Genomic DNA, 72,089 nt, shown 5'->3' on the forward strand with positions numbered 1-72,089 from the left:
GGCTGGAGATAAGCTGGATACCATACATATGGCTCCGTCTATGGTGGTCAAGTCCGATGAGGAAAATTGTATCAAAGAATGCCAAAAAGTATGTATTCCATTTAGTATAAGTTCAAGTATATCATCTCACACAATCAGATATAATTTATCTAATGAAGATAACAAATATTCGGAAGGCTACAACGCTACACAGGTAATGAAGGAATACACGTTTTCGGCAAAATATGTAGAGTTAAAAAAACCTGTCCTTTGTCACTGTAAACGGGGGGGGGGGGGGTGTTATAAAACTTTGGGGGCAATATCTACATAATCATTGTGCCAGTTTAATAAATGACCCCATGGTGTTTTCATTGCTTTCGTGCCCCTGCAATACAAACAACCTACAACAGTTGTTGTCACAGAAGGGGACCCCAGCTCCAAAGTTACCAAACAAGAACGACACTAATAAAGACAATTGCTACCATCACATCAGTAGTTGATAAATCTTTATTGTCTGAATAAATCCTGCTGTGAGCTCCCTTCTTCTGTCATTCTGATTAATTTAAGCGTCTCTTTCTTCTTTCTGTCAACAACTGAAAGAAGAACAGACGTTGCATTTATCAAATGATAATCAGTAAAATTAGTAAACAAGAAATAAGCAATACGCATATTCTATACAATTTTTTTTAAAAAGAGGCTTTTACCGTTTTGTTTGTGGAAAGTTTGAAAAACTCAAATTACGCATCCCTAATTGTTAAAATGAGTACACGAGAAGTACACGAAAAGTGCGAGTATTGCCAGAAATCGACTGAATTGTCATTACTTTATACACACACTCTAAGTCTAAATAGATTTTACTTCATATGTACACTTAAGGTTAATCGATCCTCGTGTGATGTCATAGGTTTTTGCAATCTGATTAAAATCAGATCCTAGAATACGCTCATAATCGCTACAATAGTGTAGCGATCTAAGTGAGCGGATCTCAGGATCTGGTTTTAATCAGATTGTAGGTTTTTGCAAAAATCTTTCTTTGTGCATGATTAGAAATATATCTTTCAAAGGAATTTTATTCACTGCATAAAATAAAAAAAACCTGGTAAACTATTGATTTTGAAAAAGTTTATTTTTTCCATAGATAATCAATTCTTTGTAATTTAAAAAATGTTGTCAAGGGCAATAACTCCTATGCTGGTATTTCTTCTACTGTATGTCTATTATTCATGATTTCCCAAATATCCATAATTAATTTATACATATTTATGAATTAACTTTTTTTCTTTAATTGTTGACATTTAAAATGTGTCATTTCAACAAGTTTTTATCTATTTTAATTATTCTGTTTAACGAAAATGTGTGATTTTCTGATGTTAACATATACTTTCGTTTTTTATGTCTGACATCTTTAAAAATGTGGCAACATACACATTTTCTTTGGTTATTGATTAAATCTAACTATATTGAATGGAAATTAATACAGATTTTTACACTTTTAACCATTAATATTGATAAGTCACATGAGGATCAACCTACCTTAAATACGGTTTTACTGACTTAAAGAGGAGATCATTAACTATGAAAGCGACTGGGCTTTTTTTCTTTCTTTTCTTTTTTGAAAAAGTAAAATAAAAATCTAACTCGTCATTACGAGTTAGTATCTCATTATAACGATTTAATTATCTCGTAATCAACAATGCTTCTCTAATTTATTTTTCTGATCATTAAGGACTGCATCTTTTGTATAATTCCATGTTCAAACTGAAACAAGTTCTCGTTAAATATTTTATTTCTGTGTAGGTTTCATCTCTATAGAATATATATTCATTAAAATTGAATTCATTTAATTTGCCATTACCTCTAACTTCTTATACATGTAAATTAATCAATGATTGTGTTTCCTTATTTTTAGGGTTGTATCGTTTCAAGGGAGGATTTGATGAGGATCAAAAGACACTAATAAACTGCCACAGAAAACTTGCTGTGTTGAAAACACTCCATATCAGTAAATACACGTGCATAATGGCAATGTGTAACACAATTTTAATCTAACTAAATTACACTGATGAAAATAAAGCATAACTGTTTTACAGCAATAGATTGACTAGTTATGTTTTATAGTAACGGTTAGCCCACTAATAATGCGCCACTACTTAGCCAAGTCACAGAATGTATTTGGTGTGTTGATGTTTCTAGAGTCTTCGAAAGTTTACGTTCTCAAAATCCGTCAGTTGTAATGATGTTCCAAACAACAATTTTGTAGGTATATGTTGGTAAACATTTCTCAAGTACCAAGAGATTTAGTGCCGAGCGAAGCGAGGGACCAAATCGAGTGGCGAGAGAAAAGTTTAACAACATACTTAGTACATGTTTCACACGAGAAATGAAAACTCTTTGTGGTCTCTGTTTCATTTATCATAACCCTTCCGTATTTTTCATCCTAACTCGTTATAACGAGATAATTAACTCGTTATAACGAGATATTAACGTTATTACGAGATACTAACTCGTTATAACGAGTTAATTTTTTTTTTTTACTTTTTCAAATATGAGACTATCCGGCTTTCGTAATTATGAAATAATCATATGCAATTCAAATAATTTCTAATCAGCTTGTCGAAATTTTGGAAAGTACAGGCCCTCCATAAATACTAATTCGTTAAAACGAGATGCTTAACTCGTTATAACGAGATACTAACTCGTTATAACGAGATAATTAACTCGTTATTACGAGATACTTAACTCGTTATAACGAGATACTTAACTCGTTATAACGAGATACTTAACTCGTTATAACGAGATATTAACTCGTTATAACGAGATATTAACTCGTTATAACGAGATACTTAACTCGTTATAACGAGTTAGTATCTCGTAATAACAATTTTATATCTCGTTATGACGAGTTAATTATCTCATTATAACGAGATACTAACTCGTTATAACGATATACTAACTCGTTATAACGAGATAATTAACTCGTTATAACGAGATATTAAATCGTTATTACGAGATACTAACTCGTTATAACGAGTTAAATTTTTTTTTTTACTTTTTCAAATATGAGACTATCCGGCTTTTGTACATCCGCATTTATCTTCGCGCAATTTTGTATTAAGGATGTATGTTACACCGAGAAATTTGATATGGATGAAAAGAGGAGGATATGTGCAACAATATTTTGAAATTGAAAACTTTCAAACTTTATTTAGTCAAAAACTAGAACTGTCCTAATGGGACTAATACCCCCCGCGGGGCATATAAGATGGTGGGAAGTATTTAATGCAAGCACATTGGATATTTTCACATTATCTATAGGGCAATCAATGTGAATGCAGAAGTGTATATTCTACAGTACAGCAGTACATGAAATATTAAAAATATGCTTAATATAAACAATGAATACTATTTGGCACATTTTAGGCTGTATGGTTGCAAATCCCTGGTCAACTCTTCTAGTCTTTAGTTTATATTCACTTTGTTAAAGATCATTATGTTATGCCAACTTTACTTTGTCATTAGAAATAAACTCTGGACAAATTGTGTCTATTGCTACAAGTACAACCAAACCAGAAAATGTCCGTAACTTCCATAACTGTTAAAATATTTGAATGAAAATAGAAGATGCACAACTACATTATATATATAAGATGAGAATAAAGTTTGAATCAAATCTGTTCAACGGTATTAGAATTAAACTCTGGACAAAGTGCGCAACCCCCAAAATGAAAAGAAAATGTGCGTAACTTCTATAACTGTTAAAATATCTGAATGAAAATAGGAGATGCACAACTACATAATATATAGAAGATGTGCATAAAGTTTGAATGAAATATGTCCAGCGGTATTAGAAATAAACTTCGGACAAATTGCGTCTCCGGACAAACGGACACACAGACGGACAAAGTGATTCCAGTATACCCCTCCAAACTTCGTTTGCGGGGGGTATAATTACAGTTTTAGATGAAGGCAATCTGAGAAAATTTTAAAACCCCTGCTGGACTCGAACACGCGACCTACAGTTCAGCAATCGAAGTGCTAACCTACTGAACTACTCAGCTAGGCGAGAATTTATTTAATGAATAGACAAATACTGCTGATATTTATATTATCCACCACGTTTTAAAAGGAAGTCAGCCATTATGACAATGTAGAGTAAGTACCTCCTAAACTGACACACCTATTCAGAAAGCACGACGCCTTTCCTTGATTGTTACCAATCATTGATAATTATTGGTCTAATAATTAGAAATACAAAGGCATAGTTATCCAACCATGAAGCTTAAACTTGGGGTGTACCAAGCTACCGGTATTTGGTACACGCAGAAATCTTTTGTTCGAGGTGTGAAACATGTACTAATGAACAGACATTACACACCGCTACTTGAGGTTATTCGGTTAAGACCAAGAGTAAAAATAGGTGAAACACTTTCTGGGCACAATGTATAGATATTTCTTACATTTTCATAAATTCGATCAAATTCAATGGTTTAGGGTATTGACACACTACATGAAGTCAGAAGAAAATGGCAAGGGTGACTTTTCGTGCGTCTTTATTAAATATTTGTGGTTTGCACAGTCAAATACTTTTTTTTTCGTACTAACCTCGACATTGGCCAAAAGATTGTTCAGGATCAATGAGTTTGAGCCCCGCTGTGCCATGGTCGCGTTAAACATAAGACGTTAAAAATAAGTTCGGTAGGGATTGCATGCTGCTTCGCCAAAACGCTCGGCATTTAGAAATGAGAATCACGGGTCTTTCGGATATGATCTTAAAAACAGAGGTCCCGTGTCATGGCAAGCGTTGGTACGATAAAGAAATTTCACTACAACGGCCTTGAGCACTAAGCATATGTCTAAATTTCTGGCGACGTCACAGTATTAGTGAAATATTCTCAACGGGACGTAAAAATAATCAATCAGTCATATACATTACAAAGTTCAAGATTAGAGAGATATTTCCTTGTGACTTTGGTTCAAGGTCTAATCTCGGCTGAGATTCGGCTTGGCTGAATATTTGGATTGCATGATGCCTTCACCGAATCTCGGAGCAGTCCTTCATAATTCATGTCAGAAAATTTACTATCAGCTTCGGCCAGTTTCAACAATTAATGTACACTTAGGTGACACTACTGTTCGCTTCAATCAGTTAGTTGACTATTAAACCAAATCTGAATCACTATGAATGCTGTATTACTTACCGTCTAAGTATGTTTATTCCATAAAATAAACCATCACTAATTTTCCCGTTCAAATGAAGACTTCTATGGCGCAATATTTTAACTCCCAAAATTGAAGAGTTCCTATAGTTGTTTTTTTTAAATTAGCGAAGTGCAAGTACGCATGTAGAGATACAATGTATCAATAACTAGATAAAGCAGACTATAGGAACTTTTCAATCCCAGGGTATAGAATATTAGATCGGTACAGTTGGCTACTAGCTAGTAACAGAAAAATTGGCTACTAGTAGCCAGCTACTTGAACCAGGAAAAGTAAGTTACTAGTAGCCAGCTACTAAAAATAAGAAAAGTTAGCTACTCGTAGCCAACTACTACAAAATATAAAAGTCATGATTACTGCTAGCCAGCTACCAGATAAAGGTTAATAAGTTTGAAAATTATCTATCAGATTTATTTCTAAAGAGGACGAGGAGTCGTATGAAATTTCATGTTCAATTATCCCCAATTACATAACGTTGCAATGTAAAATACGAATAAACTTTTTCAACTGAGTTTTTACTTTGAAAATGATACGGATTGAATTCAGACCTTCATTCATTTGATAAACCATCTATTTTGAGATATCTGCTACTTTTACAATTTGATTAGAATTACCCTGAAATTTCAACATTTGTGTGAATACCGTAATGAACTTTATGTTTGTATTAGATATCTGATGAATTTACGATTATACATATGGCCACAGGGGCTAAGCCCGTTTTGGGCCCGAACTCTGTGATACCATAAATACAGGTATCGCAGAGTTCGGGCCCAAAACGGGCTTAGCCCCTGTGCATATGGCAAGAAGTGATAGAGGGTGTTTTGATACGCCATGAATTTTCAGATATCGCTCTTTAGGAAATCAGCTACTTATACATTTTGATTATCGGTACAATGAAATTTCAATATCTGTGTGAATACCTTAAGGAACTCTGTGTTTATATTATATATTTAACTAACTTACAACGATACATATGGCCAGTAGTGATATTGGGTATCGTGATATATGTCATGAATGTTCAGATATCACGCTTAAGGAAGTCGGCTACTAATACCTTTTGATGGCAGGTAACCTGAACTTTCAAGTTTTTCGCAAATATCTTAAGGCACTCTGTGTTTGTATTAGATATCTCATTAATTTATCAATATTCATGGGAAGGGGAGTGGTATTAGATATCTTCATACGCCATCAATTTTCAGATATCACCATTAAGGAAGTCAGCTACTTATACCTTTTGATTCCTGGTAACCTGAAATTTCAAGATTTTCGTAGATATCTTAAGGAACTTTGTAGCTTGGTTAAAACAAATTTTTTCAAAGGTAACGACTAAAAATTCATTAATTATCAAACTTAAGGTATTCAATGTGTAATGACCATATTTCATATCTAATAAATGGATGGTGGAATTTTTGTAATCATGGTATCATTTTGAAGGGTTCATCAAATAAAAATAATCCACCGTAGGAATTTTCAAAATTTTGTTTACTGCTTGATTTATTTCACCTAGGATTTAACATTGAAGTATATGGGAAAAGCATGTTTTATTACAATATTTTAAAAAGAAATTATATTTTCACACAAATCTCTTGGTAGAAAGTTACAAACACTTTCTCTTAGTGAAAATATGAAATAAAATTAATCATTGACCACACACATTTTTAGAAAATTAGATTTTTCTTGATTTTACAAAGGGCAGACAACTCTTCCAAAAAGTCTAAAGTGCAAAAAGGTCAGCTTCTAATCATTTACCAGTCATGTGAATTTCATCTGCTTCACTTTCATCATTATTTAACAATAAACATTTATGTTGATCTAAATCCTTCAAAACTGTTCATTATCCTTTCATTATACATGGAATACCTTAATAATTAAACTTGAGTACAAATTCATTAAATATCATATGCCCTTGTAGACGGGTATGGCTTTTCATATTAACATTTCATTTAAGGATGCTTTGTGCCATTTAGTTTGGTTTCCTTCACATGTAAAACTTTGATCCCCTATTGTGGCTCCACCCTAACCCCAGAGGGTCATGATTTTTTACAAACTAAAATTTCCACTTTGTCTGGAAGCTTTCTTGTAAATTTGAGCTTTTCTGGGCCATTGGTTCTTGAGAAGATTTTTAAATGACCCCACCCTATTTTTTTGTGATTATTTCCCCTTTAAATGGGGGCATAGCCCTTCATTTGACCAAACTTGAATCCCCTTCACCTAAGGATGATTTGTATCAAGTTTGATTAAAATTGGCCCAGTAGTTTTGGTGAAGTTATTCCTATATATCGGCAGGCAAAAGTTTGATCCCCTTATGTGGCCCCACTCAACCCTCCGGGGGGGGGGGGGGGGGGGCATGATCTGAACAAAATTGAATCTTGCAGTGGTTCTTTAGAAGAGGATATTTATATGACCCCAACCTATTTTTGCATTTTTGTGATTATCTCCCCTTTGAAGAGGACATGGCCCTTCATTTGAACAAACTTGAATTGCCTTCACCTAAAGATGATTTGTATAAAGCTTGATTGAAAATGACCCAATGGTTCTGGAGAAGAAGATTTTCCCATATATCTGCAAGTAAAACTTTGTTCCATTATTGTGGCCCCACCCTACCCTCGGGGGTCATTATCTGAATAAATTTGAATCTACTCTATATCAGGAAGTTTTCAGGTAAATTTCCACTCTTCTGACCCAGTGGTTCTTGAGAAGATTAAAAAAAAAATTCTTTATATATTCGCATTTCTAACTTTGATCCCCTATGGTGGCCCCAGCATACCCCCAGGGGTCATGATTTTTAACAAACTTGAATTTCCATTATGTCAAGAAGCTTTCATGAAAATTTCAGTTTTTCTGACCCAGTGGTTCTCGAGAAGATTTTTAAATGACCCAACCCTATTTTTGTGATTATCTCTCCTTTGTAGGGGACATGGCCCCTCATTTAAACAAACTTGAATCTCCTTTACCCAAGGATGTTTTGTGCCAAGTTTGGTTGAAATTGGCCCAGTGGTTCTGGAGAAGATGAAAATGTGAAAAGTTTACGACAATGACGACGCCTACGACAGACAACAGAAACTTTTGATCAAAAAAGCTCACTTGAGCCTTCAGCTCGGGTGAGCTAATAACGATTGCGTTTGAAATCGTGTATGTTGCAGGATAACCTCCTCGGTCTCGAATTGTTTAGAAATATTTAAAACATTTCGAGACCAAGGAGGTTATTCTGCAACATATGAAAATAAGAACTTCATCTCTACTCTGCTACGGCTCAGAAATATGGCCGATCGTTTTCCTATATAGCTACGAATTAGGTCACTGTGATGTCATGGCAGTTTCCGAAGCAGACTGGCCTACATGGTTTTGCTGACGTAAAAGGTGAGATGCTAGGGGTATTCTAGATCTATTTTTAAAAAAATTCAAGTATTTAGTTTGATGACGACGGATTATATAAACTGCTTTGAATACACAGCCCAGGAAAACTTGTCTGTGCATCAAAATGCATGCATATGAAAGGTGAAGATAACGAACTTTAATCAATCTCCTAACAGTTCCTTTAAGGAATACAAAATAGAGTTAGGCAAATACGGACCCCTGGATATACCAGAGGTGGGATCAGGTGCCTAGGAGAACTAAGCATTCCCTGTTGACCGGTCACACCCGCTCTGAGCCCTATATCTTGATCAGATAAATGTTTATATACGTATCGATCTCGGAATGCAGACGATTGATTTATACTGAGTTACAAACGTTCTTCAGTCATTTATGAATTTATTTTACAATATACATGTACATGTATATTGAATGATTTTTGTGATTGTGATGTGAAATTTAATTATCAGTTATCGACCTTATTGTTCCATTAGCAAAATATGAAGCACAGGCGTTCTCAAATTCAGTTTTTACGTATGAAGGTATATCGCAAAACAACGACCGCGGCATTCCTTTGATCTTCGCATGAAGAAACAACGATCGCGTTTTTGTGTATGCTGCATAATAACCTCCGAGGTTGAGAACTGTTGTTTTGAAATATAAAGGCCGAGGAGTTAGCCGAGGCTTTTAGTTTTCATATAACATTTCAAGACCAAGGAGGTTATCCTGCAACATACACGAAAACAAGAACTTTATTTCTATTCTACTACGGCTCAAAAACATACAACCGATCGTTTTCCTATATACATGTAGCTACGAATTAGGTCACTGTGACGTCATAGCACACTAGGGCTACATATGTTTTGTTGAAGAAAAAGTTGAGATGGTAGCGTATACTAGATCTATTTTGAAAAATACTTCAAGTATCTAGTTTTATGTTGAAAGAATATATCAACTGCTTTGAATACACAAAGAAAAAAGTGTCTGTGCATCAAGATGTTTACATGTGTATCGATCTTGTAATGCAGATGATTGATTTATTCTGAATGACAAATGTTCTTCAGTCATTTATAAATTTGTTTTAAATCATATATGGATTGATTTTTATGATTATAAAACTGAACTATCAGTCATCAACTTTATTGTTGTATCATCAAAATACGAAGCGCAAGTGAGATGTGTATCCATTTTCTCAAAATCAGTTATTACGTATGAAGGTATATTGCAGAATAATGACAGTGGCTTTCCTTTGATCTTTGCAATAACCGTTGTAGGATATATTTTAATGCGGTCATGACCCAAACACAAGTAGGGTGGAAGGATAGACAGATATATATATATATATATATATAAAAGCACTGAAAAGGCCACGACACTGTTGGTTATTTAAAACTCGAATTTTCGACGCAACCCGTGTCTTTATCAAGAGACATATATTACATAAACAAATAACACGCAAAAACGACAAGTATCGATAAACTACATTGATGACAAGAGTGATACACTGTTGTACTGAGTGATAAAAATGGTGGTGGTTTCGTTGTAAAGCGTGTTTACTGACTATGGTTTAGAGAGTTTTGTACCATGGTCGGGTCGGGATGAAAATAGAATTATTCTTGAAAATTACAGAAATCAGATAAATTTAGAGGGAAAACTTACAAAACAATGTGATTATGGAGTAAAATGGTGGGAAGATAATGATATGGACTGATTAAGTTCAAAACAATATTAGGTAGGCCGTACCATTGATGATTCGGATATGGTGAACAGCGAAAAATAATGATTGCCAGAAGAACACGATCAAACAACAAACAAGGTCAATCTCAAGACACAGATCTAGCATTAAAATCAAAATCAACAATCAAATAGGTGAATGAGAGAGAAGTCTAAGGAAAAAGATACAGTATAATTTTTCAAGGTAATACACCTTTCAAGGTCAGACAAATTAAAGCCGCATTCTAGAAACCCCGACATCGCAACACAAAGAGTCATGCGAATCCGAACCTATGTGAATTTAGAATAATGTTTTACCATAGTTTTGAGGTCTTAAGATGATATATTAATAAAATACTCGTCTTCAAGGTCAATTCATTTTTTCCTTATATTTTAAAAAGCCGCAATGTCGAGACTAGAATATGAAAGGGAGAGAGAGAGAAAGAGCTATATAAATTCATGTTGTAATGATTTCTTATGATGTTCTAACATAATTGGGAAGTATTGAAGGTCAAACAATAATCGTAATTTTGGGAATCCTCGTTATGGCTAAATAAAGGAACTCAAGGTTAAATAAAGGAACTCAAGGTCAGAGCCTTGAAACCGGGGAAACGAATTGTATTTATATTAATCAAACAAAATAAGTTATCTTATCTGGTAAATTTTGGCGATTAGGCTATGGAAACTGATTTTAACTAGGGATTTATCCTGGATTCATGCGCGTGAAATCATTCAAATTATTCATTCCGCCTGGACGGAATGATTTCAAACGGTGCATCCAGGATTTTTCTGTGCTCTTTCTCTCTGCATCGGTCCATATTGGGTTGTGATCAATAACAACCACTTGCATGTCTTGCCAAATGGAAATAAGTGAATTATTTTTATTTATTTTTTTCGGATTTACCAAATTCGCCCGTTTTCATTATTTCATATAATTTGTAGAGTTGTAGAACTTTGTTTACGTGGCGTCATCGTATGAACGATCTGATGCTGCTATTTCTTTGCTAAGGGAATGTTACCTTATACTGAAGTTTTTTGGGGTTTTTTTTTTTACCGTTTTCCATCTGTTCCATCTGTTTAGCATCTATAAGTCGTTGAAATACGTCGGAAGATAATGGTTTTCTACATCAAAATTGCCGTAAATTAACATTTTATTTCCATTAGGACCGGGAATTTCTGAAAATGCTTCAGTATCACCCTCCATAATCCTCCTACTGTTTTCTGTCGCCTAGAACGTTGATTGTTTTAAATGAAGTTAAACGTGTTATTGTTCTAAACAAGATGTACTGTGAGCAATGCTCACTAAGAATACCCCCCGCTTACCCCAATCTCCCAAAGGGTGTTGTTAATAGGTACAAATTACCTCTTTCCTGAGTGTAAAAATATGGTATGCATTTGTAGAAGAAAATGGAAGATATAGTCCCAACACAAATCCATGGCATAAACCTATAATTTTGACCTTGAGATCAAAGGTCAAGGTCATGAATGTACATGACACATCGTCTCATGGTGATACACTCACGTGTCAAATATGGTATGCCTATGTCAAAGAACAAAGAAGTTATGGCCTGGACACGAATCCATTGTAAAAAAAACCCCTTTAATTTTGACCTTGAGGTCAAGGATCAAGGTCATATTGAGGTCATGAAGGTACTTGACACATCGTCTCATGGTGATACACTCATGTGTCAAATATGGTATGCCTATGTCAAAGAACAAAGAAGTTATGGCCCGGACACGAATCCATTGTAAAAACCTTTACTTTTGACCTTGAGGTCAGGGTCATATGGAGGTCATGAAGGTACATGACACATCGTCTCATTGTGATACACTCATGTGTCAAATATGGTATGCCTATGTCAAAGAACAAAGAATTTATGGCCCGGACACGAATCCATTATGAAACCTTTAATTTTGACCTTGAGGTCAAGGTCATGAAGGTACATGACAAATCGTCTCATGGTGATACACTCATGTGTCAAATATGGTATGCCTATGTCAAAGAACAAAGAAGTTATGGCCCGGACACGAATCCATTGTAAAAAACCTTTAATTTTGACCTTGAGGTCAAGGGTCAAGGTCGTAGAGAGGTCATGAAGGTACTTGACACATCGTCTCATGGTGATCTACCTGTGTGCCAAATATGGTATGCCTAAGTCAAAGAACAAAGAAGTTATGGCCCGGACACGAATCTGCAGACAGACAGACAGAGTGATTCCTATATACCCCCCAGGACTTCGTTCGGGGGGAGGGGGGGGGGGGTTATAGGTTATAATAAACAATTGTTACTTGGGTTACCCCCCTTTGCTTAGATACTCGCTACATATTTAGCGCCGTTTTTGAAAACGTTTTTATTTAATTTTTCTGCGTGTCTAACATAATTTTTTCATGCAGTTATGTTAGATTTCAAAAGATTAAAGAAGAAATAGCCATATGAAATTTGAGGGCAAGGCAGCCCCTTGACAACGGGCCGAGACAGAGATATCTCAGCCCTTAGGGCGAGACAGCCCTACCTACTTGCAGCTGCCTCACCCTAGCCAAGATAGGTGTATCAGGGCTGATACACTACTAGGTATATGATATATGGTGATCCTATGTACCACACAATTTTTTGCAGGATCAATTATACCGATTTATAATTAGTTTGCCAAATGTTCAGAGGAAAGGTAAGATTAAAAAATATTTTCATTCAAATACCTATGTCTGGGGTTTGTATCACCTTTGACAACAAATTTCATAAAGAACAAACCTCCAAGTTCACAACTCTGCACCCTGTTTATGTACATGCTATATGAAAGAAGCATTTTAACTACATGAACCATCAAGCCCCACTCTATGACCAGATCCTCCTACACAAAGGGTCATGAATTTCACATTTTTGGTATCATATTCTCAATATCATATATATGAATGATTACAGATCATTGAGCCACTGTCAAGACTTTGAACATATTTAAGTTATGGCGAGTTAAAAATACATCTTTCATAAACTGCAGATGAACAGATTGAATACACTCACCATACAGCTCGAGCTTCTATTGAGTATACACGTACATGCCTGTTCTATAAAATACAAAGTGTGATTTCTTAAATTATCATAACATCGGATTGTTTAAAAATATCATATATTATCTCTCTACACCTTTATGTGGATTATTTTTCAAATCAGAAAACCAACTGCTGAATAAAGTCATAGGAGCATGTAAATGCTGTTGGTACCACTCTGAAAAGTCTCCTAGCTGATAGACAGGTTGACATACTGGCTACATCTATTGGTAGAATCCTTCTGTTCAAATTATTAAAAAGAAAGTTTTCTTATATTGAAAAAAAAAAAAACAACCCAAAAGTGTATTGGCTTAATCTCAGATATAATCGAGGAACATGGCATTATGAGAAGAATTTCTGTCTTGCAGTCAATTTTCAAGGTAAGACTCATCAAGACATGTATAGAATTAACACATACCTAGAAATGCATAAATTCCTAGCCTACGTGAAAATGATTAGTACATGTATAACAATAGGTGCCTTTGCAGACAAGTTTCTGTCAGTATGACAACATAATTTCCTATTACATTTAGTCTACAAATAATGTTCAAATCAATACAAAAAATTTCATAAATATTTTACTTCCAAAAATAAATAAACAAATTTAATAACCAACTACTTTCAAAGTTTATTTTGAAAGTAGGCTTTAATGTGATTTACCAATGTTAAAGCACGACCATTAAAAATATAAAAAAACACCCAAGCATTGTCATATACATCATATTAGGCATTAGGAACATTCAATATTAATGAATTCTTTGTAAAACCAGAGACATATTTATGTCAATTATTTGAAAATAACAATATTAATTTACACACTTGTTTTAATGGTATAATGATTTGAGCACTTTTTCAGCTAATTAATTTAAACCACAGATGTATATTACTAGAGATCTTTCAAAATTGTGCTGATTTAGAATGTCGGAAATCATAAACCAATGTACATTTATAATAAATAAAATAGTCTATATTACCTATACTAATTAAAATATCTTAAATATGCAGGTAAATCTTTCATGAAAGAGTACAATAGCATGATATCACGGGTAAAAGTAATAGAATTAATATAAATTCACTGCCATCAATATGTCTACTCAAAAAAAGTACATTTGCACACTTTTCCCATAAATGTTTTAAAAATTGTTACCATTGACACCAAAGTGATCAACACAAGATGGCACCGAGTATTTCAAACTGAGATTTAAAGTACCACTGACTATTTCAGAATGTGGGATAATATTAAGTCGTACACAATAGCAAATTCAACTCAAAATGGGAAAATATTTTCCAACAAAAAAATAAAATCTGGACTGAAAATGCCAAACAGATCACGTACTTCACTTGTAAACATCAATAATCTGTTTCAGATCTGAACAAGATTATTACAAAAATATTTATGGCAAGTACAAAAAATTTTGGAGAGAGAAAAAACCCAGCTACATAATACATTAAGCATATTAGAAAGTGTACAAGATGACATAAAAAGATTATAAAACAAACAAAATATGTACAAATCTGTATTATGCATTGTTTATTGGAATGTATCTGCCACCACTGAAGCACAAGAAACAGATCTCATAAACAAAGCTATCCACAGTCCTATCCAGCAAGCAAATTCCTAGTACACACAAAAGTGACTTTGCAATCAAATCGGAAATGTTGCTCAGGGTTTGAATATTGTACCACACACACATATATAATGCTCTTTAAATATATCATGATTCATTAAAGCTCTTGATATACATAGCCAAATGTGAAAAAAATGTTCACATGCAAATAAAAAGATAATGAAACTAAAAAGGAGGCATGTCAGGTGTTATATTGGACGGTTCCACAGGAATCTCCTGTTTAACTGACAGATGGCTCCATGAGGTCCTGCAAGTGGTGGTAGTTTGGATAACGACACCGCTTGTAAACCGCTGGAATAACAATCGTAAAAACCACTCCAAAGGCAAAGCACATCAAGGCAATAATCACCACCAGGTAAGTTTTCACTGGAACAAGAATTTAATCCACATAACCATGTGCATAATATACATGTATGTACAATGTTTATAAAAATGCATCTTATACTGAGCAGACTGGATGCCAATACACTATAATAATCATTACAAAAATGTTTCAAACAATGTTGTCATCTTCTGACTGTAAATCTAATAACTTTTGTTCAACATCAGGATATATGGATTTCAACATTTGATAAAACACCAATGCTTAACTTAGACAAAGCACTGACTTGTTGATACTTCTTCCACCAACTACTGATTATGTAAACATGACAGTACTTGTGCTTGCTGTGAACAATACTTGTGGTTGCAATGTGTTACTGAGTACAGATTTATGTAAACATGACAATACTTGTGGTTGCTATGTGTTACTACAATCTACTGATTTATGTAAAACATGACAGTACTTGTGCTTGCTGTGAAGAAGAGGTACTGTGAGCAATGCTCACTAAGAATACCCCCCGCTTACCCCAATCTCCCAAAGGGTGTTGGTAATAGGTATAAACCTCTTATTTTCGCAAACTTCAGAATAAACTTCAGTATTATGATCCAAAAGGTATCTAGGAACACAGAATCTCCATGCGATGAAAAAAGCCGTTAAAGAATTTAAATGGAAACCATATTGCTACTTCGATGTCCAGTGCGCGTGACCTTTGACTTTTTGATCCCAAAATCGATAGGGAACATCTTCATCCCATGGGTAGTCCATATGTATGATATGGTGACTGTAGGTGGAAAGGATAATGCTTTAGAGCCCGGAAACCATATTGCTACTTCAATGTCCAGTGCACTTGACCTTTTGACCCCAAAATCGATAGGGAACATCTTCATCCCATGGGTAGTCCATATATATGATATGGTGACGGTAGATGGAAAGGATAATGCTTTAGAGCCTGGAAACCATTGCGTCTACAGACGGACGGACAGACAGACGGACAACCCGATTCCAGTTTACCCCCCCACAACTTGTTGCGGGGGGTATAATTATGTGTGTCGATACTTACATCCCTTTGATGGTGAAGAAGAACTGGAACAATTCTGTTCATCCGTCATATCTCCACAATTATCTACACCATTACATCTCCAATTTGGGTGAAGACATACTCCATTTTTACACAGGTCCTTCTTTGAGCAGCCTACAGGATGGACAGGTACATACTTTAACATACTACATGTACTATTAATATATGAGGTCTTCAAGTGATTGATGTAAACCAATGATAATATTATAAATTTGCAGGAGGCAAGATCTCACAGAGTACGAGTTGACTTTAGTATATATTAATGCAAGTAGTTAACTTGTTCCACTTGAGATTAATTAAGTCTATTATTACTACTTCATACATTGTGGATCAGCTCTTTGGATGAATGAGATGTCTCCTAATTCACTCCGCACTTAAAGGGACCAGTTCACGTTTTTTGAAAGAAATGTTTTTTTATTTTTGATCTAGTGTAGTTTTAGTGCTAAGTATTTTTTGAAAATGTGTTCTCTGTTAATAGTAGCCATATTATGTAAACCTTTTCATTTGTCCTGAAGAAGTGACAGGTTGTCCTGAAAATTCGACAATCTGGTTGTTCGTGTCGTTGGTCATTTTCGTGTTTTATATAATTTTTGTATTTGACCTTGTATTCACATTGTGGATCCTACACTGCTAGGTATTGGGTGTTGTTGGAACTTAGTTCTTTTATATATATACATAAGTGAATCTTGATTAATTGTATATTGTTTAACTCATATGGAGACATCACCATTGCTGGGAGGGATCTTTATCGTGCCACACCTGCTGTGACACGGGGCCTCAGTTTTTGCGGTCTCATCCGAAGGACCACCCCATTTAGTCGCCTCTTATGACAAGCAAGGGGGTGCTGAGGACCTATTCTAACCCGAATCCCCACAGGGCATATATATGTGATGGCGAATCCATTGTCAGGAGAGCTAAAAGCCAATCTGCACTTCACTTTTCTGTGTTTGCCTTAACAGAATCACTTTCCATTATATCAAACTAGACAAATACATGGTTTATCAAGGATTGAATAATAAAGGGAGAGACAATGTTCAAAGGTATCATTTTGTGATCTGGTTTGATTTATAATAGGCTGTCATACCATATGTTTTGTAATTAAGAGTGAGCTTAGCCGGTGTTGTAATTTGCACCCACAATGCATTGGTACGTGTCAGGTAACTCATTGACGTCTTAGAGGTGAAGTCAAAAGCTTTAGACTTGGATGTCCCACCATCTAACACAATTCTAAAATAAAATACCATAATTGATTCAACAGTGAGGTTGTAAGAGAAGAGCTTTTGAATTTTGAGTTGTTAAGCTTGAGAATTATTAAACAAAGGACTAAATTTTAATGAATCACATATCATAGTAGTCTACTTACACACCATATCACAATATTTACTTAATTAATTATTATTGACCTACAACTTATCTGTATTTATTTGAAGGATTGATAATTTATTTTTTATATATTGTACATACATGTTTGAATTCTGGGACTTTGGAAGGCCAGAAAGTGTGAACTGTACAATATTTGTGCTGTTGTTGGTTCCAGAAGATGGGATACTGATGATCCAGATACAGGACTCCCCCTTGGGAATTCCCTCAGGTACACTAAAACTGCCATTTTCAGATGTCATGTATCCTCCACATTCTGTAAAATGGAATGTTGTTTGATTCTGATATACATGCAAATGGTAAGAGAGAGAGAGAGAGAGAGAGAGAGAGAGAGAGAGAGAGAGAGAGAGTGTATGTGTAATAAGTTCATCAATTTATCTATATCAAGTATTAGAAGATAGTCAAATGTAAATGAATTGTGGTATCATATAACAGAATATGCACAGGTTTCATACTGTATGTTTTCATCATTCATAACTTTCTGAAATTTCAAAAGCACTGCAGACTTTGAAATAAGAAATACTTACTGAGTACTTTGTAGGTGGCGCTGAACCCCTTGCTGACCTTGTCTAACCCTTGACCTGTAGTTGAGCTATCAAACACAAGCATTGCTACCTCAGACTCTGTTTTGTTAAGGGGAACAACTGCATCAGTAGTAGGCAGCTTGGATCCCATGAACTTCCATAATATCTTGCCAGTACCATCCTGTCATACAGTAAATCATATTCATTACATGACTATCCCTAATTCTCTGTCCAAAGAATGTTTTCATTATACAAAATTAATCATTTGAAAGCATTTCAAACCTGAAGACTCAATGCATGATTGGATACTAAGGCTGCTGTTTCCATAGCAACATAAACTAGAGAAGAACCATTTTCTGGTACTGGAAGATCCCACTTGCAGTTAGCATTGAGGGGATACAAGTCAGGATATGCAGGGCTAGTTAATGTTCCCCCAGGGGAGGTCAGCTTCTTTCCACAATCTAAAGCAAAAGTTTGTTTCAAATTCCCATGATTAATTCTTATAACTATTAATATAGTAAAACTTGTCTAATGCTTGGTATCAGAACAAATCTTTGGATTTGACAACACTAGGATTCAGCATAATTTCTCTGTTAACTTGTCTAATGCTTGGTATCAGAACAAATCTTTGGATTTGACACACTACAGTTTAGGATTCAGCATACTTTCTATGTTAACAAGAGAATTCAAAGATTGGTTGGTTGGTTATTTATTGTTTCCATGTCCAAGAATTTTTCACTTATGTGGAGACATCACCATTGTCGATGAAAGGCTGCAAAATTTAGGTCTATGCTTGGCGCTTGCGGCCTTTGAGCAGGGAGGGATCTTTATCGTGCCACACCTGCTGTGACACGGAGCGTCAGTTTTTGCGGTCTCATCCGAAGGACCACCCCACTTAGTCACCTTTTAAAACAAGCAAGGGGTACTGAGGACCTATTCTCATCCGGATCCCCTCAGGATTCAAAGATTGGTGCTGAAACATATGTTCGATTTACACAACATTTTGGATTATTAAGTATCCCGATTAGACAAGTTTTACTGTGTGCTGCAGCTTTCACTATATGGTAAGGTTTTCATGAGTTAATGACTTACCAGACTTTGAAGTGTAAACCCCAGACAATGCTACAGGTTCCACTGTTTCATTTGCACATTCAGCATAAATAGAATCCATGTGAATTCTGGAATTCAAATCAATGCAGTACTGAGAAAAATGTATAATTCTGAAAAATCTACTTACCAGTATCTGCAGACGAATATAAATCAATTTTCATTTCAGTCCAAAAAATCATGGAGATATTTGATTTTCATCAAAAACTAGATTAAAATCTAATGTTTTAAATGTACATGAACAAATAATGTTGATTATATTAAATTACTGCTATGAAATAATTTGGTAACATATTTTCCTACAGAAACTTAAGAACTGACTGGTGTACATAAAGTACATTCCAGGAAATGTGAGATACTTTCTTAAATATGATACACTTTGGTTTTCAAAGAATGCTGTTATTATTCAAAAGTTCACCCAAATGAAATATGTATCATACATCATTTCCTATGTAAAATCAATGGTAAGGTAATTAGAGTTACTATGGTGACAAAGATAAGATGTAAAACAAGAGGCCCAAAGGCCACATCGCTCACCTGAGTCACTTTGGCTCATATTTAAAAGATTTTCCCTATATATTTGTATGCAAAACTTTGATCCCCCCCCCCATTGTGACCCCATCCTACCCCTGGGGGCCATGATTTTAACAAACTGAAATCTGACATATGTCAGAAAGCTTTCATGTAAATATCAGCTTTTCTGGCTCAGTGGTTCTTGAACAGAAGATTTTTAAAGATTTTCCTTATATATTTGTATGTAAAACTTTGATCCCCTATTGTGGCCCCATCCAAACCCTGGAGGTCATGATTTGAACAAACTTGAATCTGCATTATGTCAGGAAGCTTTCATGTAAATTTCAGCTTTTCTGGCCCAGTGGTTCTTGAGGAGATTTTTAAATGACCCCATAATATTTTTGCATTATTGTGATTATCTCCCCTTTGAAAGGGACATGGCCCTTCATTTGAACAAACTTGAAAGCCCTTCACCCAAGGATGCTTTGTGGCAAGTTTGGTTGAAATTGTCCCAGCGGTTCTTGAGAAGAAGTCGAAAATGTGAAAAGTTTACAATGACAACGACAGACAATGGACAAATTTTGATCAGAAAAGCTCACTTGAACCTTTGGCTCAGGTGAGCTAAAAAAAATACAGCATTCATTGAACTTAATATGCTGAAATTGCCACTCATCATCCATCATGCAAGAAGGTAAAATGGTGACTGCTCACTTGGAAGTAGTACCCAGGCATTTATAATGTGGGTTTTTATGACCTGGTACTCTATACAAAAAAATATCAAAATACGTAATAATGCCCGATAAAAGACATTTCTATATATTCTAAGTGTTTTATCAACTTTGTCCCACTCAAATGCCTGAACCTCAAATATAAGAGGAAGAATTGTTCAAGTTTTTTGTTTGTTTTTTTAAAACTCGTTGCTCGTTATAATTGTACATACATTGTGTGTGCTATGTGATTTTCAAAGATTTTATAAATTATTTTAACATGTGATCAATTTAGCCAATCAAACAGCCTCACCCTTATACAAATAGAAATCAATTTTAAACACATGTATTTGCAACATGTCTTTCAACAACCAATAATGATATAACAGCACTTCATGATACAAAAAGTCATTTTAAAATGTCCAACAGTTAACAATATAAATGTTACATTTCAATTGTAACTGCAATGCATAATACTTATATCATTAATGGGTGTTGCAAGCTGTAATGCCTTATTGTTCACTGTTCAGGTTAAAAGAAAAGATTTATCCAATTCTACAAATTGGTACTTTTAATGATAAACTAATTCATATCCAAGATGTTAATTCAAGATACAAAATGAAGAAATACGTATACATGCATTCAAATCTAAATTGAAACTGATTTCTCCAACAGAGCTTCCTAAGTCCTAGAACTATGCAAGACTTGCCTGCTGACATAGATTTGTGGGGTAGTTAGACTTGTCTGAATCCTTTGTCAGCTCTGACATAGATTTGAGGGGTAGTTAGACTTGCCTGAATCCTTTGTCAGCTCTGACATAGATTTGTGGGGTAGTTAGACTTGCCTGAATCCTTTGTCAGCTCTGACATAGATTTGTGGGGTAGTTTGACTTGCCTGAATCCTTTGTCAGCTCTGACATAGATTTGTGGGGTAGTTAGACTTGCCTGAATCCTTTGTCAGCTCTGACATAGATTTGTGGGGTAGTTTGACTTGCCTGAATCCTTTGTCAGCTCTGACATAGATTTGTGGGGTAGTTAGACTTGCCTGAATCCTTTGTCAGCTCTGACATAGATTTGAGGGGTAGTTTGGGAACTTTTGTTGGTCAGTGTAGCTATTCTCTCATCCAGCTGACTATGACCATCAAATATTGTTACTGTCTCATTCTTGCACAAGTTCAGACTCTGAATCTTGAGGCTTGTAAACCCTAAAAGGAAAACACAGGAATTATAATCATGTTCAATTACTACAAGAGTACTCAATTTAGCAGGTATTATATTTTAGTGCAGATGAAAGAGAGATAACTCATGGATACTCTTATACTAGTAACATTACTCGTTTTCAATCATATGTCGATTCGATATACTCCAGTGAATCAAGATAAAAGACGCCACAGCCTCCCATCTCTGCTTTACATCTATTTTATTGAACATAAATGTTCACAGCAAGTAAACAACTCAACTTTATGACAAATGGGATGACTTCAGCTTCTATGTTGTAAACTTCCCATATTTGAGTAATACACTGTATATGTTATAGGCCATTAGGGGATTAAATAGTCCTGTTTAAAGCCAAAATTTCACAAATTCTATGGTCGTTATAATGATCTAATTTGCAAATACAACCTATCATTAGGTCCAATGCTGTTTGATGTATTTCATACCAACTGTTATCCTGTTCTAACATACTGATTTTGACTACGAATTACTCCATTTACCTGATCAAGATACAGGGGTCACGGCAGGTGTGACCAGTTAACAGGGGATGCTTACTCCTCCTAAGCACCTGATCCCAACTCTGGTATATCCAGGGCTCCGTATTTGCTCTACTATCAATTTTGTGTTCTTCATAGGATTTACAAGATTGATCATTATTTTCACTTTTTCACTATAATGTCTCAAATTTTATAGTTAATTATCCATGTACATGAGAGAAGCACTAATTCATGGTCGCACACAACAGAGTATCAGCTTTGATTGTGCTGAATTTAAACAAGCTACGTATCATTTGTGAAGTTTGTGATGCTGATATGATTGTACCCTTCACCTCTAAGATTTCTTTCATCCAGAGCTAACAAACTCTTTAGTATGCCCCCATAGAAGAATAGAATCTTAATGCTTATAATCTGTTGGTATGTCTGCCAGTAGAATAAATGCACAACTTGCTGACAGTCCCTCAACTTCATTACTAGATTGGTCATCATTTTCAGGTCAAAATGTCAAATGTCACAGAGTTTTCTAGTATAGAACCATTCAATAGATCGATCATGACTTGTAGTTGTTCATTTTCAGGTCAATGGACTCTCTAATATTCATGTAAAATCACCAAAGACTGTCCTCCAAAAACTAGGAAACTAAGTCATCAAACATCAGCGGTATTTAGGTCTAAACTAGCAGATGACCCCTCTACATCTTCTGATCTAAATATTGACACATCATCATACTTTTTATCTTACCACTTTCAAATACTGTCTGATAGACAACTTTCTATCAACTTGCCAATGGGCAGGTTGTTCATGACTATATGACCCCTACCCATTTATTAGGGGAAAAGGTCAGAGGACAAACACATTCAATGTAGCCTTGATCACAGTTTGTCTGTCCAATACTTCTGCCATCAAACTTCACACCTCACTCATGATTAGTAACTGAGCCTTTGGTATCCTGTATTTGCAGAATTTTTAGCGATGATTTAATTTTGGCATTATTAGTGAGAGTGATGAGGTCGTAGATGAATATCACTAACAATTTATCCCGTACCAGAAGTACCTGAATATCACTAACAATTTATCCCATATCGGAAGTACCTGAATATCACTAACAATTTATCCCATACCGGAAGTACCTGAATATCACTAACAATTTATCCCATACCGGAAGTACCTGAATATCACTAACAATTTATCCCATACTGGAAGTACCTGAATATCACTAACAATTTATCCCACACCGGGAGCACCTGGTAAAAGTTATCTTTCCTGGAATTATAAAATCGCTAAAATTAGCTCTCGCTAAATATGTATACCCATTTTTATGGAAAAATCGCAAAATTTGTGTCTCACTAAAAATTCTACTAGCACGGTATATAGGTCAATATACATCAAAAGACATTTCCACTTTTTTATAGTCATGAATTTCAATCTTTGGCAAAGAGGGTATGCATATATGTTTTGCAAACCTTTCATACTTATCTGTTCAACATTTGATCATACAATGTATTGATACATAAAACATGAGAACTGAATGAAGTACCTGTATTTATTTATTTACCTGAAGTACCTGTATTTTGGGGAACGGCTACAAGAGAACATTGGGTGTCAATATTGCGTCTCAGCAGCTGAAAACTTGTTGTAGGTGATGTTAAAATCTGGTCACATCCTGATCAAAAGAACATAATCATTTCACAAAACTCCAATTTCTTACTTTCAAAGTCTTCAGAAAATCAAATATGTAATCATGTTGAAGAATGGAAATATTGCTTTATCAATGTAAATGTCCATATATCATCAATATTTCAGGAGAGAGGAATTGATATAAGTGCATATGCACTTGTTTTGTGTTTAATAATGTTCTTGTTTCTTTGAATACAGTTTAAATTGATATTTCAGGAGTGAAAATCTAAAGCTTTTGCTCGTTGTAGCTGTTTATCCATGCTACATTCAATATTCTTCATATCTACCGCTGCCCATGAAATTCAATAGAGATTGCTAATAATTAGTAGTGAATTAAATAGTGAAAATACAGAGAGGACCCCCCCCCCCCCCCCCCCCCCCCCCCGAATTTCTGATCATGTCCCGTGTCACATATTAACTGACTGATTGTGTAACAGTTATCTCCCTGTGTGCTTCAGACTTAGGTTTAGAACTTTGTCACTCTCTGATACACACAATAACATACGAGAAATGTTTTGAAATATATAAGCTGAGGCTTTTATATTTCAAACAACATTTCGAGACCAAAGAGGTTATCCTGCAACATACCCGAAAACAAGAACTTCATTTATATTCTGCTACGGCTCAGAAATATACAGCCGATTGCTTTCCTACATAGCTATGAATTAGGTCCCTGTGACGTCATGCATAGCAGTTTCTGAAATGGCTTACATTGCTTTTTGCTGATGAAAAAGGTGAAATGGTAGGGGTATTCTAAATCTGTTTTGAAAAATATTTCAGGTTTTGATGTTAATGGATTATATCAATTGCTTTGGATACAGTTCAAGAAAAACTTGTCTGTGTATCGCCATCTTTACATGTGTATCACTCGAGAAATGTAAACAATTGGTTTACACTGAATGTCAAATATTCTTCAGTCATTTATGAATTTATTTTACACTTTCCCCTTGTGATTGATTTTTGTGATTATCAAATTGAATCATCAGTCATAGACTTTATTGTTAAATTAGCAAAACTTGAAGTGCAAGCGAGATGTGTATCAATTTTCTCATAATCAGTTAAATCACGTATGAAGGTATATTGTAGAATACTGAACCCGGCATTCCTTTGATCTTTGCAATAACCATGGTAGAATTTAGATTTCGGCAATGGTGTTCAATGAGATAAGTGCTTAAAGTTGATTAAAGGTGATAAGCAATGTGGATTTAAATATTGTACACTAGGAATTTCAGATATTTCCCATCTGGTGACTATCCCTAAAGTTTGGATAAAACAAGATTTGAAATGTAGCTTATATCTTGCACTTAACAGTTTTCCTTCCATGACCTTAACCTTTACAATTGACCTTGAAAAGCAATACAAACTGGTATCATTACCTTTCTTACATAAAAATCAAATAAAAAATGTTGCTTACATCTTGCACACATTTCCCTTCTACTGACCTTAATGTGTTGCATCTGACCTTAAAAACTGTAGAAAGCCAGCTCTTTATTCCAAAAAGTTTGATAAAATTCAGGTAAGAAATGTGGCTCAAATCTTGTATTAACAAACACATAAATACAAGAATGAACAGATGAAATTTCATAAAAATTAACAGGAAAGTTTCAACATCTCTCTGCAACCATTTTGCAAATGGATATTATTATCAATTGGTGTTCAGTAAATCTATTACAACCTTGTACTTACCCTTTGGTACACTGATAAAATATCCAGAGAAAAACTCCTGGTTTTGAAAGTTTTCACCAACAATCAACATTGACTCTGATCTAGAAGTGATGGGGAAAAACTGGTTGTATGTTCTACAAAAAAAAATCTTGTCATTACTGAATTTCATAACAAATAAAAAAGTAGTTCACTGAAGCACAGTAAGTGAAAATTCATTTTGAAATTATCAACACACGAAGAAACAAGTACCCCATGTTCCCCTTAATCAGGTTCATCAAACTTAAACTTACAAACATATTGTATGTATAGTCTTCCTCTGTAATCCAAACACTACACAACTATAGACGAGTAATGCCAGGGTTTCTTGCATGTCAATTTTGTTTATAATTGGACACAGAATTATAAATATATCTCAAATGTACACCTCATGTTGCTTGTAAGACATCTATATAAAGATATCTCAAATGTACACCTCATGTTGCTTGTAAGATATCTATATAAAGATATCTCAAATGTACACCTCATGTTGCTTGTAAGACATCTATATAAAGATATCTCAAATGTACACCTCATGTTGCTTGTAAGGCATCTATATAAAGATATCTCAAATGTACACCTCATGTTGCTTGTAAGACATCTATATAAAGATATCTCAAATGTTCACCTCATGCTGCTTGTAAGACATCTATATAAAGATATCTCAAATGTTCACCTCATGTTGCTTGTAAGACATCAATCTTTGTTTGGATACATGCAGTGATACTTTAATTTTGTGTTTAACACTGTCTGTTCACCTAACAGTCATATCTAATATTTCCAACAACAGTACTGGAAATGGTACATTATATGTTCATCACAAGCTTATGTGTAAGGTGCTTTTCTTAAAGCCCGAGGTTTTCAACCGGTCGGTTTTCCTCAGGTAAGTTAAGTGTGGGGCGGAGCTAATTTAGGCAGGTGTGAAGCCCCGAGCCCTGGGAAAACCTGCTAGCTTTCGGTCTTTAAACCTTGAGTTGTAGAACTTTACAGAAGGTACATGTGTAGTACATATCAGCCATCGATCATCAAGCTGTGATTTACATGTACTTTATTTTGCGTCATATGAATAAAAGGTCCTAGCTTAAAAACAGTGACAGAAGGTAAATATACAAATCAAAAGATCTGTGTGTAAATATTTTCCCAATTTTGACTAAGTTCAACAATCTACAATTTTTTCAAACGTGAAAGAAAATTAGAAAATTGTTGGGAATCAAAATACATGCAATGTGCACATCTTCAAGGTGTTTACAGAGGTCTTAGCTTGAAAACTTAAAGAGGAGTTACACTGTAAATGGACAAACCATATACTCACTTTGTAATATTTCTTCAACACGGACTAAGCTCAAAAACCTGTGATTTTCTCAAAATTTTTATAAAATCTATATCTTTGCCACATACACATCTTTAATATTCATACCCTGTAAAATAAGAAGGTCTTCACTTGTGGGAGTTGTTAGCTGGACAAAATCATGTACTCTCTATGTAATATTTTCTCAAAACTGCATACATGTCATTCAACAACCACTGATTTTCTCAAATTTAAAAAAAAAAAATCAAAATCCTTGCCATATGCACATCTTCAATACCCATACAAACACTCTGTATTATAAGAAGGTCCTCACTTGAAAACTATGGGAGCTAGAGTTAACCAGACAAATCATGTACAATGTACCCTCCATATAACATTAAATTGCAAATAAAAGGGCAAAACTCCTGTAATAGAGATCGAAAGGGACTAAAATTGCAGCATGATCTAGAGTGACCCACAAAAAAGGTACATGTACATAGCAACTTTCAACTTCATATGTGACAGAGAGAAATGAAAATAGAAATATAAAATCCCGAACGATTGGACAGTAATAAGTAATAATACATTGCTGTATCATAATTCTTCCCATCTATAGACAGGCACATAAAACAAGAGGCCCAGGGGCCTTATAGGTCACCTGAGTATCATGTAACAACCTTCCAATGTTTGAATTAGGTTTGTGTTTAAATATAAGAATTTTACTTTTGGATGGAAGAAACATTGAATAGCTATGTGGTCTGTCCCGCCTTTGCACCAGAACCCCTGACCCAGGGGCCATAAATTTCAGTTTTGAAAGAAGCATCCTTGATCATCATTATCATACTATTAGTTTGTTTACTTAATACCCAGCAGCAGAGGAGAAGATTTTCAAAGAAATAAAATGCATTTTCACTATATGATCAATAGGGCCCCACCCTAATACCTTTCACAATTTTTAACAAGAGGTACTGTGAGCAATGCTCACTAAGAATACCCCCCGCTTACCCCAATCTCCCAAAGGGTGTTGGTAATAGGTATAAACTACCTCTTTTCTGAGTGTTGCTACTTCGATGTCCAGTGCGCATGACCTTTGACCTTTTGACCCCAAAATCGATAGGGAACATCTTCATCCCATGGGTAGTCCATATGTATGATATGGTGAATGTAGGTGGAAAGGATAACGCTTTAGAGCCCGGAAACCATATTGCTACTTCAATGTCCAGTGCACGTGACCTTTGACCTTTTGACCCCAAAATCGATAGGGATCATCTTCATCCCATGGGTAGTCCATATATATGATATGGTGACTGTAGGTGGAAAGGATAACGCTTTAGAGCCCGGAAACCATATTGCTACTTCAATGTCCAGTGCACTTGACCTTTGACCTTTTGACCCCAAAATCGATAGGGAACATCTTCATCCTATGGGTAGTCCATATGTATGATATGGTGACTGTAGGTGGAAAGGATAACACTTTAGAGCCCGGAAACCATATTGCTACTTCGATGTCCAGTGTGCTTGACCTTTGACCTTTTGACCCCAAAATCGATAGGGAACATCTTCATCCCATGGGTAGTCCATATATATGATATGGTGACGGTAGGTGGAAAGGATAATGCTTTAGAGCCCGGATACCATTGCGTCTACAGACGGACGGACGGACAACCCAATTCCAGTATACCCCCCCACAACTTGTTGCGGGGGGTATAAAGAGGCATCCTTGCTCATCATTACCATGCTATTAGTTTGTCTACTTAATACCCAGAGACAGAGAAGAAGATTTTCAAAGAATTTCTACATTTTCACTATATGACCAATAGAGCCCCACCCTAACACAAGAACCCCTGCCCCAGGGGCCATGAATTTCACAATTTTGGTAGAGGGCTCAACGCTCATTATAATTATGCCCACAGTTTGGCTTCTTGATGTCCAGGAGTAAAGAAGAAGATTTTTTAAAATTACACTCATTTTGATGGTTTTTGCCCCACCCCTCAGGCCCCAGGGGGGCAGGGACCACGAATTTCACAATTTTTGTTCCCCTCCACCCACAGATGCTATATGCCAAAATTGGTTGAAATTGGTTCAGGGGTTTCAGAGAAGAAGCTGAAAATTTTCAAATGTTAACGCACGACGAACGACGACGGACAAAAACAGATAGCAATAGGTCACCTGAATGAATTCAGGTGACCTAAAAATGTATGTGTCATTTCATAAAAAATAATTTTTCTTGAAAATCCTGCTTGGTGAAATAAAAGCCAGTACAGAAACTCAAGTTTCACTTCAAGTATTGGTCTCCACTCTGGTTCTTCCTTCAATCATTAAATTTCAAAAGCAAGGTAAAGAAGGGGGGGGGGGGGTGTTAGGAACCAGTCAATTCAATAGAGAAAGTTGTACGATATAGTAAGAAGGAAGCACAAGCACCATAGTAAAAGACATAGAGGTCAAGTCTTCATGGTTTGATTTTCGATGATATGTCATTTTGACAAAATAGTACCTTTAACAAAGTTTATATATTCCACAAAATGTGGGATTTAACAAAGTGTCAGCAATCCCTCCAATTCTTAAATGAAATTTCTGCTTTAGAAAAAAAAGTTTGTTTTATATACACATTTACTATGATCATACTTTTAGCATTGAATTGATTGATTTATGTACCATGATTTATATCTACAATTGTCTTATTCTGTCAAGTTAATTAAACTCAAGCATTAAACCTATCTACATAGAATTAAGCAGTATAAATGATATAATAAAAGGTCAGTAGTTTATCATGTTACAATCGGGTTCCAGCATTCTATGTCCAAATTATGTAATGGATAACACAAGTGATCAAGAGGGTAGAACACTTGACTAGTGATAACCAATGATAGCTCAACTTCACTTACAGTACATAGTTCTTTGTTCACGGCCAGAAGTGCAACAGTGTTCACTTGCTTAACCCTCCCACCCTCCCCCAACATCTCTTATTTCATTCATAATTCAATTGGGGCTCTCACACATAATTGACTTTTCCCCTTATTCTGATGAAAGCTTCAGGTTAGTTCTAAGGGTTACCTCAACCTGAGGTAACATAACAATAATTAGCTCTCTAACTACCCAATGGTCATTCTTTGCTCAATGATGTCAATCCGAGTTCCAGCAGTTAGTGTTTATCTGATGATGTCATACCAGGTACTTAGTGCCAGGACAGTGTCAACCCATGTACTGATAGGCCAGCCCGGGTACAAGGTAAGTCCGCCCAACGGTAAAAACACAGGTTCATTAGGAATTTCCTGGGGGTGTCATCCAGGAATTTCATTTATCGTTTTGATGTGAGAAGCCCTTGAGAAGACTAAATAATTTAGACTATGTTATATTCATTAATTAGTTTCTTGTACAATATGTGTTATACTTTCATTAGAGTTGCCTTTTGATACAATGTTATGACTGCAGTTTATAAAATTTACACAACTAAAACTATATAAAATGTAGAAGTTTTACACCCCAGCACACCAAGGAACCAACAAGACACTGAACAAAATGCCCATACACATATCATAGATGCAGACTTGCTATCATATGGTCCACTGAACTCATGATTTAAAATGATTTGTTTAAATTTTCAGATCTAGTGGTTTGAAGAGAAAATTTTTATATCACAGTCACTCAAACTTAATCTTTTCATGGGTCTATGACAACTCACTGAATACAACTCCCTCAAAGACAACTCACCAAAAGACACAAAGTTGTCATGCGAGTGACGACTTATCAACATTTCTTCTCTAACATTGCAAAGTTCACGTGACATCTCACAGAGAGATAAGTGACCGTCAGACAATTCATCAACAGCAATGTGACATCTCACAGAAAGATAGGTGACCGTCAGACAATTCATCAACAGCAAACATAGGAAATAAAATGCACTACCGCAACATATGAAATGCTCTATAAGAAGTAACACTAAATCTGCCCTACCTGAAGGAGTAGAATGTTTTACTTCCCATGTTTCTGACACATACATGTATATCTCTAAGCACTTAAATATGGTTTAATAGTACTTAGAGTTGTGTGCCTACCCTTTAATATAGAGTAAAAGTTTTGAAATAACACTGGGAGACATTTTTCAGTGGTTTTGAGATCTTTATCACATAACAACCCCCCCCCCCCCCCCCCCCCCCCCCCCCTCGGATGTGTGTCTCATCACCAGCACAAGAGAAATTCACAGATGCGAGGATTCTAACCATCTACATAAAGTCTGATAAACATTTAGTAATGTCAAAAGCCAGTATTAAATCAAAAAAATTATTGTCAAAATTCATAAACTTGGAAGAGAAAAGAAATATTACAGGTCACCATCAGTGTTATGATGCATACTACATTATTTGACGTTACCCTTGTCTGATTAACAGGTTCTCCAAGATGGGTTGTAGGCCTTCATAAAATGCAATCGTAGTGGTGGGGAAAATATTGCTCTCATTCACCAAAATCTGCACCTACAATAAAACAAAAGAACTTTGTGATTATGTACCATTAATCTGACAAAATCATTGTGGAGAAAGGGATAACTTTGATGTAATTCTTGCTGTTTCAAAAGTTCACATGTAATACAATAAAGAATAATAAATTTTCAAAATATGTTTATTCCTTCATTCCTGTATTTCTATACAATACTTTTCATTTATTTATTTATTCATCCATTGCTACACTGTTTTCTTCTAACATTTGATGAACTTAATCATTTTACAATTATACATTTTCATTATTCAACATTTAAAAAAATGTATCACATCTTTTATTAACTGCAGGCAAATTATGTTATTGAGATTATGCATAACACAGAAGGAATGCACATGCCAGGATATTTACAATGTAAATGGAGTAATTTTGTTGATAACATCAAATGTTATTTTTCTTTAAGGTTAAACTCAAATAATAGTCATAAAGACATTTGTTTGTATTAAAATGTCAGCTGGGGGAAAAAACTGATAGGATCAAAAGAATGATCAATTAAAAAAGATAACCTGATAGAGAGCTTGTCTCTGTAAGAGGATTGCATATTTAATGGGTAGATAAACAAAGTCCCCCTAGCAGGTGGTCATCATTACATAGGTGACAAGATTAATCTAGGTAATTATGAAGTAATTATCTGGCCAGTGCACAAGCCCAGAAAGCCAGCAGGTGGCTGTCCTCAGTATACACAGCTACCTGTTACACCAATCACTTACATAGTTCTAGAAGTGAGAATCCAAGGGTTTCATAATCAACAAAGTCAAAACTCCTGCTGGGTTAATGTAGAGCAAATAAAATCATATTTTAATTGTAAAAACAGCAGGACAGCATGGGAACTAGAGGTCCCAGTGTTAAACCTGGATAGAAAGCAGAGGATATGGAGAGGAGACATCAGCTATGGGATGTTGCTGAGAAACTTCACAGACTGATTGTATGTCATGACAAAGCAGTGCAGCAGATGTACTTGTTAGGTGAGATATGCCATATTTGTCAGACAGATATATCTGAACATTTAGTGTGATAGGTGGTAAAAATATACTTATCAAAGATTTAGGACCAAACACCTTTCTTTAAATCTGATAATTTTGAAATACATTAGAATATCAACAGTAACTTGTGTATATATTGTAAAACACTCTGATACTATGATATTGAAACAGTGATATTGAGCATTAAGTTTTATTAAAAAGCAGATTCTGAAATGTAATATTGCATTTTACACGGAACATAAAATAACTGGAAAGTCACCTATTCAGAGTGATGTATAAAATGACCATAATAGCACTTATATTGATGATTTACAACAAGAATTGTGATAAAATGGGATACTTTTTTTTCCTTTTTTTATACGAAGCAGCACAAGTTCTTTCCCCTGAATACAGGGGATGCACGATACATTCTGGTCCCTAATTAATAAAGTCAATATATGGAATAAATAGAATTTTTTTTTACTATATATGATTGTAATTATGTGCCAGTTACAGAATTTTTCTAAGAAGTAAGTGTAATGACTGAAAAATAATATGACTTTACAATAATTTTAGTCACTGATAATATTTATTGTATTTTCCTTCAGTTTTACTTGGAACCTGATAAAATGGCTTTGTGTCAGGTGTCAAATCTGCATCAGAGTAGGGCTATCACAGTTCCAAAAATTATCGGGTCTGCATTTTTTATTCGGGTTCAGGCATTTCAGTTCAGGTCTGTATACAGCTATTTTAAAATTTTAATACACAATTCAAAATCAAAAATAAAAATAAAAAAGGGCTAAAATATGCTATGCCTGTTGCCCGATCCTATTCACTTTGTGAATAAAATATAGTTTAAATAAAATAAAAAATCTTGATTTGTATTTTGTTACAATAATTACTTGCAGACTTGGACTAGAAACAGCATTGTCACTTTTACTCATTTCCATTCTATGCTTTCAATATAAGTGTTTTATCATTGACAATGTTGATCCTGTGGCGTATCTTAAATGTGTCCAATTACATATCTTACATACTGTCATTGTTTTGTCCACGATGTCATCCTTTTACAAGAAATCAAAATGCATATTTTAGATTTTGATACCATGCTATATTTAAATGGATTTCTAACACTATGATTCTATCATAAAAACTGGACCCAAACCGAAATTCAGAAAAATGGAACCCAAACCAACATGCAGTTTTCGGTTACTATGGATACCTGTTGCAGCCCTACAACAGGGATTGTTTTTTGTCTTTTCTGAGGATCGAACCCAGGACCTGAGACGACAGTTGAGTGCTCTACTGATCAAGGACCTGACACAACAGTCGAGTGCTCTACTGATCAAGGACCTGACACGACAGTCGAGTGCTCTGCTGATCAAGGACCTGACACGACAGTCGAGTGCTCTACTGATCAAGGACCTGACACGACAGTCGAGTGCTCTACTGATCAAGGACCTGACACGACAGTCGAGTGCTCTACTGATCAAGCTAAAGAATTAACCCAGTAGCTAGAGGTAGTAGGATTAGGCCATGTGTCTAACACTATCACATTGTCCCCTCCAGAGAGAGAGAGAGAGAAAGAGAGAGAGAGACGCCCCACTCTCCCGAGTGCCAGCGCCTGTGAGGCAAAGTTCTAGGGGCAATCACTCTCGCACACCAGAGATTACCCAGGTCCCAACATGGGCGCCAATTTGTAACAGAGACCACTTTTTTGTCTCTGTTGAGGATTGAACCCAGGACCTCTGGCTGCTCTATTGATTGAGTTAGAGAGTTTTAAAAACCACTAGCCAGAGCTAGTAGGAAGGCCATGTACTTAACACTACTACACTTACAAGAAGACAATGAGTTGCAATGCTTGCCTGAGTCACCTAAGCTTAAAACTGCATTGATCTGCATACATTACACATGCTTGAAAAGAAAGACAAAGTCGAACTTGGCTCTTAAAGAAGGTAAGATATATATGGCCCTCCTATTGAGAAGTCAGCATAGATAAAACTAAAGATTATTATGTGGTAAACCAGATCCTGTTTATAATCTCAAAATGAGTATCATCTTTAACCTAAGACATCAGTTCATAGAAAGGTCATAAAGTTAATGAAAATTCTGATTTTCCCTACTTTTGCCCCTAAATTGACAAATTTGAAGCATATGTTGGTCCAAAAAGTATAAAGCACACCTTTGTCTACCTTTAAAATTACATATTTTGTACACCAATATCAACTGCACCTCTGAATATACAAATGGTACATAGACAAAGTTTACCTGAGCAAATTGTATGTATATTAATATATTTTTTTTAAATATGCAATTTTCTTTTATGAAATCTTGAATTTTCTCATATCTGTGACAATCCTGTGGCTTTAGTCACTTAATTCGTGATCATCAGGTTATGTATTATCTTGGGGAAAAAATTGACTAGGTTTCATGGTTTTGAATTTTGAAAGTTAAATTTGGGCTACATTGGGGCCATGTTCTACCTTGCTCTTTTAGCAAAATACTTCATCCTGTTATCCTATTGGGTAAGTATTTATAAATACTTTACATCATTTTATGTATACGTGGCTGCTGAAGACAACCATCACTGCCTCAGCTGCTCTTTTGGTTAGGACTTGTGACCTTCCATAACGGTCTTTGTATAGTAATTTTTATCGTTGTACTCCTCTTTATTTTGCTGTATTTTGTACTCTTTATACCTCATTCCTCCAGTGGTTCTACTGGTGTACGATATGAACCCACGTTTTCCTCTTATATTTAGGTATGAACTACATTTTTCACCTTTCTACATAAAACAATTGTGATCAGATAAACAAGAAATATTATCATAATATGCCCTCTTTCCAACTAGAAACCCCTGTGAGTTTTTCTTCTTCTTTTTTTTTTTTTTTTTTTTTACCTTTTTTAATATTGTCAACCTCATTGACATTGAACAAAAACATAACTAACCTATTAACATATATATGAAAAACACCACTGTGACAGATGTCTCTAGATTGAGTGATCATAGGGATTTATAAATTTGCATATCGCTTCTGAACATTCACAGTCAGTATCTTTTGGAAATGATCTGGTGTATAATTTTGAATGCCATTTCTGGTTCTAAACAATGTGCAGAGATATTTCTTTAGTAATTCTTTAGTACATGTATTTCTTTTGCCCTTTGGTAACACCTGACCATCTTCAAACATGTCAACAACTACACTGAATTTGTCATTTCATATTGACAGAAAATAGGGATTTTCATTGTAGTCCATCATCCATAAGGAATTACATGTAATTAATCTTTTAGAGCATTGGTACTGTCTTTCTGAGCAAAAAGCATATACCAATGCAAGAAAATGTCAATTACATGTATATATAAAAAAATCTTTCAGATTCCAAACATTGGGACCTTAAATACAGACTGTCTCTCCTGAGCAGTTCCAGATTTCCTCGACTGAAGCAACACTGGAGGGTCCGAGCCGGGATGGTGGAGTGGATTCGAGACATGTATGATGAGTATCGTATCCGGAAGTGGACGGAAATCCAAGTCCTCATCAATTACATCTTTGTAACGTACAACTCCCATGATGCAATGACGGTGCTGGTTCTTGCTGAGGTGACTGTCCAGAGCATTGGGGTTTTCATCGAGAATGAGGAGGAAGAGACCCGTGCGAACACCTCAGACAGCGACGGCAGCCACAGCAGGGAGATGATGCTAGTTGAGGAAGATTACAATCTTCCCTCGGTGGAGATGGAGGATCTTCACATCAGTGAGCAGGAAGAAGAGATGGGGGGCACTAACCGGGATCAGGTCACAGCATAGTGTGACAAAATACCAGAATGGCTCTGTCGCTGGCTGTGATTTGTTGAATATGATGCCAACAGCCCATGAAAAGGCCAATTCTGCGACCAAGGAAACCAAAGCTCCTCACTGCTAAATCTAGATGTGCCAAACACTTTGAACAGATCTGTCACATGTTATGGAAGTAACCCAGCAAAATGTCATTGTTGTTTTACTATCATCATTGGGGGTATTAACAGATTGTCTGTAAATTCATAAAATTTTGTCCATACACAATGCATTGCTAAATATATTGTCGATAAACAGAGAATTAAAAAAATGTATATGCATATATAAGCACACATACAGCTAATGAATAAATTTCACCTCATTCCTTTGAAGCAAGCAGACTACAAGGAACTCCATTACAGATATTTAAATTTGATATATCTGTAGGAGCTGGTGAAACTTTTGTTTTCAATACACCTAAACTTATGTATGTAAAAAAAAATGTGCAGGATTTAAAACACATGCATAAACTCTTTCATGTCAGTTCCTATCTTTTGTGCTTCAGTTCCTCTCTTTTATGCATCACTTTCTCCCTTTTATTAATGCATCACTTCCTCCCTTTTATGCATCACTTCCTCCCTTTTATGCATCACTTCCTCTCTTTTGTGCATCAGTGTCCCTCTCCTCTCTTTCATGTCAGTCCCTTGCTTTCGTGCATCAACACCTCTCTTTTGTGCATCAGTTCCTGTTTCATTCAGTGCTATATACTGAAGTTGGATCTAGTGTTTGCTTTGTTACACTAGTAATTATTTCAAAGAGATTCTTTTTAATTCATTGATTTCATCATACATATGCTTTTAAAAGAGCATCTCACCAGGTTAAAATTGACAGGCACATGATACTTTCAAACATTGTTTGAAAAATTACCACATGATATACATTGTATAGAATATATTTACACATGCTTTATGCTGGCACAAAAATGATACAGGTTATACTATGCTTGTATTCAATAAATCACAAACCACTGATTTACTACAAACTTACTTGTTGTCCAGGGGAGGCCACCAATTGGAAATAGACAGGGTTAGAGTCATTCTTGGGGATGATTGTGGCATTTAGCTTCACTTGACCACTCTGGGTGTACCTTCCACCATTCACTGTAAGAATATAAAGTACTTTATCAAAACAATAGCATTTCTCTATTAGTATATAAAATTTTGCAATAATCTTATATAAACTTTGTGTGTACAAATTTAAATACAGCCTAAACTGTCCCTATACTGACCTTGAGGTCGTAAGGACACAGTGACATTTCTTGGCAACTGTCCTTGGGAGTTGTAGATGGTCTCTATGTGGAGTAAGTTGCTACTACTCACATATAAATCTCCTGTTAAGCAAACACAACTACTATCACTCAATTCTTTAAATTACAAACATTGGAACAAAATGCAAACACATCAAGAAAGCTGAAACACAAATCTTTAGATTAAAATTCTTTCAAGCATTGCCTGGCACCAAATATTAGCACCAAGTATTGCAATATTCATGCAAACACAATACTAAAACTATTTTCAAATTGATCTATTTCATCAAAGACTTTTCAGACACTATAGGTAACAGAATATTTTTTCTCCAGTAATGATATTAACATTGATAAAATTGATTTGTCTTTACCACTTTTATCCATCTCTGTATAGGATGCAATGAGTGCTGTTTTGTCTAGCAGTAACATCGAATCCCTGGGGTCCGTTAGATGAAGAACGCTCACCTGCACCACTATGTTTGTCTTGGCTGGGGACTTCACAGTCCAGGAACATGTCTCATTCAGATCTGTGACTAGTGTCTCATCGGTGAGGCTCAAAGTTTTATTGCAACCTTTATGTAATTCAATTAAGAAGTGCAAATAAAATCTTGTCATGGATTTTTTTTATTTTTAAAAATAAAAACGATGAAAATGATTTGTTGACACACAATGAACAAACCTGGATCTGCATGTGCACTCAGAAGAACTGAAAAAGTAATGTTTAAAAGTTGATAGGTGTTGGAAGGAGTAACATTATGAAAGTTGGATTAACTATACTGCGCAATAAAAGCACAATGCCTTACCTAGCAGGAAAACACCTGGGAAGATGTAAATCTCTTTCATCTTTTCTTCTGAATTCACAAAATAAAAAAAAGGTGTTACATAGACACACACACACACGATGCTTTCACTGTTCAAACCAATACAGCGGCACTTGTACTAAAAAGATATCACATGTATCCTGTTATTAAAAACAAGAGGCCCATGGGCCACATCGCTCACCTGAGTCACCTTGGCCCATATCTGAAGACTTACCATATATATTTGCATGTAAAATTCTAGTCCCTATTATGGCCCCAACTACCCCTGGAGGCCACGATTTTTGCAAACTTGGATCTACACTACGTCAGAAAGCTTTCATGTAAATGTCAACTTCTTTGGCCCAATGGTTCTTGAGAAGAAGATTTTTAAAGATTTTCCCTATATTTGTATGTAAAACTTTGACACCCCCCCCCACTTGTGGCCCCATCCTACCCCTGAGGGCCATGATTTGAACAAACTTGAATCAGCACTATGTCAGAAAGTTTTCTTGTAAATATCAGCTTTTCTGACTCAGTGGTTATTGAGAAGAAGATTTTAACTATATATTTGTATGTAAAACTTTTTAAAGATTTTTCCTATATATTTGTATGTAAAACTTTGATCCCCTATTGTGGCCCCATCCAACCCCCGGGGCCCATGATTTCAACAAACTTGAATCTGCATTATGTCAGGAAGCTTTCATGTAAATCTCAGCTTTTCTGGCTTAGTGGTTCTTGAGAAGAAGATTTTTAAAGTTTTTCCCTATATATTTGTATGTAAAACTTTGATCCCCCCCCCCTTGTGGCCCCACCCTACCCCCAGGGGCCATGATTTGAACAAACTTGAATCTGCACTATGTCAGAAAGTTTTCATGTAAAAATCAGCTTTTCTGGCTCAGTGGTTCTTGAGAAGAAGATTTTTAAATGACCCCACCCTATTTTTGCATTTTTGTGATTATCTCCCCTTTGAAAAGGACAAGCCCCTTCATTTGAACAAACTTGAAAGCCCTTCACCCAAGGATGCTTTTGGCCAAGTTTGGTTGAAATTGGCCCAGTGGTTCTGGGGAAGAAGTCGAAAATGTGAAAAGTTTACAGACAGACAGACGACGGACAAAATGTGATCAGAAAAGCTCACTTGAACCTTCGGTTCAGGTGAGCTAAAAACCCATCCTGTTTGAAAATTTGGAATTTTAGGAGAGCTTTTGAGACATATAAAAGAATAGACGTGCTCAGGTACAGATCTAAAGTTTATTAGATTCACAAGGTTGTGGGCCATGTTTAACAATTATGTGAATTCTATATCACAACATCATCTGATGCATTAATCTAGGTCAAATTATAAACTATGTTAACAAACAAATAATAAACTCTTAACATTTCAGCTCTTACAACAAATCCCTAATCATGCATTCTAGATGCAGGTACTGTATCCAGAGATCATACAGGTGAGATTTAAAGGCATAATCACCAGAAAAACTACCCCAAATCACGGTAATATTGACATTTTTTATACTAAAAATCATTCCCAAATTGATATTGTCTATAACCCTAGCTCAGTTTATGTATCAATGCTTCTAAAAGAAGAAAAGTTTCACAAGAATTAAAGGGTAAATTCTGGATCCAAATAAAACTTTCTTTCTACCACATGCATCAAACTGTACACATTAACATTTGAAATTTTCTTTCAGCTTCAGTGAACATGGTGATTGCAATGTCTAATAAACTAGAAATATGCATAAAATAATCTTGCAGTAAAATTTACATTAAGTAAACAGGATGCAATAACTTGCGAGTCTGATCACGTCTGGGGTTTGAATACATTGTATATCATTATAACTAAAATATCTCATACAGGTATTGAGTGATTTCATGAATTTATAGCGACATTGTGTTTAATATTAAATAGGACACACATGCATATATCTTTTTATTCCTAGTGTTGTGCTGGTTAGAACATCAAACAAGAGGCCCATTCAGGCCCAACAGTCACCTTACTTAAATACAAATATAAGATTCATCAGTTTTGTGCTTGAAGTATAAACTATCCACGTATTCATACTTCACCACAAGTTATGTCCCTTTTCTGTCATTTTACAGTAAAAAAATCTTGTTTCCCTAAATTTTCTCACCTGTACCTTTGACATTTGCTATTGTTTTTATCAATTGCAACTAATTACAATGATATTCTCCAGGGTGAAGAAACCCATAAACTAGTATGAAAACTAAAATAATTAGCTATAACCCACAGTTGTAACTAATCTTACATTTGGTAGAGTAAAGAAGGAAAACTTGGCTATTCACCAATTGACCTTTGGCTGATCCCATAAAAGGGGATAATTCAAATTACTCTTTGATAGGAGTATTGGGACTTTATTTGATTTCAGGATTATGGCATGAAGAAAATTTAATCTAAACTAGAGATTGTTTAAATCTATGAAAAACAAATGTCTCCCTAACTCCCCAAATTGAAAGTGCTCAAAATGAAACCTCCTCCCTTTAATGTACTGCATGGTGTGGAGGAAAAAGCATGAGCAGGAACATAAACTAAACAATATGAACTCCGATAAACCACAGAGGAGAAGTGTTCACAAACTATTTTACACCCTCCACCCCTCAGTTCCACTATAACTTTAAGGACAACAATTGAATCCTCCTGTCCCTGTAAAATGCACATCTGCAAATGGCATTGAAGTATCATACAAAATTTCAAGTTTATCGGATAATTTAAGCCATATAGGAGAAGTGTTCACAAACTATTTTAACATCCTCCACTCCTCTTAGATCCACTATAACTTTTAGGTAAATAATTGGATCCTCCTGTCCAGACAACATGCACATCCACAAATGGCAATGAAGCATTGTACAAAGTTTCAAGTCTATCCAATAAGCCATATAGGAGGAGAAGCATTCACAAGATTTTGTGACAGACAGACAAAAAGTACAAAAACAATGTCTCCCCCTGAAAGAGGGGAGACATAACTACACGAGAACATACCAATATTATTCAAACTAACTGTATCCTTCAAAGTCTTAATAAGTAAGAACTAGTTCTAATTAAAACACTGAACCTATTGTGGCCATGCATCATCAGAGGACATGGTTTGAATAAACTACATGAAGAATCTTTACATAAGAGATTGATAAATACATGTAGTGAAGTATCCCTGTTCCCGAGGACATTTTAAAAAAATTAGATTTTATTTTCTATTGTGCCCGCAAATCACTCAAGGAGTTGTGGATTATGAGCAAACTTAAATCCACACTAAAAAAGCTATACTCTCATTTCAATTTGATATATTTACACTTGTGGTTTGTAACAATTCTTATAAAAAAAATTTATCATCAAGCATTGAACCCCGGTACTGTGCTCCCATCATTGTCCTGAAAATCATGATTTAAACAAACCTGCATCTACATTACATAAGAATGGATGCATAAATGATGCATTGTACCATTGTTTTTCATGCCCCCTATGTATTATATATTACAATGCTGGTAAAGGACTACCGGCTCTTTCAAAATAGCCATTTTGTTTCAATTTAGTATCAATAACACTAAAGAAGATGTTATTTAAGTGTTTTAATTTAAAACATAAACAATTAGTCTATATATGAAGTTTAGCCCTGCCATAGAGTCAAAACCCCTACCCCGGAGACGATGAAATTTACAATTTTGGTAGAAGCCTTCCTGCTCTACATCCATTGCATTTAGTTTTTCTAACATATGTGTGGTTGTAGAGAAGAGCATTTTTGAAAATTGGTCAATCTTTGGTAGTTTTTGCCCTGCCTCTAGGGCCCCTGGGGTGCTGGAGTTCTGAAATTTACAATTTATGTTTCCCTTGTCCCAGCAGCTGACTTTTGATTGTCAGCGATAATCAGCCCATCACTAGTGCGTACAAAATTCTAACTATAATAAAAAGTTGTAAATTGTAATCAAATCATTGCAAGAGGAAAATCACAATATTGGCACAGATGCTATATATTGACAATAAGACCTATCAATTTGCTTTCATAAGAAATAAAAACTTTCATACTGAAATATTCAGAAAGCTTACAGAATTTAATTACAATATGCATGACAGCAATCATCAACAGTCTCAGTGAACATAACAATTCAGGGCATGTGACGTTTCTCAATATCATATTCATCCTATTGAGCACCCCGGACACTTAGAAAATTGGAGGGGGTGGGTGGGTGGTGGTTATTTAGTACTCTATGCTGATATATATTCCCATTAAAGTCAACACATCACACCGTTAGCATCATTGACTAATACCACGTACGATTTACTAAACTTTCGGTTTCACTTTCGCAGTGCAACTATGGCCGAGTATGAATTTAGTTCTTGCATTAGGGGATTTCATGTTTACAGAGATATCTGGGATCCATCCCAGGGAGAAACTCTCGAAACAAAAGACAGATCAACAATCCTATGGATAAATATGCGGTTGCTGTTGTAGAGGAAGATGCAGTAGTTGGACACGTGCCTTGAAAAATAAGTAAAGTTGTAGCATTCTTTATTAAAACATGGGGGGGGGGGGGGGACTTTGAAATGCATTGTAAATGGAAACTATCGCTACTCCGAAGATACCAGTATTGGTGGACTAGAGATACCATGCATTATGAAATTCAGTGCAGAACAAAGCTTGCTAAAAATATTAAAAACTCTATTATCAGAAAGGTGAGTAGTACTGTATTTCAAAGGGGGGCCCTTAATTTTTGAGAGTTGAAAAAAGCCCCAGGGGTGCTTATAGGGGTAGGGGTGCTCAATAGGATGAATCTGATAATATATAATTTTTTTGTGACATTTCATTTACAATTCACTTGTATTCCATCTCCTTTCTACAAAAAATCTTGAGGTACAAGTTGATATACGAAGTATTGTAATGTTACTACAATATAAAAGTTAAACCTACTTCAGAAACCATATAAGAACTCTTCACATCGAAGAGATGAAAAAATTGTTATAGAGAAAATGTCAGAAACGTCGTACATGTCCTTAATTAAGAGATTGCATTTTTCTTCAAAACAGTGATGTTTTCAATGTTGAGAAAGTTCCTTTCTTGCATGTTAAACATCTTTACTGAGCAAAGAAATTGAAACCGACACCATACTGAACAGCTACCTACGTATTAAAACCTACTTAAGGTAGCTACTTCTACCAACTTTTACCAGTACCTGTTTTTTAAAATATAAATAAACAATAATTAAGGCATATCTTTTAAACAGGTCAGTCGTTTTATGTATCATGTTGTGCATGTACACAGCAAAATTCGGAGTGTAAATTTGAATACTTTACGAGGGTGGAGTATGTAGAGGAAATGCATAAAAAATTGCCCCAAAAACCTTTAACACTGTTTAATGTATAAATGCATGAAGGTAAACTTTAACATTAATACAGATTTGTAAGACATTCCAAACTTCTTATCACGTAGCTTTGATCCCATTAAAGCTCCTAGAAAATGGAACTGGGTGTAGTTATTAAAGGGACTGATTCACGATTTTACCCAAAATTTTGTTTTTCACTTTTAATGATCAAAATCTACTGTCTAATGTGTTTGAAAGATTTCACATGAAAATTAAGGTTATACATCATCACAGAAGCTCATTTTAGAGAGTTTATTAATTGTTTTGTAAACAAAGATTGCGATATGTTATTGTTTACGGAATTTTCAAAAGAAATGGATATTGATCTAAGTATTATTATATCTTTCATTTTTCAAGCATTTTTGGGGTGAAATGTGTCATCTAAAAGTTAAAATTTGTGACTATGCAAAATTAAGATGCATTGTATTACAAAATCAATATTTCACTTGTTTGTTTGTTTACATAAAAAGACTCGGGTCTTTGTTTACATAACACATATTTAAGGCTAAAATATTGCTTTCATTCATGCATTCAGAAGGTCAAAATGTTGGCTGTCAACATTAAATGAGTTATATTTCTAATGTTTAACATCAAAAATGAAAAATATTTTTATCAAAAATCATGAACCAGTCCCTTTAATGCAAATTTGAAAGGTTAGAAAGTCATAATTTTTTGTCCAATATTTTTGTGGTATGCAGCAGTATTTCCAAATGCAGGAACGGTGCAATATGGTGTGTACCAAATTTCTTGATTCACTTACACCGACGATGAACGTCAGTGTAAGTGAATCAAGAAATTTGGTACACACCATATTGTACCTTTCCTGCATTTGGCCACAAAATGCAAGTAAAGGAAAAAGTAGGTAAAAATAGCTAAATGGAGTAAGTTTTAATACATAGGTAGCTATAAGTAGCTACGTAAGTAGAAATAGTCTTTGGACTGGACCTGCTGAAATTTCATGCTCGTCTAAAAATCATAATTTGCCAAGACCAATCATTTGCAGCATGCCATTTACTTTTAATCTAATGAACAATTAAGCATGCACTACAGAACATTGAAATGATAAAAATAAAAAAAAATTATAGCTGACTGTACAGAGTCAAGTTTGCCAAACATAATGTTAGTTTTTTATTACATCACATATGAAATAATGACATTAATAATCTAAAAAAAATTTCAGATAACAATAAAATTGTGTCCTCTGATCTATAAAACAACTTTTGAAAAAAGCGCAATATATTGTAGATATGTAGAATACACAACAAAAATATCTCCAACAAATAACATTCTATTCCTAAGTCCGAAATTCAAATGTGAGACTCACATGAGGATTTTGGACTTTGACATTCTAATGGTTGAATTTTAGGAATAAAATTTCTTAAGTTCAAAATCCCAACGTAAGAATCACATGAGAATTACGGACTTAGTTAAACTCAAGTAGCAACTCTACATAATTGCACACATGTATTTTCAAACGTGAGTTTCACATTTGAAATTCTCTCATCAAGTTAGAAGAGAAGAGATCAAACATACTCTCATGATAGTTGCCTCATTTGCATACTGTTCAAACCTCACTCACCGCTGAATCACATTTGATTCAAATGTGACGAGGTTAATAAATTCTGTACGGGATGCATGTGTATCATATACACTCTATGTTTTGGAAAGTTGGAAAAGAGATGTTTTTTAATTACTGGGGGTAATTACCACAAAAACATCGTTATCATACTTTGCATATATAGAACTACATCAGTCATGAGACATGACACTGCCTATTTACAACAAACATTGCCAAAACATTTTTCTCACTTGTACTGTGGCTGTAGTTTCCCTTTTTCTACATTCTAGGTCATACACCCACGGGTCATGTGATTACGTTGACACCTATCTTTAAAACGCTTGTAAGATGTCGCTTACTAATACGCGAAAAATAGGCAGAAGCAAAGAGAATAATCTGAAAATGGGTCTAGATCAACTTTGTAATACTCTGTCTCGTAATAGCGGGAATTCACTGTTTTGGGAAGAGTTTTCCAGTGGATACAAATACATTTCAAAAGGCGTTGCTAAATTACATGGTGTTTTCCGTCAATGAGACACGTGAAAATAACAAGCTGTCATCTATGGAGCGCCAAATTAACATAAACTCAAATAATTGAAGATATCTTCAATTATTTGAAGATATCATCAATTCATTTGATGATATCATCAATTCATTTGATGATATCATCAATTCATTTGATGCGCGCAACAATTGAATTAAAAATCTCTTCAAATAAATAATGATATCTTCAATTCTGAATTATTGCGCGCATTAATTGAATTGATGATAGCATTAATTCTTCAGCTGAATTGATGAGCGCTTCAATTGAATTAATGATATCTTCAAATGAATTAATGATATCAACAATTGAATTGATGCGTGCTACAATTCAATTGAAGAGAGCAATAATTGATATAATGCGCGCATTAAATCAATTGATGAGAGCAATAATTGAATTGATGCGCGCATTAATTCATTTGATGAGAGCAATAATTCATTTGATGAGCGCATTAATTCAATTATTGCTCTCTTCATTTGATATAATGATATCTTTAATTCATTTGAAGAGAGCAATATATATAATTAAAGATGTCTTCAATTCAACATATCCACAATTGAATTAATATCTTTAATTGAATTGTTGCTCTCTTTAAAAGAATTGATGCGCGCATTAATTCCTTATACAAAAGCATTGTAAATGATTTAAAGATATCTTCAATTGAATTAAAGAGATCATCAAATTATTTATACCGAGCTCTAAATTAATTATTGCGAGCAATATTTCTACTAAATTGATGCTCTCATTAAAGGAATTGAAGAGAGCAATAATTGAATTAATGCGCGTGTTAAACCAATTATTGCTCTCATTAATTCAATTGATGCGTGCATTAATTCAATTGATGAGAGCAATAATTGAATTGAAGCGCGCATTAATTCATTTGATGAGAGCAATAATTGATTTAATGCGCGCATTAATTCAATTAAAGAGAGCAATAATTGAATTGATGATATCTTCAAATAATTGAAGATATCTTCAATTATTTGAGTTTATGTTAATTTGGCGCTCCATAGTGATCAGAGACCTATATACTAGTATATAGCATATAGGTTCCTGCTGTGATCAATCTCATTTTAAAAATCCTATAAAAAATACAAAATCGAAAACAGCAAACACGGAACCCTGGAAACACCAGAGGTAGGATCAGAGCAATCGTCCCATGTTGACCGGCACCGGTCATACCCACTGTGATGTGAGCCCTCTCTTTGAAGTATTTAATCTAAGGGGGCTCTCCTTCTAAATTGACCATTGCCAATTACTTTTGCCAATTTGCGAAGAAATATAAAAGGAAGGTCAGAAAGAAATATGTTCGTCATTTGATAGCAAATTAGATAAATTTCGTAACGATTTTATGGCAAATATTGACGACAAATTTAAGGAAGAATGCTACACAAGAGAAATAAAAATTGGAGGATACGTACAACAATATTTTGATATTTGAAAACTTTCAAATTTACTTTATTTAGTCAAAAAATGCAGTTTAAGCTTAAAGCAATCTCGAAAAAGAAATAGACAAATATTGTTAATTTTATATTTTCTTCATTCATGTTTTAAAAGGAAGTAAGCAATTATTACGATGTAGTATACCTCCTTAAAGTGATGAAATGAGATGAGCCACATCGCTTACCTGAGCAGCTAGTTCCTAGCAATAAACAAGCTTGAGCAAAACTATCATTATACAAGACGCGTGGTTCAGAAAAAAACTTTTCAAAGGTACCGACTAAAAATTAATTAATTATCAAAATTATTAACTTTGACTACAAATTCATTAATTATCATATGCCCTTGTAGACGGGTATGACCTTTCATATTAACAAATTTCGTTTATGAATGCTTTGTGCCAAATTTGGTTCCCTATACATTCGCATGTAAAACTTTAATCCCCTATTGTGTCCCCACCCTAACTCCAAGGGTAATGATTTTTACAAACACGAATCTCCACTTTGTCAGGAAGCTTTCATGTAAAGTTTAGCTTTTCTGGCCCAGTGGTTCTTGAGAAGAAGATTTTTAAATGACCCCACCCTATTTTTACATTTTTGTGATTATCTCCATTTTGAAGGGGCATGGCATTTCATTTCAACAGACTTGAATCCCTTTCACTCAAAGATGATTTGTTCCAAGTTTGATTGAAATTGGTCCAGTGGTTCTTGAGAACATTTCCCTATATATCCGCATGTGCAATTTTGATCCCCTATTGTGGCCCCATCCTACCCCAGGAGTCATGATCTGAACACATTTGAATCTACTCTATATCAAAAAGCTTTCAGGTAAATCGCCACACTTCTGGCTGAGTGGTTCTTGAGAAGAAGATTTTAAAAGATTTTCTTATATATTCACATGTATAACTTTGATCCCCTATTGTGGCCCCAACATACCCCCGGGGTTATGATTTTAACAAAATTGAATCTCCATTTTATCAGAAAGCTTTCATGTAAATTTCAGCTTTTCTGACCCAGTGGTTCTTAAAATTGTGTTTTTTTATAAATGACCCCTCCCAATTTTTGCATTTTTGTGATTATCTCCCCTTTGAAGGGGCATGGCCCTTTATTTGAATAAACTTAAATCACTGTTCATTATCTTCACTTTTCACTTTAAATATTCAAACATGTTTTGAAAATGACAGAAATTAAAACAATTTTTATGGCTAGACAGTATACATTAATAAATATTTAGATCTGAAAGGAGATTGGATAATGCATCATTTTGTGATATATTTTAATTATTGTAATTACAAGTACAGAAATATAGGAATACATAGGAATGTGAGTTTTCATAAAACAGTGCGTATATTCTTTCTCGTTTTCCACATATACAGTATACCATTTTCTGACATATGCCCGGTTTTGAATGTTTCCAGTGTCACTCTCTCGAATTTTGAGACGCCACGTGAAGTTAAAGCTGACATGAATTAATAAATATAGTATAATTCTATATGTCCGCCATATTTCTTTGCTAATCCGCCATATTAGTTGGATATTCTATTGTTATATGTATCGGGGTTCGCATGGTATATAAGGGTGCGAGTTGTGCTACGCTTCACTTCACATCAGTGTCTTCGATTTACCTGTTCGGGTAGCTTCGACAGGTAACACGTACATCTCCGATACTAATTTATAGGACACCAAGAAGAAATGAAATCACGTTTTGAAACACCATGCAGTGCTCAAAATACAATAAACATATCGTACAGTAGAAAATCATTCTAAAAGCTTTGGATAAATAAATATAGAATGCCTTTTCTTTACTTGAATGTGCGTACATTTGCAATAAAATACGTTAAAACTATACAAAAACGCGGAGAAATATTTCATCTATTATCTAGATCTATTGATGAAATGGAATAAGCAAAGGGTATAAAATCTATACCATTCACACTTACTTCAAGCAAAATGCAAATACATGTACCGTACATAAATGCTACTATACGTATAAAGAAGACATGGTCATGTATGCTCGCCATGAAAAAGCATCGAATGCGGATGACTACTCGTAATATCTGTAAAGGACCGAAGATGTACGTGTACACTTGTCGAAAATGCTCAAAGTAGTAGTAAAACTCCCTTTATTAGCATAATCCATGAAACAAAACGGTACACTCCATTTGTATTCCAACAGTAAACAACATTGTCCATTGTACAGACTGCGAAACACTTAGCCCGTGCCGATCAGCTATCTTCAATCAGGGGAAGTATCAGAGTAGAATATTTACCCTGTATTGTGCATGAATCCTTATACCGTATGATTTGCTTGTCAGAGTATTGCAGATTTATAAATCAGGAAATCTTTTAGGTACATAAATTGTTTGTGCATAGATAATTTGCATACACAACACTGCACGAGTGTATGGGATGAGAGAGAGAGAGAGAGAGAGAGAGAGAGAGAGATTCAAACGATGATCTTGTAATAATCGCGCTCTTATTAAGACAAATGATATCGTTAATTCAATACATGTGTAAGAGAACAGTAACTCAATATTGCTCTCATTAAAGGACACATCGCATGTTTTTAAACTTTTTAATTTTTTCAGCAAAATTAATTCATTTCATGCCTAAAACTACTTTACATGTGTTTTAAAAGAAACAGTTTGCGTAGTTTTCGAGTTTGATAGCGATGAAATTCAAATCTTGCGATATGCATATTTTCTTCGATATTTTACGCGCCATTATCTGTGACGTCATATGCGACCTCGAGCGAGAAGATTTGAAAACAGTTGTTAGCCATTTCATAAACAGATTAGATTTAATTGACAAACAAACAATTATCACATTAACGGTTTGTAAATAACACTGCATTGGGGTGTTTTGTGCCGTTTAAGGGTGTACTTGCTGTCAGTAGAGATGATTTGGACTGTGTTTTTTTTCAATTTTCGAAGGAAGGTATGAGAGACAAGACGTGAATATTTTTTGTCGGCATAACGACTTTACCATAAAAAAAACCCCAGTAGAATTTGTCCCTGTACTTTTTCAAACAAGCTCTTGGACAAAGACGTATATAAACTGCGAGAAAATGGTTCTATCGAAGCTTCGCACTGTTACATATAGGCCTACCGCATATGCATTCCGTTCTGCTCTCAAATTCAATACACACTCGCACCAACTGACCTTCACCTTGTAACAACATATAGACAGAACTTTGCTAGCAGTGTCTACCAATTGGTAGTTTTAAAAACGAAATTTAAAGATAAAAGATAATAGAACTTTCAATTATAAATAATAAAATATGATATTTCCCAACTTTGAATTGAATTATAATGCGTTCATTTTTTTTTTTAAGGAACGCGTACGTGTTTACAACAACAGCACGCAGCGCTCCCACTTCCTAAGTAACAACGTGTAGATAACAAAATATAATGATTAATAAAATTGCTTGAATAAAATAATTTAAAAGTATTGTGATTTTCACAATAAGTTTGATCATTTTTATTATATTTTCCCCCCCGAAATGCACCCTGTCACAGTAAGCCTAGTTGTCAATACTACATAATCGTATTATAATTTAGGCCTATCTAACTTCTCCAAAAATAAATTTTATAATAATTGCACTGTTTATTTTAGAAAAGCAACAACACTAATTACAGTTGTTTACAGAAATGGCATTACCAACTAGTGTTTAGACAGTGATCCCATGTAAACATTATTTACTCGCAAATTTCATATTCGCTTTCCTCGCTACATTTGGGTCGCTATTTGTATGCACTGGTGGCTAAAAGATATAAGACTCGGATAATTTGTCAACATCGAAATAAATGTTATCCATGGTAAATAAATTAGGCCCCTAAAACCCGAGTTTTTAAAAATATCTAACACTACTATTACAACAAGTTGATCGACGAAGGTCGCATATGACGTCACTGTACCACGTGACTACCTATCTAATTAACTAGGCTTTTTGAAATCGGGGCTTAGATTTAAGTCCGTATTGTGGCAAATTATCGCAATACTTCAAAGAACGAACTATTACAATTAATTTCTATAAGCATACGGAAGACAAAATGCATATAATTTTGTATACTTTGAAAACACGACATGTGTCCTTTAATTGATATTACAGATTTATTTGATTCATTTAAAGCACGCAATAATTAAAAATTAAACATATCTTTAAATAATGTTATTTTCAATTACTTCATTTTATGCTAATTCGGCGCTTAATAGATGTTATATATCTATGCCATTTTGCTTTATTACATTCTGCGTCGGATGCAAATTGTAGTAATGCAAAATGTTATAACTGAGTTTATCATATGCGTAGTTATCAAACACATAGAATTTTTTTTTCATTTAAACATATTTTATTGAGAAACTCAACAGGATTGGGCAACAGGCATAGCCTATATATGTAGGTCCTCTCCCAAATACAAAGGTCAAGTACAAATTTGGTACATAGAATCAAGGGGAGGGGCCAAGAGTGTCTGTCCCCCACCTTTGATAACAATATCCACTTTTTTGTTATTTTGTTTGTTTGGGTTTTTTTTTTTTTTTTCCGCCACACTCAACAATTTTTCAGTTATCTGGTGGCGCCCAGTTTTTGTTGGTGGAAGAGAGAAACCAGATACAATGTACCCGGGAAGAGACCACCGACCTTCCGAAAGTAAACTGGGGAAACTTTCTCACTTACCGGCACGAGCGGGTTTCGAACCCGCGCCGACAGAAGTGAGAGGCCGTTATTTTGTAATGCAAATAAAAAATATATTGGGTGACAACCCCCTCCCCACAAACTTGACCCCAGCTTGAAAGTTCTGATATAATAGTAGAAGACACACACCACCACAATTAAGAAAATGAAGATATTATGAGGCACTCATAGTAGAGGACTCTAACCACCCCATCCCACCCCCAACGATGGAAGAAAATAAAGTGTAGGGGGAAATTATTGAGACAGTCAAAATAAAAGACTCTTGTAACCCTTCGCCCCCACATTAGGACTTTGAACATCGGATAAAACATCTTGGTTTGTTTGGGTTTTATGTTTTATTTTATTGATGTTTTCGTACATCTTTTTAATCATTATTTTGAATGGCAAGAAATTTTAAAGAATCCAATTTTCCCCCCTGTTGTACCCCCCCCCCCCCCCCCAATGAAAAATGACGATACATGTCTGGTCATTACATGTACATTTTGCTTTTCAACACATGCATACATACTAATTGTATGGTGTAGAATTGCACCCTTTACCAAGTTTTACTTCATTTATACAATGTAAGGAATGGTAAACCAAAATCACAAAACAAAATGCATAAAGGCCAAGATATTTTTAAGCGTAGGAACTTCATTCACGAATACATAAATACATGTATTCAGAAGAATCGCATGCATGCATTGCAGGACTATAGTATATGTGTGTTTTAACGTTTCTGTAACATGCCATAATGATTATTTTCATTTCGGCGATCTGGCGCAATGGATATATTCTGAAAACAGACATACCGCTGTACGTCGAAATTTCAAATTCAAATGTATTCGATAAGATGTTAGTATTCATAAATCAGTAAAATTCGCTGTAATGCATTAGTAGGATATGCAAAAGGCAAGAGTATCAACATTTTCTAGTATCGATATCTATATGATCACGAAAAAACATTATAATCTATATCCGGATTCATATGCCGATTTAGATATCAATAAAAACAAAGCTGGATAGTTTGAGGGAGGGGGTTCAAATGAGTCTGATGAAATTAAAAGAAGAAACCCCACATTTGCATTCAAACTAGATGTACTTCAAAATGATTTTATTTCTGCTCTGACTGAAAGCATGATTCTAAATTCGGGAACGAATCTTGCATACAAAATAATCAATAGGGGAACACATAAATCCGAGCCCCTTTGGAATATAATGAAATGCAGATATGCACCTTTGTTTCAACACGAATTGATGTTGTTTCAGGCACGTATACAGGGGGTGTCCTAATTCGCTACACTTTTAACATTGATTGGCAAGCCTAAAGACCAAAAAACATGTAGTCTGCGTTGTAAATACGTTTGTAGATTAGAGTAGTTGTAGTGCTAGATGTATTTATATGTAGTTTTTGTTTTTATTCTCTGTTGATATTGGCCACATTATGTAATTCTTTTCGTTTGTCCTGAAGAAGGGACGGGTCGTCCCGAAAATTTGACAATCTGGTTGTTCGTGTCGTTGGTCATTTTAGTGCTTTGTATATATATATATATATACACACACGAGCTGAACACGCCAATACAAGATATCAATTGCTAATAATATCGAAGATATAAACTATAGAAATTAAATCCATGAACAAAAATTCAAACTGTTGGTCTTAGAAATAAACACAATATGCCAATGGAGATTTTGGATTGTGAAGGAAATGTCCTGGAAAGATGGATAGTTGATTTTGAAAATTTGTATAATGGAGGTGGAAGTAGCGAATTGATCACTACCACTGTGATCATTCGATTGGATTGATTTTATATTGTTTAATGTCCCACTCGAGAAATTTTCACACATATAGAGACGTCACCATTGTCGGTGAAGGACTGCAAAATTTAGGTCTATGCTCGGCGCTTCCGGCCTTTGAGCAGGGAGGGATCTTTATCGTGCTAAACCTGCTGTGACACAGGACCTCGGCTTTCATTCGAAATAAGATAAATACATCAGAGAAAGTTATATGGAAGTACAATTTTATCAGTATATAACGAAGAAATAAATATATGATATATCTATTCAGGAAATATCCGATACAGTGATGCATGCAAAATCAAATTAAAGTCTCCTTGTGGGTTCGACGAAATTCCTTGTACAGTGTTTTGAAATATCCAATAGTCATCAACAAATCACGTCATCTTTTCCAACACAATTTTGACACAAACACTGTCCCCTCGGTTTGGCGGAAAACAATGATTTGTCTATTCTATTTAGATCCCTTCATCACACAAACGTCTTCCAATGAATTTCCGTTGTGTGAATCTCGTCATTAGCAAACTCTACAGTTCCCTTATGAACGAAAGAATTGTGAGTTATTTAGAGAATAACGGTGTTTTAGCAGAGGAACAAAGCGGTTTTAGAAAGGAAAGATCATGTGAAGTCCATTGATTAACTTTAAAGAAGTCTAGTCCAACACAATGATAAATCTTTATGTTCCATTTATCGCAATTCACCTTTGAATTAGAACGCTTTTGCGTTGTGTGACGACACAATTGAATCTGTTTGCAATACAATTGCGAAATGCAACAGACACTCTCATTGGTCCATATGTATAAGACCGCCCAAATTCCCTTATACGGGAGTAGTCGGCATTTGATAACATGACGGCCAGATGGAAATAAACTTCTAAGGAAGGAAGAGAAAAAGTTGTATTCTTGTGTTGTTGTCTTATAAATTTAATATAAAAAAAATCCTTACATATTTTCCTACTATACTTGTGTCCAAACATACCTTCAAACATTTACTAAAGCCCCATACGTCCCAAAAACTCATAGTTTTGATGATTTCGTTCGTTGATGTAGCCATGTTAGGTAGCCAGTCAATTCGAATCCCGGTTCATTTCCATATTGGCACAATAGCGTCTAGATGTGAACTAATACCCCACAAATATTTTAAATAATATATCATTCCAGTTCCAATAAATGATATTCAAAAAGCTAAACTCACGGCTATGCGGCTTTCATTAGTCTGGGCCGGTCTCCATTTCTGCCACACGAGTGTTAAAGACCATAATGGGCTTATGTAGCATTTTCGTTAATCAAGAGCTTATTTTACTTTTACAAAAACTATAGTTTTTAATTTCTATTAATTGTTCATGTTGATAATAAATGAAGAGCGAATACATAACTTACAACCAATTTTATGAATAGATACCAATAGCAACAGAGTTCGAATTGACCGGCTACCTAACATGGCTACGTCAACAAACGAGATCATTTAAAGCTGTGAGTTTTCGGATCGTGTGTGGCTTTAATGAATATTTGAAGGTATGTTTGGACACAAGTATAGTAGGAAAACATGTTAAGATTTTTTTATATTGAATTAATGAGACAGCAACACAAGAAAACATCGATATCAGGCCTCAACCGTGCGTTGCTTTTTGTGCCCTATAAATAGAAGGTTTTTATTAGAGGTGGATCTGTGCCTCTCTGTTCCGTCACAATATTTTTTCCAGAGAGCTACAGTTCTCCAGGTAGGTCTAGTAATTTTCTAGTCCGTCCATCTTATCTGATCACCTGAATCCGCTGGAGAAAGTGGGCGGGTTGTAATCGGCCAATGAAAACTCTTGTTGTATTACACCAAACATGTCATTCAAACTGTTCAATCGTCTCATTCAATTGTGTCGTTACACAACGCAATACTATATCGGGTAAAGCGTTCTAATTCAAAGGTGAATTGCGGTAATGATCTTTTAAAGTGTGTCGATTTTGTCGATAGAGATATGATGCTATGCATTTATATACTTTTATCACATAGTATATATTTCGGTAAAAATATTTATCAGTGCTCATAATCATGTGTACGAGTTACTGAAAAACTTTCAAATTGGTTAAGTTGTAAAGCTTGTGTTAAACAGGGAGATCATTTATTCCCTACCTTATTTTCAATTGTAATTGTATCATGCACAAAGTTTGATTAATTAAAGATTCTGCAAAATCTGATCACGTCACATGAGATAGAGCTACCTTAAGGCTGCATTTGTTCAGTTAGTTTTCTTCATCTTCATTCCGTTTTTAAAGTCATGACATTCAAAAGATCCGTGACTTTCACTTTTACTATCGTGCTCTTGGCCACGTCTGAAGTTCAGTGCTTTACCGACCGAGTCAAAATTCTTCTTTACGGCGGAATTATTAAATCAAAATAGAAAACTGAGTGCATAGGTCTTAGTGCATCTTCACAAACCAAGGGTTCATCACTCCCAACTTCACCCGTAGCAGAACTACCGGAAATTGGCAGGCCTAAATTTGCGAAGCGTGACGGTAAGAGTGGTGGATCGAAACCCTTGGCTTCCGAACGTTTTAGTGAGACGAGTCTGCTAGTAAATAAAATGTTAAAATATATGTCCCGCAGAAAATTATACATGTAGATAAAAGAGCAATGAAGCAATTTAGTAAGATAATGCAGGTGATGAAGTCAGTACAAAAATGTTTTAATTATTCGAAAACTGAAATCGTACGGATAGGCCTATTGGAGTTAACAAACAATGGTATTTAACTTATTATTACTATACAAGCTACACCGGAACAAGTATATGTACACAGGCACCTGAAGAATGGACACTACTAACCCACCCACCCCTCCTTTTGATTTTTTGTGGCGATAATTTCTCCGAAATGTGTCGGATTCCTTGTCTATCTCACCCCAATTTTGATTTACCGTAATCGCATTTTGTAAGCTTTAGAGATTGGCCTTCTACCAGTATTAAAAACGTCAAACGATTACATAAATGGAAATTGGGATGAGATAGATAGGGAATCTACACATTTCTAAGAATATATAAAAAAAATAATCAGAAAGGGTGGGGGTCCGGGGGGGGGGGGTAGAGTCCATACTTCAGATGCCTGTGGTATATATAAAGTGAATGGAAATTAATGACCAATCGCATACAGAGATGCAGGCGTGTTCCTGCGTTCGGAAACCACTTAGGTAGGTACATGTATATGGAGCGCCAAATTAACATAAACTCAAATAATTGAAGATATCTTCAATTATTTATATCATCAATTCAATTATTGCTCTCTTTAATTGAATTAATGCGCGCATTAAATCAATTATTGCTCTCATCAAATGAATTAATGCGCGCTTCAATTCAATTATTGCTCTCATCAATTAAATTAATGCGCGCATCAATTGAATTAATGAGAGCAATAATTGATTTAATGCGCGCATTAATTCAGTTATTGCTCTCTTCAATTCAATTGATGAGAGCATCAATTGAATTAAGAGAGCAATAATAGATTTGATGCGCGCATTAATTCAATTATTGCTCTCTTCAATTCAATTCAATTGATGAGAGAAGCAATTTCGTGGAAATATTGCTCGCAATAATTAATTTAGAGCTCGGTATGAATAATTTGATGACATCTTTAATTCAACTGAAGATATCTTTAATTATTTACAATGCTTTTAAATAAGGAATTAATGCGCGCATCAATTCTTTTAAAGAGAGCAACAATTCAATTAAAGATATCATTAATTCAATTGTGGATATGTTGAATTGAAGATATCTTTAATCATATAGTTGCTCTCCCTAAAAGAATTAATGCTCTCTTCAAATGAATTAAAGATATCACTAATTCAATTGAAGAGAGCAATAATTGAATTAATGATCTCTTCAAATGAATTAGTGATATCAAAAAATGAATTAATGCGCGCATCATTCAATTATTGCTCTCATCATTACGCCGGTTTCGAGATACGTCTGAGTTATTTCCTTTTGGAGAACTCTCGTACTTAGTAAGGTGCAAAACAACACGCGGGAGTGGGACAGATATTATGCTGGAACTTGATTCGGCTGAAAATGAATCAAGTGTGGCGGCACCCCCGGCTCCAAATCCAATATGGCTGCGCCCAGCATAACCGTTACAGTTTTATACACATTTTAGAAGAAGAGCTTGACGATGATAACGACGAAGTATTCATTGCCGCAACAATGCCGTATTGTCAGTTTTGTTAATTAGACATCTATTGATAGCGTTCCATATAGTTATTTTGACACAATAATCGGACAACCATACATAAACTACTGTCTGTCCTAGCCTCTCCTGCAGCTGCAAGTGGTTTTTCTAGAACTATTTATTTAACCCTAAGAAAAAGAAAAATTGGCAACTGACCTGTAAGATTGGATGAGTCGTAACTAAACAACTCACGTTCTTTTGTTATTTCATAAATGTAGGGTCTTCGAGGCGTATGCATTGACGAAAGTGATGAAATGAATAATAAAAATATATGTTGTTACAAGATCTTGTAAAAATATATGCATAATGCACTTATGTAGAAGCTGCTTTTCGTTAAAGAAACTGACAAAACTTGCATATCTACAAACGACGCCATCTTGGTCCCGCTCACGCCTGTCAAAGAAATCGGCGTCAGCGGGCCGGCCCGATTGATGCGCACGCATAATCGGCTTCCAATTAAGTGTTCAGCCGGTCAAAAACCGGCGGCCCGGTAATACCGGCGAAGTCGAATCAAGTTCCAGCAAAATCACTGCATAAGTGAATCTGCTCAGTAAGTTTATCATACGCAGTTTCATCACCCAATTTCGACTGATACACAACTAAGTAAATGAGAAGTATTCAAGAAGTAATTAAATACTTAAATACTATTCGTAGGTGACGTAGGTGCGCGCATCAAATGAATTGATGATATCTTCAAATAATTGAAGATATCTTCAATTATTTGAGTTTATGTTAATTTGGCACTCCATACGTGTAGAAAGAGCAAGCTAGGGAGCTAACGCGCATATTTGCAGGCTTCTAGTCCAAGACGAACTTGTCCAAACTTCCACCAGAGTTCGTTTGCTCACTATTCGTAGGTGACGTAATGAGGCCTCGACGGGGAGTTTGGAACTTGTCTAATAAATTAATGCGTCACAGTGACGGAGATTGCATGCAGAAACGTCATAACATTGTGACGTCATAATTGTTTCTACGCAAGTGAAAACAAATTCACAAGCGACATTGAGGAAGCAAGTTCTATATTTCAAAGAATATTGATCAATTTGCAAGGAAGTGATGATGGTAATGAGCATTTTATGTACGCTTGATTTAAATATGTTATTTTTAGACATGTCTTCTTGTTGTCTTATTGAAATATCTATGATATTGAACGTGTAGCCATTTTCTTCTCTCATATATGGCGGTGCATTTTTGAGAGAATTAGAGGGTGGATTGGAAGAGGTGCAGTAACGTATACATGATTAATCTAATTTCATAAGTTCATTTGATTTTTCTCAAAGGTTTAAGCATGTCATCTTATTATGTTTTCGTTAATTATTTTGAACTAATCAGGACAGTTTAGTACTCACAGATAGTTAGATTGAGTTTGAAAAGCTATTTGAAGAAAAAGATATGAAGCCCATCACTATCAAATGAATATTATATCTAAATGTAAAGACAATTTTGCTATGAATGTAATTCGGGAGAAAATAATGATAATGTAGAATATTTTTTAATAATTGTTTGTATCATAATTTTTAGAAAGACGCCTATGGATTCGCGTACGGGGATATAGGCCTACTCCAATGCAATTCAGCAAAGATTACAGATGTCCAAGGGAAGAACTTTAAAAAGGTGCAACATAAAGTACATGTTCTCATTGTTCTGTTTTCTTAACAAAGTCAAGTAAAAAATAGAGTGGTTTTCATTTTCGTGTTCTCTCACATGAATGTATTCATTTTAAATGTATACGTCCCGAATTTGTTTTGTAGGTTGACAGGTCAGACAGTAATAGCATTGGAGAATACTTGTGCCGACATAAAGAAAATGTAGAACTATCAGAAATCATGGAGGTACTGGTCATAGAAACACCTCTAAGAAATAATGGGAAAATGATACTACTATCGATAGTAGTTGAATGTTTATATATCCCGGTATGTCTGTTTTGACAGGAAGGCGATATTGGAACAAGCGATATTGGAGGATGACCAGGAGGACGATCTGTCAATGGCGGAGTTCAGAGATGGAAGGGAATACCTACAGTGGTTAAATCAACAGCTTCCTTACCAACAGGTATTGTCGGATACATATTGTTTTAACTAGCCACGAAGATGAATATACATACTTTCATTAATAATAATTTAACGTAATTTTTTGGTTCTTTTCACAATTGAGGCTTCAAACCTAAGACGTAAACATACGTTAGTGATTACTCCTTCGATTAACGCGCTTAGCATTTAGAAGTGAGAATCACGGGTCTTTCGGATATGACCTTAAAAACGGAAGTTCCGTGTCACGGAGGGCGTTGGCACGTTAGAGAACAATCATAAATACCGTCCTAAGCGCTAAGCATAGGTCTAAATTTGTGGTATTTCACCTCCAACTGGTGACGTCTCAATACGACTGAAAATTTCTCGACGGAACGTTAAACAACCAACTAACCGATTGTTGAGACAATTATAAAGCGAACTTTTGGAATTGCAAATGTATGTCAGATTATACGTATATCATTTCAGACTTTTGAACCCGATGACAAAGTCCACTATTTTTTCTTCCGGAGTTGGAGTAAAGAGACATACTATCCTGAAATGGAATATTTAATTGCAAGTTCTTTTTTTTCTAACTATGGAATAAATTTGTATCAAAATCCAAAGAACATTCATTTATCAAAGGCTGGCATTTTCATTAAATGAACAGAGAAATAGTCATTGATGCTTTAGCATAACTAACTTATTTTGTCACCTTGTGACGGACTTGTTCAGAACGATAGATTGGTGGGGTTTTTTGGGGTTTTTTTTTTTAATTTAAATAACACACAAAAATGTCAACTTTTCTCCCTCTTAATGTAGTTCTTTTCAAAAAAGTAAAGCCATGTATCAGGAGATTCCTTGACGCATTCCAAATGGTGAAACACTCTTTGTATGGATAGGTGAACAATCTTATATTGCTAAAATGTGTATGCAGTTGTAATTTGTGTAAAAAATTTGCAGGAGGAAGTGGAAGAGCATGGGAAAGATGAAGATGTAGAAGACATAGTGCATGAAGAGGAAAACGTCTGGGAAGAGGGCACCAAGCCGGAATTTAAAGACGGAAGACAACTAGTGGAGTGGCTTGAAAGAAAGCTGCCATATATGGAGGTACACCCTACAATTAGAAATGATATCTTATATATTGCACAAGTTTTGCAAATTTATCGTATATCAATGGAGAGTATACAATACTCCCTTATTGCATTTACTGTTATATCTCTTTTTGAAAATTCATGAGGGCACGAACTGCGACTCTTCATGCCAGCATACTTTTCATGAAGCGCTAACATACGCAGGCATACTTTTCATGAAGCACTAACATACGCCAGCATACTTTTCATGAAGCGCTAACATACGCAGACATACTTTTCATGAAGTGCTAACATACGCAGGTATACTTTTCATGAAGTGCTAACATATGCAGGCATACTTTTCATGAAGCGCTAACATACGCAGACATACTTTTCATGAAGTGCTAACATACGCAGGTATACTTTTCATGAAGTGCTAACATATGCAGGCATACTTTTCATGAAGTGCTAACATACGCAGGCATACTTTTCATGAAGCGCTAACATACGCAGGCATGCTTTTCACGAAATACTGGTATAATGATAGCAAATGTTTTGTATCTTTTGGAGGTCTTAATTCAAACCTGTTTAAAATATCTCAAGGTGTAAGACAAGGAAGAGTGCTGAGTGCTTTTATGTTTCTTGTATATATAAATGATCTCTTGCATGAACTGTGTAAATATAATTATGGACTAAGACTTGGAGATGTACATATCCCGGGTATTTTATTAGCTGATGATACTGCACTTACTAGTTATTCACCAAAGGTCTTACAAAATATGTTAAATATTGTCGAAGAATATGCTTACAAATGGAGGTTACATTACAATCCATCTAAAAGTGTTTTTGTTACATTCGGTAAATCACAACAACAACAAAGATTACTGTATTACTCTTTTTGGTAATGATATTCCTCAGAGTGACTCAATTGTATACGCTGGATGCCTTTTACAAGGAAATATGAAAAATGATAAATTAACAGAACGTGTATGTAAAACTGCGAGATGTAAAATACATTCGTTATATTCAATCGGAGTCAACAAAACTGGATTACACACAGCTGCTTACTCCTCCTAGGCACCTGATCCCACCTCTGGCGTGTCCAGGGGTCCGTGTTTGCCCAGCTATTTGTTTTGTATTGCTTGTAGGAGTTATGAGATTGATCACTGTTCGTTATCTTCACCTTGCATGGAAAGGATCGTTTTGCCTTCTGCCTTCTATTCTTGTAAACTCTGGCCGACTTTATCAAATACTGAAATTCAAAAGCTTGAATATATCCAAAAACACTTCTCTAGGATCGTGCAAGGTTTTTCGAAATTCTCACCTTCACTTGCAAGTACAATATGTATATCGAACCTTGGACTTTGGACTATACGAGGCTATATAGATAAATGCCAACGGCTCTTTCTTGGCAGACTCTTGAGAGCGGACCATTCCTCTATTTTCCCCCCAAATATATCGATTTATTACTGACACTCCTGTATCTTCAACGTTTTCACCAACTAAGACTTTATTAAAAACAGCAGAAAAATATCAACTCTCTGACACTATGAATTCCGCAACTGTCTTCAACAAAAAAGAATTTTCAAAAATCGTTGTGAAAACTATACGGACAGCAGAGGAAAGACAATGGAGAGGTGCATTATCTGCTGATCCATCTCTGTCTACATTTGGAAAAATCCACACAAGACTATGTTCAAACAAACTCTGGTACCTGGTGAAAGAAGATCCGTCGAAATGGTTGCTATTTAATTTTCTCATACAGCTTTCATCTATGAAAATCGTTTCTAAATTGTGCTCATTCTGTGACAAATATTCGGATAACTACAACTTGCACATTTTACTCGAATGCTTTTACACATTAGATGATAGACAATGTCTTTTAGAAATGATATTAGATATTATTGATGTTCATGAATATGTTCTTTTTGATTATCAGGATACAGAAAAACAATATCTATCGTTACTGGGTTGTATTGATGAAACTAGTTTCAATGACATATCCTTTTGTAAACGGAAAGAAATAATGCTGTGTGTTGCAACGATACTATACAGAATAAGAAGTTGCGTTATTGTAGATTGCCGAAAGTTCTAGATGATTTGTTGCCTAAATATATGATTATATATATTATAGACATGTTACTTATATTCTCCACTATGTAAATATGTTCTATGTTTGATACATGTAATTTCCACAAACTCTCCGTTAAGTCGGAGGAAATAAAGAATATCTTATCTTATCTTATCTTTAGGTAATAATTTTATCACCAATAAGGTGTTCTTATGCTATATTTTTCCCCTTTTCCTTTTATATCGTATTCATGTTTAGATACTTATTTTAGATGTTAATTTTATGTTTGTGTATATGTTTTAATGCAGGACCACAATGGAAAAAACTAGCTACATGCTAATTTGTGTTATCCTGGATAAATAAAGGTTATTATTAACATACGCCGGCATACTTTTTATGAAGCGCTAACATACGCCGGCATACTTTTCATGAAGCGCTAACATACATGAGGGTATGGACTGCCACGCTTCACACCGCCATACTTTGTAGTGCGTTAGCAGTTCATGAGAAGTATACCGGCGTGAAGCCTCCAGTTGATACCCTCAAGTATTTTCAAAAATGAATCTTATTTTTTAATTTTACATTCTACTTTCATTTCTATTGGAATTTCCAGCCGCTAAAATAGATGTTCTATATTTATCAAGATTTATATTGTTCATTGTTCACAATATTGCAGGGAAGTCATGAGTAAACGGCGATCATTACGCATCAAAGCAAAATTATTGGAAGTGTAAGTTAATATTTCGTTATGTATTCAAGGAGGAAGACATGGAAGCAACTACCGAAGAGGAATACATGGAAGGGATCATTCCTGAAGAATGCATGGGAGGGACCATTCATGACAAAAGCATGGAAAAGTCCATTGATGACGAAAGCATGGAAGGTATAATTGATGACGAAATCATGGAAGAGACCATTTATGACGAAATCATGGAAGGGATCATTCATGACGAAAGCATGGAAGAGACCATGATGGAGGAAGGCGGGGTAGAGGCCTTTAAAGTGAAAGATACTAAAGAGACTAAAAGTACCGCACAGTATGTTGAGGAAGAAAATGACGAGGAGGTAAATCATCTAGTGTTCATTCATCTTGATTTTGTAGACACAAAATGAATTTCATTTCTATAGCAGTGTTGACGTGTCTGTCTATTTCAGGAAAATGATCTTCATCCTTATATTAAAATGATGAGAAGTCCTTTGGTTGTGGAAGGATTTTTAATAAAGGTAATCCATACTGCATGAGTAATATTTTAAACTTTCTCGCAAACTGTATGCCATGTAATTCTTAGTAAACTTGTATGTATGACATTATCTTTGTACATTATGTCTCTAATGCCTTTAATTTTTTATTTTAACTTGCCAAACAGAATAAAGACAACATCACAAACATAAGAAAAGAAAGCAAAGATCTGATAAATGAGGCTCTGTTGTCTGACGATAAGAAGGTAAATTACTGTATACTGAATAATAATTACATCTTATATGAATAATCAGTTGGTCTACAATATTTTATCTCCAATTCTGGTTTTTATTTTGAAAGTATAAGAATATACAGGTTTTTTTTTTTTTTTTTTTTTTTTTTACATTTATTTTTAAATTCTAGTTTTCTTTGTTTTCAGCAGAACAGTTCTAAGCTTTTTTTTAAAAACTGTGGTGTAGGCTTAACCCATTTACTCCCAAGAATGTGATTATCTATTCAATTTCTTGTTAAATTTGTTTACTTTCATAGTATTTGTATATACAGAATATGTGTGTGAAATAAATCAAATGATAAAATAATGTAACCTTCAACAAATTAACCTAGTATATATATAATGAAATATTTACGGAATATAGGATATTATTTTATGAAAATATCAACGTATTCGTTTATCATTCGTCATTTCAGAAGAATGGAAAGGAAAATAAGAATCATGGGGAAAAAGCAAAGAAAGGGAGGAGAGCCATTTTGTTCCTTTTTCGATTGTTCGGAAGATAAGGAAATCTGATACAATTTCCACAAAATGAACAGTGAAATGTGATGATATTTTGATATCTTATTGTAAAAAGTTATTTTAAATGTTTGAAGTATTTAATTGCTTAATAAACGGACTCAAAATAAATTTTGTAAATTAATGCTGCATGTCTCGTACACGAGATTTCTCATGGGAAAGGATATCTATAAAATAAAAATAACGGTATGCTTTCCCATGACGGCCAGACGACAGACAAAGGGTGATCAGAATAGCTCAATGAAAGGTGAAGATAACGAACAGTGATCAATCTCATAACTCCTATAAGCATAAGCAATGCAAAATAGACATCCATCAATCTACTTAAAATTAGACCCTATCATCCGCTCATCTACTATCGTTACACAAGTGTAGCGATAGTAGATGAGTGGATCATAGGATCTAATTTTAAGTAGATTTATATATATACATTGTATATATATGATTAATAAAAGAATTGGCTTTATGACCATGACCTGACCTAGGGTATGTTAAATTTACCTAGAGAAGCCATTGTGCTAAATTAAACTTAATATACAGCACAACCAGCCGCAAGACATCTGACCTGCTACCCGAATTGAATAGTGACCTTAACCTAATATCTGAATTAGACCAGTAGGTGTGTCGAAGCTTAACTGGCTGTCCTGTAATCCCTCATAGGCTGCTTAGCAGCAGCAATGACAAGAGTGATACAAGTTTAATATTTATTAATTGGATCAGAAACAGGATGCAAATTTACATATATGGTAGAAAGGGTCGCATGCAAACTTTTTGTGGGGAACTGGGGAGGCGGCCAGTGTGCCAGTTTGACTACCAAAGTAGGGGCAACACAGGGGGCCCTATGTGGACATAGGTACCCGAACCTGAACGAGTCCCCACGTTCTAAGGGAGGTAGAGATCTCTGCGCATCTCACCGGTCTCCTGCGTGCTACCTGGTTTAATTAGCAAGTGCGGAGCAAGCTTGTAGACCCTCCTACAGTTGTCGCAACATGCACCAGCCTGAAGCATCCCCTCCCTTAGTAGGAGGTGGATGTGGCCCCAGCTATGAACTAGCTGAGAGCCCCACGAATTAAACTTTAGCAACTTATGCAAGAAATTAGTATTTTCTATGAATATCCACTGACCCTTGACCTAGTTTAATGGTCGTCTGGAGGGTACACGTGAAATACCTGCCCCCTGCTTTAGTAGTAGGTGGGAGGAGAGCCGGTTTTGGCGCAGAATTAGTGATCAACTACCCCAACGCACTCCCCAGTCCGCCACAGACATTGGAACAATGTCCCCCACAAAAATTGATATTTGTTTCCTTTTTTCTTCATGCATATTTGAAATTGGAGGCACTTAAACCACAGGCACTTGTTTCTGTAAATGACTTAGGACCTCTGTATACTAATAACAACACAAGGTACCTAGCTTCAAATGACACAGAATGGCACCCCCTGAGAATGTCGGCCTTTTGAGCTTCCAGGGAATATGCTATGTAAATGTATTTACTACCGTTGTATTGTATAATCATTCAACTTAAAAACCATGTATGACATGACTGCATTCGTTGCCTCTTATCGCCGAAAACTGCAACAAAAAATGGATTTTCCGTTTTATACCACGAAGTTCTATGTACTGATACCGCACAGAATACGTGGGCGATTTTGACTGGCTAGCACGTTCTTCTAAAATTACGTTTGGAATTCTTTAGAGTTATTTATAGAAAGATAGAGCATCAGAGATGAATTAAAATAACAGGCAATAGGATGATTTGAATGGTGACCATTAACCACAATTGATCTTATTTTATATGATTTAGTTACTAACATTAGGGGGGAAATGCTACCAGAAAAGGGGACTCCATCCCCCCATATTTTTCCCCACAGACACCTGATAACTTTAATCCCCATCCCCCCCCCCTTTCTGATTTTTTTTGCGGTGACAATTCCTCCAAAATGTGTGGATTCCTGGTCTCTCTCAACCCAATTTCGATTGATGTAGTTGTTTCACGCTTCTCACAAGCTTTAGAGATTGGCCTTATACTGGACTGGTATAAGTATAATATAGAATATACTTATTATAAACAGTATAAGGTATTTAAGGCTTACAAAAAAAGCATGTTTACGATTACATAAATCGAAATTAGGATGGAATAGACACATCCACACATTTCGGAGAAATAATCGCCGCCCCAAAAAATCAGAAAAAGGGGGGTGTCCATACTTCAGATGCCTGTGAATTTTTCCATATCGGCACAGATCCGTAATATTAGGGATGCGGGGGAGGGGGTTCGCCGGAGAAGTTGGAAGTTGCACATGGCTTGTTTAAATTTCCTGACAGACAATGATACAAATATGATGGTCATGATAAAGACCTTCAGAACCTTAATTAGTGTGTGCATGGGTGGATGGGGGTGGGGTGGGGGGTTATAGTGTTCGTCATTGCTGTCTCAATTTTTTCCCCTCAGGCTGGGAGGGGGGGGGTTATTCTTTGCTCCAGGGCTTCAATTCATAACTTTCAAGCTTACATGCATTAATATCTTCTCATTCACTACTACATAGTACTATCAAAAATAGTGGAGGGGCCATTCTCGCAATACATCTTCATTTGCATGCATGAAAATAACAGTTAATGTTAAGGGTTGGCCAGTCGCCTCCGAAAAACATTGATATGTGCCTGCAGCGTTCTTGGTACTTATGGTGGGTTTCATAAAACTTCAATGTAACAACAGGTACTTGCCACATCAATACATACCACGAAGTCAATAACACATCACTAAAAAAAAACTTTCCTTGCTCTATTTTGCATACTTCCAAATAATCTTTTATCTGTATTTTCTCTGAATTTCCATAAATCTGCATGAAACATGCAATTGGCAGAAATATTTCTCATACTAGTTAATTTGTATTTACAGTAAGTCATAATTTCATTATTATCTTCATCAGACATGATTCCGACACGAAAATATTTTTAAATCTCCACTCGGGAAGTCTTATTAGCTTCTATCTTCTGATGACATGTAAAATCCCGAAACGTACGAACAGCTTTGGGTTTTTTTGAGTAACTAAAAATAGCGTACAGCGTCTTCAATTCAATTTTTTTAAAATTTTGTTAACAAAGCAATATGTTCAAATTTTTTTGGTAATAAACATCGTATCAATTTATTGTGATAATAAAACAATGAGACTTTATTTTTCAACACAACAAATATACAATTTTCATTCTGTGCGGTATCAGTACATAGCACTTCGTGGTATAAAACGGAAAATCCATTTTTTTGTCGCAGTTTTCGGCGATAAGAGGCAACGAATGCAGTCATGTCATACATGGTTTTTAAGTTGAATTATTGTACAATACAACGGTAGTAAATACATTTACATAGCATATTCCCTGGAAGCTCAAAAGGCCGACATTCTCAGGGGGTGCCATTCTGTGTCATTTGAAGCTAGGTACCTTGTGTTGTTATTAGTATACAGAGGTCCTAAGTCATTTACAGAAACAAGTGCCTGTGACTTAAACAGTGGGGTGGGCGACGTGCACCCTCGTCGTTGCCCAGGGCCCGCAGGCGCGAGGGGAGGGCATTTATCTCTACGCTCCCCTCTCCGAACCAACTGTGCACTCTCAAGCAATGGTTACTAAGACCAAGTTATCACCAAATTGACACATTTCGGTAATCGCTCTCAACTTGAAGATTACCTGCATTTCCTGTAATTTTCGTGGGAATATTTAAAACTTTCAGGATTTCCGACCAGTAATTAGATTGAATTCTGAAGTTGATCATTGCAAAAGTGTAACCTCGAAGATAATAAATTAACAACAAGGTCATCTCAATTCTGCGGGGTGGGCGACGTGCACTCTCGTCCGTCACCCAGGCCCCCTGGAGGCACAATGGGAGAGCGTTTATCTCTATGCTACCCCCTTCGAACCCCCTTGCGTACTCTCAAGCAATGGGGACTTAACCAAGAGGTCACTGGTATCACCAAATTGACACATTTTGATAGTGATTATGAAAGTTGTAAATTATTTGAATTTCCTGGATTTTTCAAGGGAGTAGCTAAAACTTCAGGATTCCTGACCAAAATTAGACTGAATTCTGAAATGACCATTTCAAAATGTGTAATCTCAAAGGTGACGTAAGATTAACAACAAAGTGGTCGCAGTTCAGGCGGACTATAAGACTTGTCAGCTCTGAATAACTCCTATGATGGAAAGCAAAAATTGGACAACATTTCCAAACACCAATTTAGCAAAACCATCTCCCAGTCCTACTGGAGGAAAATTACGCCCCATAATTGAAACTAGTATACCTCTAAAGGATTCCGATTGATTCTGAAGAGTTTCAGCAGAAAATTCTAGAATAATTTTGAAGTCTGAATTCCGTCAAAAAAGATCTAACTACAAGTCCCAAATACTTCCGTAAAAACTAAGGTAATGATAGCAGAATGGCACATTGCTAAATACCATTTTCGACGATTCCTAAGATAAAACAATAAACTGTAATGGATCAGACTTTTTCGACCGGAAATTCCTCATAAATTCGTCAAACTAATCCAAACGTTCAAGAGCCAGTGAGAATTAACCCAAACTCAGCTAAGAATTAAAATTAAGACCGATTACTCGAGCCAAAATACGAAAATTACCCAGCCCATTAACACCCCTAAGCCTCTACCCCCAAAGCCACGCCTCCTCGGAAAAAGTGGGATAACAAAACATGACACTTCCTGACGTGGTTTCTCGACTGCTGGAACCATACAAACTCCAATAAATGCCTATTGAATGAATTATGGAAAGAAAAATTCAACGCCGAATCAACTGAGACAAAACCAGTTAATTATTTACATGAAAATGGAATGGAGTGTGATTGACTTAAAGTTAACCAAACAATAACTTTTGGTTAGGCTTGACATTGAGAATAAACAACAACGAACCGATCAACAATCTGCAAGTCCGAACTTAAATTGAGATTGTGGACAATTATCGGAAACAAAAACTGCAATTAAATGCAACTAATGATATGGAACTAGGGTCTATGTGCTGTGGAAAGTGCTAAATATCCAAAGAACGACAAGGTGAGAATACACAGCGACTCGTACGCTGTGATGCTGGTTCTAGTACAAACCTGAAACGTGTGTACGAAATAGCACATAGCGCTCCACGTCACGTACGTTGTCTGAATCATCTGTAAACTACATAAATAAAAAGAGGCAAATTGCTGAAATAGCAAGAATACCACGTAATTGCATAGGGATGTTAATAATAGATAAGTACTATGAAGTTAATAACTCTGCATAAATTGACCGGTGAGGTCCTTGGTACCTAAAATTGTGATCGTGCGTAGTAAAAACCCGTGAACCCCTGTGGCCGTGAATAGCAATGCCTACCCTGAAACTTGGGCCCAATAATGCCTAGCAAGTAAACCTAGCGAGATAATATAGTGGCTGGCTGCATTGCAAATTGAACCTCGTGGTAGGTTGAGGTCCGAGCCCCTGGTCTATGCAGTGTCGACAGGGCACAATCAGGTATATACCTGAACGTTATCCAGGTTCATCGTGTATGACATGTAATTGAATAAATACAAGTAACGCGGCATAATGAACTGATTACAGAATGGGACGAATTAATTGTAAGCAAGCCTTGGAATTTGTAGCATGATCTGACTATCTGGAGCCCTTTGCTTGACCGACTCGCTAGCCATGCCTCTGAAAGGTCATGAAACCTACGTTAACCAAGTACCTTGAATCATGAATGGCATTTTGGTCAAATAGATACAATCAAAATTGTGCCATAGGTTTGCCATTGGGATACATAATAATAGAGCACTGGCAATGCTAGGTATATTAGGTGGTGTAGGACATGACCAGGATATGAATTTACATATGGCGGCTGCCAGAAGATACATACAGAAACTAAGTCTGAGTATGGTATCGCCCTATGGGCTATGTTGTGCGAGTGCTCTATGACAGACGGTAGAATTTGAATTAAGTGAATATTAAGGAATATCAAATAAAAGCTGCGACTCACCATGTTGACCTTGAGAAGGGATGGTAGCCTTCGTCAGAGATTAGACGACTATCGCCGCCTGAATAGGTACCTCCTGCCTTCAGGGGAGGGGGAGGACCAACGTTGTCGTGCTTCACTACCTCGCTGGTATGCCGTCCTTGTCTCGAGCTCCAGTCCCGTGGAGATCCCGGTTAGAAAGGTCCGTGTGTGGTGGCACGATAAAAATCGCTCCCCGCAAAGCGGCCGAGCACAGGCCAAAATTTGGAAACCCATCGCCGATTCTATTCAGGTTGACCTTGAGAAAGGCGAGTAGCGTTCGCCCGGGATTAAACCTCCATCACCGGCTGAATGGGTACCTCCTGCATTTAAAAGAGAGAGGGGGGGGGGGGGTTGACCATAACGCTGTCGTGCTTCACTGCCCTCCTAGTCTCGGACTCAAGTCCCGTGGGGATCCAGGATAGAAAGGTCCACAGCACCCATCGCAGTTGTAACAGGTCGTCAAATTAAACCGCGGGTCCGAGTCACAGGTGGCACGATAAAAATCGCTGAGGCTGAGGCTCCCCGCTAAGTGGCCGAGAAAACGCCTAACTCAGGCCAAAGTTTAGCAACCCATCGCCGACAGTGGTGACGATTCCATTGTTGGAAGAGATGTTTTCTTGTATTGCTAAATGGAATTAGGTAGGTCACAGTTCGTTATCTTCACCATGGACAAAACAAATCAAAAACCAATCGATCGGTATTGCTTCTATCTGTCCCCCCCCCTTTTTTTCCCTTTTTTTTTTTTTGGCTTCATCCTGTTGCTGCACTGGTAAAGGATTGTATGGCTGCGTATACGATTGCACGATGTTAATAAATTAGCTCGATGGCAATGGATTGTCATTAAAAAGTCATTTTTCACAATGTGTTGAATCTAAGGTTTGAGCAGAATGAAAAGTTAACTCGTTCCCCGTTAGGCGGAGTTGTAAGAGGCAAGATAGTTCGAATCTTAATTAATTGTGGACTATTTGATATGTATCAAATAATCTTGATTAATTGTATGTAAAACGCTGCAAAATTTAGGCCTATGCTCAGCGCTTAAGGCCTTTAAACAGGGATGGATCTTT

The 72,089-nt window shown here is 35.5% G+C and overlaps 3 protein-coding genes across 7 annotated transcripts in view; 2 read left to right on the forward strand and 1 right to left on the reverse strand.

The window, feature by feature from the left end:
• LOC125680357 (uncharacterized) overlaps positions 1-2,074 on the forward strand; it is a 13,741-nt gene extending 11,667 nt beyond the window's left edge. For all 4 annotated transcript variants that reach the window (XM_048919857.2, XM_048919858.2, XM_048919856.2 and 1 more), the window contains 2 exons: positions 1-88; positions 1,889-2,074. The exon at positions 1-88 is cut by the window's left edge and continues 80 nt beyond it. In XM_048919857.2, the coding sequence (XP_048775814.1) occupies positions 1-88; positions 1,889-1,936 (136 nt within the window). In that variant the 3' untranslated portion in view covers positions 1,937-2,074. The remainder of the gene's footprint in view (positions 89-1,888) is intronic.
• An 11,536-nt stretch (positions 2,075-13,610) lies between these two features.
• On the reverse strand, positions 13,611-45,570 carry LOC125680349 (cubilin-like). Of its 2 annotated transcripts, none has more exons than XM_048919845.2 (17): positions 45,458-45,570; positions 38,285-38,332; positions 38,161-38,187; positions 37,853-38,053; positions 37,464-37,565; positions 37,223-37,335; positions 31,316-31,416; positions 25,642-25,754; positions 23,843-23,941; positions 21,612-21,771; positions 19,333-19,418; positions 18,523-18,701; positions 18,244-18,421; positions 17,801-17,972; positions 17,421-17,563; positions 16,319-16,450; positions 13,611-15,302 (listed from the first exon to the last, which is right to left on the reverse strand). In XM_048919845.2, the coding sequence occupies exons 2-17, from the start codon at positions 38,322-38,324 to the stop codon at positions 15,157-15,159; spliced, it is 1,992 nt and encodes a 663-aa protein (XP_048775802.2). In that variant the 5' UTR covers positions 38,325-38,332; positions 45,458-45,570; the 3' UTR covers positions 13,611-15,156. The 2 variants fall into 2 exon arrangements, with proteins under 2 accessions (XP_048775802.2, XP_048775801.2); XM_048919844.2 differs by having other exon boundaries at positions 23,834-23,941; positions 45,458-45,568.
• Positions 45,571-60,659: 15,089 nt separating this feature from the next.
• On the forward strand, positions 60,660-65,115 carry LOC125680361 (uncharacterized). Its single transcript, XM_056154574.1, has 5 exons — positions 60,660-60,979; positions 63,773-64,078; positions 64,169-64,237; positions 64,381-64,458; positions 64,902-65,115. Exons 1-5 carry the CDS (start codon positions 60,974-60,976, stop codon positions 64,989-64,991), a joined length of 549 nt encoding a protein of 182 aa, XP_056010549.1. The 5' UTR covers positions 60,660-60,973; the 3' UTR covers positions 64,992-65,115.
• Positions 65,116-72,089: the final 6,974 nt, after the last annotated feature.

This window comes from Ostrea edulis, chromosome 2 (assembly GCF_947568905.1).
Source record: "Ostrea edulis chromosome 2, xbOstEdul1.1, whole genome shotgun sequence".
Taxonomy (NCBI): domain Eukaryota; kingdom Metazoa; phylum Mollusca; class Bivalvia; order Ostreida; family Ostreidae; genus Ostrea; species Ostrea edulis.

Excerpts from the sequence above, each read along its gene's own strand:
- LOC125680349 (XM_048919844.2), bottom strand. The coding sequence starts at position 38,324 with ATGAAAGAGATTTACATCTTCCCAGGTGTTTTCCTGCTAG. Across the intron at positions 19,419-21,611 it reads AGAGCTGACAAAGGATTCAG|AATTCACATGGATTCTATTT; the intron begins GCAAGTCTAACT and ends TTTGAATTCCAG. Across the intron at positions 15,303-16,318 it reads TTCTTCACCATCAAAGGGAT|TGAAAACTTACCTGGTGGTG; the intron begins GTAAGTATCGAC and ends TTCTTGTTCCAG.
- LOC125680361 (XM_056154574.1), top strand. Across the intron at positions 64,079-64,168 it reads AGGAAGAAAATGACGAGGAG|GAAAATGATCTTCATCCTTA; the intron begins GTAAATCATCTA and ends TGTCTATTTCAG. Across the intron at positions 64,238-64,380 it reads TGGAAGGATTTTTAATAAAG|AATAAAGACAACATCACAAA; the intron begins GTAATCCATACT and ends CTTGCCAAACAG.